Source organism: Ornithorhynchus anatinus, chromosome 4, assembly GCF_004115215.2.
Source record: "Ornithorhynchus anatinus isolate Pmale09 chromosome 4, mOrnAna1.pri.v4, whole genome shotgun sequence".
Taxonomy (NCBI): domain Eukaryota; kingdom Metazoa; phylum Chordata; class Mammalia; order Monotremata; family Ornithorhynchidae; genus Ornithorhynchus; species Ornithorhynchus anatinus.
This window is the reverse complement of record NC_041731.1, coordinates 73818970-73891058: the sequence shown is the minus strand read 5'-3', so window position 1 is coordinate 73891058 and position 72089 is coordinate 73818970. Positions and strand designations below refer to the sequence as shown.

Sequence of the window (72089 nt, the reverse complement as noted above, 5' to 3'; positions counted from 1 at the left end):
CCACAACCTCTGACTCCCAAACCTGGGCTCTTTCCAATGAGCCACGTTGCTTCCCTTGCACCCCTTTATTCATTCCTCTCTGAGCCCTACAGCACTAATGTACATATCCATAATTTATTTATTTACATAAATGTCTCTATCCCCATCTAGACTAAAAGCTCAACGTGGGCAGGGATTGTGCCTCCCAACTCTATTATACTATACTCTCTCAGGTGTTTAGAACAGTGCTCACAGATTGATAGGAGATGCTCTGCTCTCCACTAAATAGATTGTGAAGCCCCTCACTAAACTGTAAACTTCCCCATTCGACTACAGGATCCTTGAGAGTAAGGACTGAGATTAGATAGACCATCTGTTTTGTCTACTATGGTCTTTGCTATGATGAGCAATTTTTTTCTTTCTTTTGGATTTTCTAGTGTTAGAGTAGGTTCAGAATTCTAAGGGAACCATGCTAAAGATATTATGGACAGAGGGATAAAGTATTGGAGGCCAAATTTGGACTGGATCTTCTTGACTTTTAAGGATTACTGTTCATGGACATTAACTTTACTTTTTCCCTCTGGGATTTGTTAAGTGTCTATGAAGTAAAGGTATTACACACATGTCCTATTGTTCAACTATTGGAACAAGCACTGCTTTGAGAATCATGAGAGAAGCAGTGTGGTTTAGTGAAAAGAGCACGGGCTTGGGAATCAGAGGTTGTGGGTAGTAAGCCCAGCTCTGCCACTTGTCAGCTGTGTGACTTTGGGCAAGTCACTTAACTTCAATGTGCCTCAGCTACCTCATCTGTAAAATGGAGATTAGGACTGTGAGCCCCACGTGGGGCAACCTGATAATCTTGTATCTGCCCCAGCACCTAAAACAGTGCTTGGCACATAGTAAGCGCTTAACAAATACCATTAATAGTATTATTATTATTATTATTCTACCTGCTGGGGCTCTGCCACTAGTGGTAAAAATTCTGTCTGAAGAATCACCTAGAAACAGTATCCATTTCAGGGATCCTGCAAAACAGTTTGCTAACTTGTGTGGCAAATTAGCCACATGATGGTACTACGATAGCATTGGTGCAATGCTATCAATCAGTCAATAAATGATATCTTTTGAGTGCTTCCTGTGTGCAGAGTACCAAGCTGTAAGCTTGGTAGTGTTTACTATAACAGAGTTGGTAGACATATTCCCTGACCACAAGTAGCTCGCAGTCTAAAGGGGGCGATAGGCATTCAAATGAATGATGGACATATACATAAATTTTGTGAGGCTAAAGGAGCTTAAAGGGTTCAGATTCGAATCATGATGATGCAGGGGGGAGAGGGAATAGGGGAATCTGGGGCTTAGTTGGGGAAGGGTCCTTGGAGCAGATTTGATTTAACTCAGGCTTCAAAAGTGCAGAGAAAGGTAGAGTGTCACTGAGGCTGTAAATTAGTAATAATAATAATGTTGGTATTTGTTAAGTGCTTACTATGTGCAGAGCACTGTTCTAAGCACTGGGGTAGATACAGCATAATCAGGTTGTCCCACGTGAGGCTCACGGTCTTAATCCCCATTTTACAGATGAGGGAACTGAGTCACAGAGAAGTTAAGTGACTTGTCCACAGTCACACAGCTGACAAGTGGCAGAGCCGGAATTCGAACCCATAACCTCTGACTCCCACACCCGGCTCTTTCCACTGTGCCATGGTGTTTCTCTACTCTATGTAAAATCATTATACACTGAATTGTAAAATTGAGAAGCAACATGGCTTCTAAGAGCAAGGGCTTGGGAGTCAAAGGACAGATTTGGGTTCTAATCCTGGCTCTACCACTTGTCTGCTGTATGACTTTGGGCAAGCCATTTAACTTCTCTGTGCCTCAGTTATCTCATCTGTAAAATGGGGATTAAGACTTTGAGCTCCACAAGGGACAACCTGATTAGCTTGTATCTACCCCAGCACTTAAAACAGTGCTTGGCACATAGTAAGTGCTTAACAAATTCATAATAATAATTATTATTATTATTAATAAAATAATGACACAATTCCTGCTCTTAAGGAACTTAGAGTATTGACAGTCTAGAGCAGTTATCACCTCTCCTTTGGCACTTGACAATCTCTTATGAGTCAGTCAATCAAACAATAGTATTCATCAAGCCCCTTATGAACCAATAGTATTTATTAAGCATTTATTTGTGTAGAGTGTTGGTATTTGTTAAGCGCTTACTAAGTGCCGAGCACTGTTCTAAGCACTGGGGTAGACACAGGGGAATCGGGCTGTCCCATGTGGGGCTCACAGTCTTAATCCCCATTTTACAGATGAGGGAACTGAGGCCCAGAGAAGTTAAATGACTTGCCCACAGTCACACAGCTGAAAAGTGGCAGAGCTGGGATTCGAACTCATGACCTCTGACTCCAAAGTCCGGGCTCTTTCCACTGAACCACGCTGCTTCTGAATTAGCATTTGGGAGAGAACAATAAAATTAAGTTAGTAGGCATAATTTCTGCCCTCATTGAGTATGCAGCCTAGCGGGGAAGATAGACACAAGAATGAATTGCTGCTATGGAGAACAATAGAATATAAAGATATGAACATAATTACAACAGTGGAGGACATGAGTACCCAAGTACTTAGGAGACACAGAAGTGCCAAGTTGCTGCTGGGTTAGAAATAGAACAGAGATATTAGAATTTAATCATGTAAGGCTAAGAGCAGGGCTGGGTTCCAACTTTTGGCTGCCTGGAGGCAGGAAAGAATTCACTATTTTTACCTATTCCATACAGCATCATGGCCCAGTGGATACAGCACGGTCCTAGGAGTAAGAAGGAGCTGGATTCTAATCCCAGATCTGTCACTTGATTGCTGTCTGACTTTGGGCAACTCATTTCACTTCTCTGGACCTCAGTTACCTCATCTGTAAAATGTAGATTAGGATTGTCAACGCCATGTGGGACAGGGACAGTTTTCAACCTGATTTGATTGTGTCCACCCTAGTGCTTAGTACAGTGCCTGACACATTGTAAGTGCTTAACAAAAACCATCCTAATCATGTACACTCTGCATGATGTAATGATGTCATACAGAAGTTCCTTAGACTTCCAAATCTAGAGTGTTTATCTCTAGAAATCACTTGACACACCCCATAACTTGCTAGGGAGACATCTCATTTGCTTCTCCGTGCTTTGTAAATGCAAGCATCTCTTATGTTGGGTGAGTGCTCCTAAATTTTTAACCACAGCCACCTTGCCATCACCCTGTGCCTATCCTGAAGCTCTGCTGCCCTACCATTTTCCCACAATAGTGTTTCCCAAGCAACTGCCTCATTCACCATCTGAACCAGCTATGGTTGGTAAGAGATCAAATATGTCATTTTTATCTCTGTTGTTAAAAATGAGAAGCAGCCAAGATTCATGGGAAACAATTGAGCTTGGGATAGAGAAGACCAGGGTTCTAATCCCAGCTCTACCACATCCCTGCTGGATGACCTTAGGCAAATCACTTAACTTCTCTGTGTCTCATTTTCCTTCCCTGTAAAATGGGGATTAAATGCCTGTTATCTCTCCTGCTATGGTCCAGCCCTATATGGAGGTGGTGACTGGGTCACATCTGTCTATGTTGTATCTACCCCAGTACTTAGTACAGTGTTTGATATTACATACTTAACAAATTAACATTTGTATTTTGCTTAATATCCCTAAATATCCTGCTTCAAGTGCATCAAGTTTCCATTAACCATTTTGCAAATCTGTTTTACCTCCTGGAGAGTATTTCCTCATTAGGATTTGGAATGTAGGCCAGTGTGACGTGATACAGCACCAAGACAAGCATGTGATGGTTTAGAAATGTCAAGTTTCTAGCTTTTTCTCTTTTTTAATAGATTAAGGTCTAAACAGCCAAGTCCGAGAACTCAGTGACAATGATTTAGTGGCAGTGCAAGTATCTCAGCATTACCTCCGAGAGCTCTCATCACTCAAATAACCCCAGTCATTTTGTTTCACTACTTGCTTTCTTTTAGAATCCAGTTTTTTTGTCCACCCTATTTGCATCTTTCTCCACCCACCACCCTTCTCTAGATTCTCCTTTAATTTTCAAATTTCTCAAGTTGTGAAACTCAGACCAGGATACAGTGAAGCTCTAATCCATTCTGAATAGAATGAGAATATTATAAACGGTCAATATGATGCAACCTGTTATATGGCATCGAGGAGCTAGTCTTGACATCTGAACAAGTAGAGAGGAATGTTAGTCACCCACTGCCCTTTCAGCTGAATTTTCATTTATCGATAGGATGTTACCATCACTGGCTTTGTCACCCAGCCAGAAGCATAGCGATCTAAATGAATGGAGTCTCCCACAAGAAATGACTGATGAGCATTGGCACTGATGACTGAGTGACCAAGAACCCGAGTGGAGGAATTGATTATAATGCTAATCAGGTCTTTGATAGCACTGTGTTTGACAGGAAAAATGGATTTAAGAGGTCTCTCCACATGACCCGTGATATTCCATTACCTTATGTATGACAGCTCTGGAGGTATCAACCCAGTTTACCTGATTAGAGCCAGTGAGGAGCTTTCCTAAACAACTGTCCACATCCACTTCATGCAACGGGTGTCACTTGCATTAACAATCAATATTTCCCCTGCTAGTATCACTTGCTATTTGACGAGGATTTTATCTATTGCTGCTGATGATATTCCCCCTCTCAGGATTGCAACTGGAGAGTTTCCAGTACTGTTCTAGTCTTGACTATGGGAGGGAGAGTCAAGTAGAGGCATACTCCTCCGAAACCTAGCTTGGGCAGTGGCTAGTGAGTGGAAGGCAATCCACTACAAGGCAAAACTCTCCTGTGTTGGGCAGTAGTGGCATGGGAGAGAGTCAAGAGTGGAGACTCAATCTGACTGCATGGAAGAAGGCAATGGTAAACCACTTCCATATTTTACCACAAAAACTCTGTGGATACACAACCATAACGATTGTGGTTGGAGGTGGGGCATTTTGGGAGAGATGTGTCCATGGAGTCACTATGGATCGGAGATGACACAACAGCATAAGGCAAGACAAGATGATGATATCTGCTCAATTAGGATTTTAGTTATTAGCATTTTTGGCCTTAGGACAGGTGTTGTCTCAGGTCACACTAGTATGGTTCATTCTAGTTCTGATCCATCTCAGACAGATGGGGGTTTTTGAGGTAGAGGAAGGTGTGAGGGCCATCTGTCCCTTTTTGCATGGCAGTCATCAGACTGAGGCCTGACCAGCCACAGCTGGTCTGGACAGTAGGACTGGAGCTGGTGCTCCTGAACAAATCCTATGGTTGCTCATCCTGGACACACCTGGGTTCCACAACCCCTGATAACTGCCTCAGATCAACTAATCCTAATGAATCACGATTCTGAATGATGTAGTTATGCTGAAGGACTGCTTGTAAAAGGGAGCAGTCAGAACCCTAACTACAGTGCAGTGGAGTGACATAGGTATTGCCAAAGGCTTGTCTGGCATAAATTGGGACGTCTGTGCCATGACCATGTGGAAGGAAGGCAGACCCCCAATCTACCCATCAATCAATCAACTAATCATATGTATTGAGCATTTAATGTGGAAAGAGCACTGTCCTAAGTGCTTGGGAGAGTTCAGTATTCATTTATTCATTCAATTGTATTTATTAAGCACTTACTGTGTGCAATGCAGAGCACTGTACTAAGCACTTGGAAAGTACAGTCAGCAATAGACAATCCCTTCCCATAACAGGCCTATAGCCTAGAGGGGAGAGAGAGACATCAAAACAATTACACAAGTAAACAAACATCAATATCAATAGTATTATAGATATATACATATATACATAAGTGCTGTGGGGTGGGGAGAAAGGCAGAAGAGCAAAGGGAGTGTGTTGAGGTGACACAGAAGGAAGGGGGAGCTGAGGAAGAAGGGACTTAGTCTGGGCAGGCCTCTTGGAGGAGGTGCACCTTCAGTAGCGCTTTAATGTTGGTATTTGTTAAGCGCTTACTATGTGCCGAGCACTGTTCTAAGCGCTGGGGTAGACACAAGGGAATCAGGTTGTCCCACGTGGGGCTCACAGTCTTAATCCCCATTTTACAGATGAGGGAACTGAGGCACCGAGACTTGCCCAAAGTCACACAGCTGGCAAGTGGCAGAGCCTGGGTTCGAACCCATGACCTCTCACTCCAAAGCCCGTGCTCTTTCCAGTGAGCCACGGGGGTAGTTGATCACAATATAACAGACACATTCCCTGCCCACAATCATCTTACAGTCTAGAAGGGGAGACAGTCATTCATATGAATAAATGATGGATATGTAGGTAAGTGTTCTGGGGCTGGGTGACACAGAAGGGAGTGGGAAATGAGAAAATGGCTTAATCAGGGATAATCCCTGGAAGGAGATGTGCCTTCAACAAGGCTTTGAAGGTGAGGAGAGTAATTGTCCTTTAGATATGAAAAGGGAGGACACTGCCAGCCAGAGGTAGGACATAGGTTAGAGGTTGTTGGTAAGAAAGGCGAGATTAAGGTACACTGTGTAGATTGGCATCAGAGGAGCAAAGTCTGTGGGTTGGGTTGTAGTAGGAGAGTAGCAAGATGAGGTAGGAAGGGACAATGTGATTAAGTGCTTTAAATCACACCCAAGGTGAAGGTTGCCTTGGTAAGGTGAGCATCTCGAGGTTTAGTATCTGCAACTGCTATAGAAGCAGGATAGGCTGTGGGAAGCCCAGCTGGCTCCCAGTTGGGGTAACTAGATTGATTTCTTTCATTTATCTATAAATATTGTAACAAGGATAGACCATGGGGAACCTTCCTGGATCCCGGTCAAGATCATTAGACATTTGTCTCGCATTTCTTTTCCTCTTTGGGTGATTATCTTTGGATAGAAGCATGCTTAGTATAGTATTATACGGTATAGCTAGACAACTGTAATGTGATCCAGCAAGAACCCCTTTATGAGGAAATAAACACAAGTTGTTAAACCTGTCACTTGTGTGCATGTGGCTTTCCTCCTTGCCGATAGCACAACTAGGTTACCCCCTTGTATCCTGAACCCTGTGTCCATCCCTTGCCAGGAGCTGGACACTCCAGATGACCATAAGTGCATGACAGAAGGGAAAAGGGGGACAAGTGAGGGTGTGCTCAAAACAAAAACTCCTCACTCTAGGCTTCGAGGCTCTCCATCACCTTGCCCCTTCCTACCTCTGCTCCCTTCTCTCTTTCTACTGCCCGCTCCGCTCCTCTGCCGCCCACCTCCTCACCGTCCCTCGGTCTTGCTTATCCCACCGTCAACCCCTGGGCCATGTCTTCCAGCGGTCCTGGAATGCCCTCCCTCCTCACCTCCGACAATCTAATTCTCTTCCCTTCTTCAAATCCCTACTTAAAGCTCACCTCCTCCAAGAGGCCTTCCCAGACTGAGCTCCCCCCTTTTTCTCTCTGCTTCCTCTACCCCCCCAACCTCTCTGCAGCTAAACCCTCTTCTCCCCCCTTTCCCTCTCCTCCTCCCACTCTCCCATCCCACCCCCTCAGCACTGTACTCGTCCGCTCAACTGTATATATCTTCATCACCCTATTTATTTTGTTTAATGAGATGTACATCATCCTGATTCTATTTATTTGCCATTGTTTTTATGAGATGTTCTTCCCCTTGACTCTATTTATTGCCATTGTTCTTGTCTGCCTGGCCCCCCCGATTAGACTGTAAGCCTGTCAAAGGGCAGGGACTGTCTCTATCTGTTGCCGATTTGTACATTCCAAGCACTTAGTACAGTGCTCTGCACATAGTAAGTGCTCAATAAATACTATTGAATGAATGAATGAATGAATGAATGCTTCTTTCATTGAAGGTCTTGGGGGGCTCCCTTGACTTCCCAATTTACTCAAACTGAGTCAGGGTCTTCTGTCGCCTGGGTCCTAAGCTCTGTAGCAGCTGAAAACTGTGCCTCCTGAATGTTGTCCCCAGCATCAGGGCCATGACTTGAGATAAGCAAGGGGAGGAAGGAGTCCTGCTGAGGGATGTGGATGTTTAGAAGGGAAGTGTTTAATCTGTTAGTCCCATTCCTGCTGGAGCTGGGAGTACAACAAACAAGTAGGAGGGCAAGATTCTGCTAAATTGCAAAGTTTATGGGTGAACCTGGCTCATATTAGCCCGCTACAGACTGGCTAGTAGTATTATTATTACTACTACTAATAATAATGGAAGCAGCATTGCTTAGCAGAAAGAGCATGGGCCAGTAATAAGAGGATCTGGATTTTAATCTTGGATCTTCCACTTGCCTTCTGTGTGATCTTGGGCAAATCACTTCTCTTCTTTATGCCTCAATTACCTCATATGTAAAATGGGTATTAAAGCTGTGAGCAGCAAGTGGGACATGGACTGTAACCAACCTGAAGATCCCATATCTATCAGTAAAATGCCTGGCAAATAAAAATAAGTGCTTAACAAATACCATAAAATAACAATAATAATAATGGTATTTGCTAAGCACATAGTATGTACTGTACTGTACTAAGCCCTGAGATAGATTCAAAATAATCAGGTCATATATAGTCCTTGTCCCATATGGGGCTCGCAGTCTAAGTAGTAGGGGGAAAGGTATTGAAACTCCATTGCATATATAAGAAAATTGAGGCTTCTATAAATCAAGTGACTTGCCCCAAGTCTCACAGCAGACTAGTGATTAGCTGGTATTAGATCCCAGCCCTCTTACTCCCGTGCCTATGGCCTTTTCACTAGGCCACACTGCTAAGACTAGAACCCAGGTTTCTGGATTTCTAGAACTGCATCCTTCCCATTGGGTCAACTGTAGGACTGATATCCATATATCTTATTAATACATCTTCAGAAATGTTGTTCTTGAATGGTAGTTTTACACTATGACCTTTTTTCATTATGTCTTTGATCTTTGCCCTAGGCCTAATTTTTATTACTTATGTGTTTGGTTATATAATGGTTATATATTTGTTCCTGTTTGTTTTTGTCATCAACTCCTTATGAACAGATATTATGCCTATCTACTGTATGATAATTATACTCCTCCAAGCAGTTACTACAGTGCTCTGCATATAGTAAGCACTGACTGATTTAGTCAAATAAGTCAGCCATAGTTATAGAAATGATTATATCATTAGAGACTCACCAAATTAGGAATATTTAATTTTTAAATTATTTCCTAATATCTCCCTACAAATATTAGTGATCCTTTTCTATAATTAATTTTTATGCTACCCACATTTTTGAACATCTTTATCCAATCTCTTTACTCATCACTTCTTGGAGCTACTAAATTCTAATCTTCTGTTTTTGCTTTACTGAACTGATTCATAGTATCAATATTGTTTACAATAACGCGCTTCCCCAATAAGATTTGTTTCTTTCCTTTAGGATTCTAATGGACCATTTTAGTTAAAAACTCCTCTAGTCAGTATCTATTAATTAATCCATCTGACATTATTCTAAGATGCCAAATGTCTTGGTCCAGAATTTCCCTTTCAAAAGGTTCAGTTAAAACCAATGCCCCATGGTCCACACATAGGGGATGACAGAGTTGAGATATAGTTCTGGGAGTTGCTGAATCAGCTGGCACACATGCCCCTGTCTAAGATTCCTTTTAGGCATTGTTCAGGAGGGATGACCTCCCTGGGCAAAATGCCTACAAGGGCCACCTGACCATAATCCCAGCTCTGCCACTTGTCGGCTGTGTGACTGTGGGCAAGTCACTTAACTTCTCTGTGCCTCAGTTCCCTCATCTGTAAAATGGGGATTAAGACTGTGAGCCCCACGTGGGACAACCTGATTCCCCTATGTCTATCCCAGCGCTTAGAACAGTGCTTGGCACATAGTAAGCGCTTAACAAATACCAACATTATTATCATTATTATTATGTCTAAAGCATCCTCCGACCCCTGGTTCTTAATTTTTTATTTGTATTAATGTCTCCCCGCTCTAGACCTTAAACTCATTGTGTGTGGGGAATATGTCTGTTTACTGTTGTATTGTACTCTCACAAGTGCTTAGTACAGTGCTCTGTACACAGTTAGTGCTCAATAAGTACAACTGAATGAATACCAATATCACTATGTGCAGATCAAATCTCTGGACTTCCTATATCGTGGAGAAGTGGAGACTCTGAGCAAAAATGGAGAGAAGACATGATTAATCCCCAAGCAGGATCCACTAATGACACATTCAGCTCTTTTCTTGGACTTCCTGGTTGAAAGGCTGGGTCAGTGGAGAACAGGTCTATTGGTGTGAAGGCCAAGGAAGCAGCTGCCCAGGGATTTTGGAGTTGCACAGACTGTGTACTGTAAGCTTGTTATGGTCAAGGAATATGCCTGCTAATTACATTAATAATAATAATTCTGGTATTTATTAAGTGCTTACTATGTGTTAAGCACTGTTCCAAGTGCTGAGGTAGATACAAGGTAATCAGGTTGTCCCACGTAGGAGTCACAGTCTAAATCGCCATTTTACAGATGAGGTAACTGAGGTACAGAGAAGTTAAGTGGCTTGCCCAAGGTCAAACAGCAGACAAGTGGAGAAACTGGGATTAGAAACCATGTCCTCTGACTCCCAAGCCTGTTCTCTTTCCACTAAGCCATTCTGCTTAAATGATCAGTTAATACCACTGATTGATTGACTGATTGATTGATATGGTGAGTCCAGCCCACCTGAGGAACATCTCCAAATTCCTGCCTCGGGTGGGGAAAGGGAGCAATTTCTTTAAGTGTTCTCACTTGTTTGCTTTTTCTCCAAATCAGGAATTTGGAGGCACTCCTTGGGATAGTGGTGGCTGGGGAATACCATGAAGTGAGAGCAGGAGCCACTAGGAGACTTTGACCCTGCCTGACCTAGGCCACACTGTTTTGTGCAATGGTCACTTTCCCTCCCCATATGTGGGTTGCTCAGCTGCCAATCATCTGTGAGGATTGTCCCCAGAAATTAGTCAGAGTTGAAGGAAGTGTTCCAGTGTAGGAGGAGAAATGGTTAGGGAAGAAAGCGTGCTCCAAGTAGTCATTCTTGAGAATGGTTTTGGCAGGGGTGAGGGTGGCCACAGCAGAGGCAGTTGACACATCTGGAAGTTGCATTTTGGGGTGTCGGACCCAGGGTCATTAGCCCTGAGCCCCTGGTCTTCAGCTTTGTGAACCCTACCGTTAATCTGGAACACACACACACACACACACACACAGATCATTTATGCATAAATTCTTGAATCTTCTCAGTCTGGCCCCACCTTTTAATAAAATGGATCTGGCTGTAGCACTTTCTCATTAATTTCAATTAACCCCTCATTAATTACAGAATTATTATATGAAATATGGGTCATAGCACAAATTAATAGGGCTCCTCTATTAATTAAATCAATTTCTCTATGGTGCTAATATTAAACTCCAAATACTTAGAATAAATACTTCTTCCTATCTTTGTGGAACAAGACAGTTTTTAGAACCGATTTTTTTTTACATTCATTCAGTTCTTCAATAGTATTTTTGAGCTCCTATTGCTGGCAGAGTCAGTATGTACTAGATGTTTAGAAATGTACAATAGAGCAGATACTATCCTTCCCTCAGTAAACCTACAAGTAAATGGGGGAGACAGCAAATACTAATTATACTTAAAGGAACAACCCATGATATAGAAGAGTTATGTTCTTTGAAAACATAATTGTTATGTTTTCCTACAGAGTGACTCACTATAAATCAGGATCAGTTCCAGAACCACTAGAAAGTATTAGAATATTATTTTGCATGCTATTTACTGTAATGAGAAAAATCATGAAACAACTGTTTAATATTAATTGAAGTAATTCTAAGCATAACATTACACTATTCAATAAATGAGAAATTGTAATAAGATCTGAGTAATTCAGGAGGCTGCAGAAGAAGACTGGTCCTTCCCAATGGATTGTAAGATCCTCCTCTAATGTTCTGTGCTTAGCACAGTGCTCTTCACAGAGTAAGTACCATGATTGTGGTTTGGCAACTTTAGTGAATAATGTTTTTTCCAATTTAGGATGAAGCACAATCTTTTATTTATGAAGAACCTTATAGCAGGGTAATTCCTTTTGAACACCTTTGTGCTCCTTTGAATTCCTCTCTCCCTTAGGGTCACCTAATTCAATCATATTTCTTGAAAATTAATGTGAGACTTTTTAAGGCCTAAATTAGAGTTGCTAGGGAAGAAACCATAATTTCTTCATCTGCTTCAATTTCTTAACAATGATGCATTATACTGTTGAAATTTGAGGTAGTCTTCACTCATGGAAACTTCAATCAATCAATTAGCATGACTTAGTGGGTACAGCACTGACTTGGGAGTCAAAAGGTCATGGGTTCCAATCCTGGATCCTTCATATGTCTGCTGTGTGACTTCTCCAGGCCTCGGATACTTCATCTGTAAAATGGGGGTAAGAGTGTGGGCCATATGTGGGACAGGGACTATGTACAACCTGATTACCTTGTATCAACCCCAACACTTAGAACAATGCTTGGCACATAGTAAGTGCTTAAATAGTACCATGATTATAATTATTATCATTACTAATAATAGTCAAATAATCAAAGAGGACAGGCTTGGGAGTCAGAGGTCGTGGGTTCTAATCCCGGTTTCGCCACTTGTCAGCTGTGTGACTTTGGGCAAGTCACTTAATTTCTCTGTGTCTCAGTTACCTAATCCCTAAAATGAGATTAAGACTGTCAGCCCCATGTAGGACAACCTGATTACCTGTATCTACCCCAGCGCTTTGAACAGTGCTTGGCACATAGCAAGCACTTAACAAATGTCATCATTATCATTATTGTTATTATTTGAGTCCTTAATTTGTGCAGAGCACTTTACTAAGGATTTGGAAAAGAACAATACAATAGAGTTAGTAGACACTGTCCACAACAACAAGCTTACAGTTTAGAGGGGAAGGCATACATTAATATCAATAAATAAATTATGAATATGCACATAAGTATTGTGGGACTGAGGGAGATGTGAATAAAGACTGCAAATTCAAGGGACACAGAAGGGAGTTGGAGAAGAAGAAGTGAGGGTTTAGGGGACATTTGTTGGAGGAGATATGCTTTTAATAATGCTTTGAAGGTGGGTAGCATGATCGTCTGCCAGATTTGAAGGGGGTGGGTGTTCTAAGTCAGAGGTCTGGACATGGTTGGCAGAGAGATTCACAGGTTTGAGAAACAGTACTTAGGTTAATATTAGAGGACCCAAGTGAGAGGTCTGGACTGTAGTAGAAAATCAGGGAGGTAAGGAAGGAAGGGGCAAGGTGATTGAGTGTTTTAAAGTCAATGGTAAGTAGTTCTGTTTGATGTGGAGTTAGGTGGGCAACCATTGGAGGTTCTGGAGGAGTGTAGAAATATGAACTAAGTATTTTTGTAGAAAAATGATCTGGGCAGCAAAGTGAAGTATGGACTGCATTGGAGAGAGACAAGAGGCAGGGAGCTTAGCAAGGAGGTGGTGCAGTAATTATGATGAGATAGGATAAATGCTTATATCTACATGGTAGCAGATTGGATGAAGAGGAAAAGAGCTATTTTAGTGATGCTGAGAAGGTTGAACTGACAGGATTTGAATATATGAGTGAAAGAGATGAGCCGAGGATAATGCCAAGATTATGGGTTGTGAAATAGGAAAGATGGTGGTGATGTGAAAGACAAGGGGAGCACAGGGTCTGGGTGGGTAGATAAGGATTTCTGTTTCAGAAATGTTGTTTGAGGTGTAGGTGGGATTGAGGTGTAGGTGGGACATCCAAGTACAGATGTCCTGAAGGCAGGAGGAAATGCAGTATTGCAGAGAAGGAGAAAGATCAGGGCTGGAGACAGAGATTTGGGAATCATCTGCATAGAGATGGTAGTTAAAACCCTGAGAGACAATGAGTTTTCCAAGGGAGTGGGTATAGATGGAGAATAGAAGGGGCCTTAGAACTGAGCCTTGAAGGATTCCCACGGTCAGAGCATCAAAGCCAGAGGAGAAGCCTGTGAAAGAATTTGAAAAGGAGTGGTCAGAGAGATAGGAGGAGAACCACGAGAGGCTGGTGTCAGTGAAACCAAGATTGGATAATGTTTCCAGGAGAAGGGGCTGGCTGAAAGGGTCAAAGTCAGTTGAGATGAAACTGTGGGTGGTAGGGGTAGTGAGGGCAGTTTGGATGCAATTGCTGGTTGTCAAACTTGCTCAGGACCCAGCTTCCCCCTTCCAAAAGTTGGAGGTAATTGATTATTATCTAGGTAAGTGGGATGCAAGGGGTTTTTGGCTATGTACTTTGGTCCCACTTGGAGGGGTGGGGAGGGTGGGGAGGGTGCTAGAAGAGCCTTCCAGGCAGCTCTTCTTCTGCTTCTCAGCAAATCACCAAGAAGAAAAACTGTTCCTTCCTTTCTGGGAGCTTACAGGGATAGCAGAGAGAAGAAAGCAATTAGGACCCAGAATTCCAGCTCCAGAAATATTGGTGATAAATGGCTAATCTCTGGGGAGTTGAAAGATGTCTGACCCCTGGTTCTACTCTGGGATTATGGGAGAAGAATCTAGGAGAGCCCTCCTGACATCTTTTCTCCTGCTTGCCCACGAATTCCCATGAAAAACCTGGTAGGATCCTAGTCCACCCTATTTCCTCCCCCTTCCTAACCCCACTTCACCAAGAATGCTGAAACTGTGCCTTAGACTTGAAAAAGGGAATGAATAATCAGTACCATGCTCTGTGCACAGTAATCACTCAATAAATGTCACTGATTGATAGATCAATCTTGGAGAATTTGTGAAACGTGTATCTCTGTCCATAAATTTTAATTAGCTTCATGGTTCCATTTAATTACCAGAGTCCTAGTGCTCCTAACTGGATTATGATCTTCCTTGGGGATCCATGCTACCCTGACTAGAAATTGCCCTGTTTCATGTCATCGACATCTCATGACTCTTTGATTTGGTACTCTAAAGAGGCACAGGATCATCTGCATTTCAGCAATCCAGTCCTGCACTCTAACTTCCTGCTGCGGTTTAGACAATGCCAAGTAAAATCTCGCCCTCACTCTCCGATAGCATGTTTCCAAATTCTCCAGTTCCCCATGCACAGATAACATAGACTCCTTGGTTATAAACTGATGAGCAGTATTTACTTGATTTAATTCTTCAACAGCAAGAGCACTTATCCTAAATTCTGTAAAGTATTGGTTTGGAACTGACCTAGCATTTAGCTATAAGTCAGCAAGGACAGAGCAGTATACTGGAACAAATAGAATATTAAACTAGTTCCAGGAATAACCACTTCTCCTTGACCTGGTATCTATCTGAATTTAAACTCAGAAATTACCCCCACTGAGGCATTGGTCTAAAGCAGTTCTTCAGTAAGCACCCCATTCATAGGTCTTTCCTTGGTACTCCACTCTGATGAACCCCAGCTTCTCTGATGAACACCGTCTGTGCTCGGCTGTCCTCTCTGAATGCCTGGTATAGACAGATTTTGCTCCAGATCGAAGTTTTGCTTTTCCACTTTTTGATTCCCTTCCTCCCTTACCAATTTTTGCTCCAACTGGCATCAGCAGGCAAGAGATTGTTACTCTATGTATGAGCTTCCCCTCAGGGAGTGTTCTTGAGGAGTGAGCAATTTCTCAGTTCTAAAAGTTCTTAGCTTTCCCCCCTTCTCTATGTGAGAGACTAGCCTGCTGAAATGCCACAATGCTATATCCTCAGTGTGGTTGGATTGTGGGATGACTATGGAGAACCCTCTCTTGGAATAGCTTTAGACTGTAAGATCCTTGATGGCAGGGATCCTATTTACCTACTCTGTTATACTCTTTTGAGTACTTAGTAGTTCTCTGCAAGCAATAAGCATTTAAAACTATACCATTAATTGATCTAATATTTCTCATTCATTCATCCATCCATCTATTCAATCATTTATTGAGCGGTTACTGTGTGCAAAGTACTGTACTAAGCACTTGGGAGAGTACAGTATAATAATATGCTCATTTCCAGCCCAAAGCGAACTTACAGTCTAGAGGGGGAGACAGACATTAATATGAATAAATAACAGATATGTACATAAGTGCTGTGGGAGAGGGAGGAGGGATGAATAAAGGAAGCATGTCAGGGATGCAAAACGCAATGGGACAAGAGCAAAGGAGGACTTAGTCTGAGAAGACTCTTGGAGGAGATGTGCCATCAATAAGGCTTTGAAGGTGGGAAGAGTAATTGTATGTCAGATATGAGGAGGGAGGATGTTTCAGCCCAGAGGCAGGATGTGAGCAAAAGGTCAACAGTAAAATAGATGAGATCAAGGCACAGTCAGAAGGTTAGCATTAGAGGAGTGAAATGTGCAGGCTGGGTGTAATAGGAGAATAGCGAGGTGAGAAAGGAGGGAGCAGGTTGATTGAATGCTTGAAAGCCAATGATAAAGAGTTTTTGCTTGATGTGGAGGTGGATGGACAACCACTGGAGATTCTCGAGGAGTGGGGAAACAGGGACTGAATGTTTTTGTAGAAAAATGATTGGGGATCAGAGTGAAGTTTGGACTGGAGTGGCGAGAGACAGGAGGCTGGGAGATCAGCAAAGGAGGCAGATACAGTAATCAAGGCTAGATAGGATGAGTGATTGGATTAATTTAGTAGCAGTTTAAATGGAGAGGAAAGGGCAGATTTTGATGATGTTGTGAAGGTGGAACTGACAGGATTTAGTAATATATTCAATATATGGGTCAAATGAGAGAGAAGTCAAGGATAATAGAGAAGCAGCATGGCTTAGTGGAAAGAGCACAGGCTTGGGAGTCAGAGCTCATGGGTTCTAATCCCTGCTCTGCCACTTGTCAGCTGTGTGACTTCGGGCAAGCTACTTCACTTCTCTGTTCCTCAGTTACCTCATCTGTAAAATGGGGACTAAAACTGTGAGCCCCACGAGGGACAACCTGATAAGCTTGTATCTACCCCAGTGCTTAGAACAGGGCTTGGCACATAGTAGTTGCTTAATAAATACCATCATTATTATTATTATTAATGCCAAGGTTGAGATCTTGTGAGACAAGGAGGATGGTGGTGCCATATACAGCGATGGGAAAGTAAGGGGGAGGAAAGGGTTTGGATGGGAAGTCAAGAAGTTCGTTTTAGCTATATTAAGTTTGAGGTGTCAGGAAGACATCCAAGTAGAGATGTCTTGAAGGCAGGACATGTGAGACCACAGAGAGGGAGAGAGATCAGGGCTGGAGATGTAGATTAGGGTATCATCTGCATAGAGGTGATAATTGAAGCCACGTGAGGGAATGAGTTCTCTTCAATTCGCGGACTAGGTCAGTTCTGAACTCTTTAGTGATACTGGATTCCAAATTTGAGGATAACTAAATCAAAAAAAAATTTTAAAAACTTTAAATTATTCATTCATTCAATTATATTTATTGAATGCTTACTATGTGCAAAACACTGTACTAAGCACTTGGAAGAGTACAATACAACAACAAACAGAACTATCTTAATTTACCCAGAATGTTTAATGATATACCAAGGTAAAGTCAGGTCTGTGCAACACAGAGTTTGTGTTCCCCGTGCTTATGGAAAATTGCATTGTGTAATTCATACTTTGATACCATTTGCAGAATAATTTCTTCTGGCATTTCATTTATTCATATTTTAATGGTATTTGTTGAGCACTTACAACATGTCAGGCTCTCTATTAAACATTGGGGTAGTTACAAAATTATCATGTTGGGCGTAGCCCATGTTCCCCAGGGGAATAATAGTCCTAATCCTCATTTTATGGATGAGGTAACTGAAACACAGAGAAGTTAAGTGATTTGCCCACGGTCACACAGCGGAGAAGTGGCAGAACAAATATAAGAGCCCAGGTCTTCTGATTCATAGCCCCGTCCCCTATTACTAGGCCATGCAGCTTCATTCCTTATATAATACATATTGACATACGCATGAGTACCTGGATAGGCAAACGTTATGGAAAGAACATTTCCTAATTTCTCAATAGTATTCTGTCCAAGTCATGCAGTGAACTGCTGGGATTGTGTATAAATTTAAAGTACCATTTCTACATGCTCTACCTGTGCCTCAAATATTGTGTCCTATTTATGGGAACAGTTCCTTCTTAAAGGAGCTTAAACCTCTTTCAGGGCTAGATGGTTGAGTGGGTTCACAACCTTCTAGTGCCTGAAGAGACACAGGCAGAAGCTCAGGACCTAAGGCTCATCATTTTCTGGTTAGAATTGTGAAGAAAATTTGGAAAACTGTAAGGCCCTGTGCAATGAACATCTCAAATTTGGTTTCAGGTGGATTGCTATAATACTGAGACTACTGAGGCATTGGGTTGTAAAAATAATTTCCTATTACTCTTTCATTTTACTGTTCTAGAAAATTGCATATTGTTTTTCTCCTTTGCTCATGTCATTACAAGCTTACTGTATGACTCCTATTGCCCAAGTAGAGTGTTGTATAGTGCCATCCTGACAAGAATATATCACATTATATGTATGTATATTGTATAGAAACCCATATTGATAGAAGTAAGATATTTATAATATTTCATTGGATTTAGGAGTATAATGTGACTGAGTTCAAGGTTCACAGCTCATCCTTCATTGCTTATAATTTCAAAGGCTTATTCCATGAATCTTCTGAAAAGTGATTAGTCTGAATTCTGCTTCATGCCAAACATGCTCTGAGGCAAAAAAAAGACACAACAAAACACCTCATCAACAACCCTTTGCAGCTGCAGACATTTGAAATTCTCATGCCCTTGCCCTGACCTTCACCACAGCCCCAGAAGGTGATTGTTCAACTGAAGTTTCCTAGTCTGTTTCCAATGTCATTCATCCTCATCCAAATGGAAGAAATCACTGAGGAGAAATAAGGATGCAGTGTATGCCGTATTTGATATGCAAAGGAGTAGAGTTTGGGCAAAATTCTTTAATAGCTTAACAATATAAAATCCCTTCAGTAGAAGTATCCAGCGCTTAGAACAGTGCTCGGCACATAGTAAGTGCTTAACAAATACCAACATTAAGTATCTGTAATAGACTTCATTTGCCTGATTAGATTGTAGGCAGGAGTCCTCTGATGATTCTTCTGTATTAATCTTCATGTTATAGTCTCCCTTAATTTAAAAATACAAAACTATTTTTCATGATGTATGTAGTTCATATATCATGTTTCTATTTTTCATATTTTCCTGTCATATTTTGACAGGTTGTTTAGGGAAGCACTAGGCATACCGTGGCTCAATGGAAAGAGCCTGGGCTTCGGAGTCAGGGGTCATGGGTTTGACTCCCGGCTCTGCCACTTGTCAGCTGTGTGACTGTGGGCAAGTCATTTCACTTCTCTGTGCCTCAGTTACCTCATCTGTAAAATGGGGATTAACTGTGATCCTCTCGTGGGACAACCTGATTACCCTGTATCTCCCCCAGCACTTAGAACAGTGCTCGGCACGTAGTAAGCACTTAACAAATACCAACATTATTATAGTCTATAGAACATAGTCCTGGGAGTCAGAAGGTCATGGGTTCTAATCCCTATTCTACTACTTGTCTGCTGTAAGGCCTTGAGCAAATCACTTAACTTTTCTGGGCCTCACTTACCTTATCTTTAAAATGGGGATTAAGACTGTGAATCTCATATTGGGGACAGTCTCTGTCCAACCCGATTTGTGTTTACCTCAGCATTTAGTACAATGTCTGGCACATATTAAGTGCTTAACAAACACCATTATCATTATTATTACTATTATTATCTGAATAAAAAAATTCAAAATTAGAATAAGTACTACAGCCACTGCAAGTAGTGACTTTGGACCATTATGAACCCATGTGGGAATATTACTGAGAGAATTTGAAGTAGATTAGGTTTGGCAGTTTTGAGAGAAACAACTTATACCTTATGTCAGTCATCCATCAGATGTCACATTGGATAACTTTAGAGAAGGCAGACATCCCTTTGGCCATCCAAAAATTGCTGATCAATCTCACCAAGTATCAGATTAGGGTAACCACACAGATGAGGGTTGAAATGTTTTGAAAAGGTGAAAGGGATCGAGTCTCTTTGATGCCTAATTTGAAAGCAAACAGAAAATGGTCAGAAAAAAATAGTTACAATTATCCAAGGACTGAAATGAAATGAAAAAAAAATCTGAACCAAATCCCTCTTCCTCCTCCTTCTTATTAACCCACATCATTACTGCCCAGTAAAAAGTGGATAAGTCTCTCTGTTCTCAAACATGTCCTGAAACCTACTGATAAGGCATCCACAGTGTTACTTCAAAGCTTGGACAAAACTTGGTTTTGATTTTCTGTGTGAGTTGTGGGTTGATATTTTTCATAAATGAAGGATTGCATTACAATCATGGCCAGAAGTAGGAAGGGCAAAGAAAACATACTACAGTGCCTGGTCCTAGCTGGGGAGCAGATGATAGCAGTCACAATGGCCAGCTCAGAACTTTAGGGACAAAAAAAGATTTCACAGGGCAGGGGTAAGAAAGTAGTGCAAGAGGAAGCAGCATGGTCTATTGGAAAGTGTGTGGTCCTTGGAGTCAGAGGATCTGGGTTCTAATTATGTATTTGCCACTTGTCTCCTCTGAGACATTGGAGAAGTCACTAACTCCTCTGGGCCTGTTTTCTCAACAAAAAAGAGGATTAAATCCTCCTCTCTTCTACTTAGACTTTGAACTCCATGTGGGACTGGGACTGTGTCCAACTTAATTATCTTGTATCTACTCCAGCACTTAGATTAGTGTTTGGCACATAGTAAGTGCTTTACAAGTACCACTAAAAAAAAATGAAAATAAAAATTGCTATTGCTTCCAGGTCACTGGTTGGTGCTAGTCATAGCTCTAGCCCTGTATGATAGGCAAACTAAAAAAAAAAACAAACTATGCAATTAAAAAGAAACCAAAATATCTTTCCAACACCTCCACAGATGATATGAGTTACAAGCAAAAATAAGTTCCCTCTTTTCAGCATATCTTCTTTTCTAGCCTTATTCTTTAAGGAAATTCTCCCCTCAGGAAATTATTGTAGGTGGAAAACAATTGGGCAATTACACAGAGGATACAGAAGCACACTGGTCAAGTCTGTAGAGAACTAAAAATGCATTAATCAATCAATCAATCATATTTATTGAGTGCTTATTGTGGACAGAATATCCACATAAGAATGAATGTATTTGAGAAGAAGCCATTGGAAAGTGAATAGTTGAAGATAGTGCTCAGGGAGAGAAGAAGGGAAGAGGCAAGTGTTAAGATAAGGCACAGGTGGAGCAGGAAGATACTATTTGGAAAAAAATCAGTAAGTGGAAGAAAGAGCAGGAGAAGGGAGAGACTGGGGAGGGACAGGGGATATTTTAGGGAGATCATGTCTGATGATTTCACTTTTTGCAAAGAAACACATGGCCAGGTCATTAGGGACAAGCGATCAGGGTGGGGATGGGGAACAGGGGGGTTGAGGAGGGAGCTAAATGCCTTAACAATTGTCAAGGACAATAAAGATGGAGAAATAATGTTGCCAGGTGAATAAAAGGGCAGAGTTAAATCAGTCAAAAATGAGTTTGGGATGTCAAGTTCGGTCAGATATCTGGACTTCTGCCAGCAGTGGTCTATCATGCACAGGAACATCATCAGGTCCAAATGAGTACTGGATAAGGGTGAGAATTTTCTTTGAGTACTTTTGATTGGATTACGGATGTGCCTGCATGCTGCTCTTTAACCTCACTCCACCCAATTGAAGGGGTTGATTTTTCACTCACTAATAAGCCACAGACTCTGTTTTCTGCAGACTGGATCTAATTGACTAGAACATCTGCCATTCACGAAAATGTTTTCTCTCCCATTGCTGCTTGTCATAACAGCTGGCAGAAAGAAATGAGCTTCACGATGCTGTCTCCTGTGTAGTTTACACTATTTAGACAATGGATAAGTCAGCAAGTAAGAGAGCCATTTATCCCATTGTTTTGAATGTCGGCCAGAAAAACAGCGCATGGTTCAAAATGATGGTAATCCATCATGGAACCATCTAAATGTCCCTGGGTTACCTGCAGAGGGAAAGTTGCACAATTAATGGTAGTATCTCGGTGGCAGTTCCATTCTAGTTCCATCCTATAATCCTCCCTGGTAGCCTTACAGTAGATTTTAGCACCTCAGCAGACTGGAAATAGAGTGAGAGGGTTCCAATTCTGACTTCTTTTACTCCCAAGCAACACACACTGGACATCATTTGCCTAACATGTTGCCCGGGCATGTCAGAGGCAGCATGGTCAGTACAAGGTGGTATATAGTGTCAGAGGCTGAAAAGAAGGACGAAATGGTAATCTCCCCATCTCCTATGTCCAGAAACTCCCAGTCCCAACACCTCTAACAACCTCCATGACATGACTTTATTTTTCTATACCCTCACTTCTCTTTCTCTCTCCCTTTTCTCTTTTTCTCTAGCTTACTTTTCATCTTAGCCCTTCTCCTACCCTATCCCTCTCAATACATTCCTCTATTTTTCCTTTCCTTCTCTTTCCCTCTTTTCTCTTTCCAATCTCTGTCCATTTTCTCTACTCCATCTCCATTATGCCCTTCCTGATTTCAGTTAAAATGATTAGATTTCAGGTCATATTCTTCTAGAAACCTACAAGCATTACAGAATCCACTGGTCTTTCAGGCCTCAGTGAGACAGACGTTTTAATGGAAATAGTTATTACTTACAGTCTTCTAGGCTGTAAACTGTATGCTAGATTCTAAGCTTCTTAAAGATAGGTATCATTTCTATGTAGTGTTTCAAGCAGTTAGTGTGTGCTCTGCACAAAATAAGCATTCAGCAAACACTATTGATTGATAAATTACCAAAGAACAGCCCAGAACCCCGAGAAAAGGAAGATATTAAGACGTTGTGGGGCAAATGATTAGATTCATTTAAAGAAAAAAAATACTTTATCACAAGATTATTTTATTAGAAGCCTTGAGCCTGATAAGGAAGAAGAACAGTGAAAATAGAGGCAAATACACAAATAAGTATATAGATGTTTTATTCTCAGGGCAACTTGAAAAATCACTGATTTTATTTAATTCAAGTATCTGATGACTAAATTGATTGTCATTGTTTGAAAATAAGTAGATTTTTATCCCACCCTACTGCCATGGTCAAAGACGATGCAGACAATTAGAAATGATGACTCAGTAGCACAGATTTGAATTACAACCACTGCTATAAAAATCTACTCCTCACTATAGCTTGTTTTCTCTTACTACAGTCCTGGCCTTTTTGTTAATTAAAACAGTTGTTTCCAATCTCCTATGATTGAATTATCCAATAAAATCCTACCTAACAGAAAGCTGGATCAAAGGTTGCAAATTCTATTACATTTAACTATGGTCTTATTCTACTATATATGTTTTGGTTACCAATATCTTTACCAAATTAGATGGTAGATTAAGGAGCTTAATGTTTAAATGGTAAAGGCCCTTTAACCTTTCTTATTCTTTATTATTTACATTTAGCTAACTTTAAGAATGATGCTATAAATGTGAACATCTTTGGGAGTATAAATGGAATAGTGCGACATTATTGGGGAACTTCAGCCCTTAATCCAGGCTGAAAAAGCTCCAGTATCAATGTAGCAACACCAGGACCCTGATCAACCTCTGCTGGTCCTAAGGCCCTCCATATATCTCATTCTTCTACCACAGGTTTGGTGTCCTCCTTGCTGTTCCCCAAGTTGCCACACCTTTCTTGCTGCCATCATTCAAAGGCTGAATGCACCTCCCTAAGGCATAGAGTTCATCGGCAACTAGTCTTCCATTCCCTTCCCTGGCTAGCTACAGGAAGCACACAGACAAAGCACTACCACCAGGAGCTTCTTCAATCACATGGCTCCCTTGCACCTGAACCTTCTATCTCATCCAAAAGAGATGGACACAGATCTGGGATCTTTACAATATCAAATGTATTCTTAATAAGGTAGGCACCAAAGCAAATCCAGTTTAAGCAGTAACTCTTGCACACACGGTTCTCCAAACATTTCTGCAGGTATCCCATGGCTGACAAGCCTTTCCCTCTCAGGAACAGGAGCCTCACTCTTCTGGAATCCTGGATGGTGGACTCTGATCCCTCCCTGTGTCGCATGTCCATCTAGGGACCACAAAGCGACCTCTCCCCATCTATCCCTTCTAGGCACATCAACTTGCCTCCTTTTCTCCTTCAAAATAGTCAAAGGTCTCCTTCTCTCCTTCTTCTTCCCAATCTTCCTCTCTACTTCCTGCCTAACGGTTTTATCTGTTTGGTTCAGCAGTGACTTCAGGGGATCCATTCCTGTCTTTCTTCTTAAGTGTAGGGGCCAGTGCAACTCATTGTTACAATAGAAAGTGTGAATTTAATAATATGAGGCATACCTCAAATTACTTTAGGGGCAGTCAGGATCCCTCCAAGAGGGTAGATGCAATCCTTATGTTAGCCTCTGTGCTACTACCAAAAGCAAGGAAACAGCCAGAAGGGGTCAGCAGTTTGGGGAGAAGATGGATGGAAACTCCCAAAAGCTATGCAGGGTAATGCCACAAAGGGAGAGAATGGGAACAAACCTCTCTTTCTCTTCCCATTCTCTATCATCCCAACAGCTCCCTGACAATTTATACCATAGAGTTATCATCATAATTATCACAATAGCACCAGAATTGATTAAGTACCTACTTTATGCAGAATACTATATTGGGCACTTACAAGCATACAATGCTCTGGTCTTGAATCATAATAATAATAATAATATTTGTTAAGTGCTTACTATGTGCCAAGCACTGTTCTAAGCACTGGTGTAGATACAAAGTAGTCAGGTTGCCCCACATGGGGCTCACAGTCTTAATCCCCATGGTAACTGAGGCACAGATAAGTTAAGTGACTTGCCTAAGGTCACACAGCAGACAAGTAGTGGAGCCAGGATTAGAATCCATGTCTTTTGACTCCCAAGCCTGTGCTCTTTCCACTAGCCCATGCTGTTGAAGAGCTTCCACTCTAATTGAGGAGTTTACAAATCAAACTTACAAATTAAACTTACAAGGCAAACAATTTCTTCATCCTTCAGGATGGTTTCTCTGATTTGGTTTATTTTACAGTTTCAGGTCAACAACCAGCTTGTATCCTACAGTGTTTAATTCAGCTGGGGTCCCTAAGTTAAATAATTATAGAGGATGTTCTTCATATTGGTTTTTTTTCTATATTTAGATGATTGAACAGATTGATACAAAATCAACTGTTGTTAATAATACTATACCTAAGATTTGATTTTAATTTACAAAGAGCTTTCATACCAGTTTTCACATTTTATTTCACATTCATTACAATCCTGTGAAGTAAGGAAAGGCAGACATGATTATTTCCAATTTACAAATGAGGAAACTGGGTCACAGCAAAGAGTAAATGACTTGCTCTAGGTCACCCAGCAGGCCAGTGGCAAAATCTGTAGACCTAGGCCTCCTGGCTTCCAGAGACATGCCCTATCCCTGGGCAGTGCTTCAGATGGAAACATGAGTCAGTAGGCTGTATCTGACCTGAGGTATATCTTTCAGTCTGTTCCCTTGGTCTTAATGTAGCCTAGGTCATCCAACTCCTGATTGTTGCTCCCAAAATGAGCCTTTTAGCATCTGTTTTCTCCATCTATTCCCATTCCAGGCAATTATATTTGAGTTTCTATTTTTTGGGTCTTCAGATGATTTCTTCTCAATACCTTGCTCACAGTCATTCCACTTCCATTGGTCAGAATAACTCTCCAATTAGTAACAAAAATCACATTTTGATACATTCACATTTAGATGAGGAAGAGGTTTTCACCTACTCTTACAGTAGTCTAATCTTATGTTCTCAATTTTGTTAAGACTAAACGGTCTGAATTTCATACTATGAGGGCATTCTAATCAGAATTCTATACTGGAATTTTAGAAGCAATCAATAAGTCATATTTATTGAGCATTTACTGTGTGCAGAGTATTTGTAGTAAGCGCTTGGGAAAGTACAATATAACAGAATTGGTAGGCACATTCCATGCCCAGAACAAGCTTACTGTCTAGAGGGGGATACAGACATTATGGATACATATATAAGTTCTGTGGGGCTGAGGGACAGGTGAATAAAGGGTGAAAATCCAAGTGAAAAGGAAACACAGAAAGGAGTGGGAGAAGAGGAAATGAAGGTTTAATCAGGAAAAGCCTCTTGGAGAAGATACACTTTTATTTAGGCTTGAAGATTGGGAGAGCAGGATTTGGAGAGGAAAGAAGTACCAGGTCAGAGCAAGAAGTGGGTGAGAGGTTTGTGGTGAGATAGATGAGATTGAGTTACAATGATTACCTTGACAGTCGAGGAGCTAAATGTGTGGGCTGGGTTGTAGTAGGATATCAGGGAGGTATGTAGGAGGGGACAAGGTGATTGAATGACTTAAAGCCTATGTTAAGGAGTTTCTGATACCGAGGTAGATGGATAACCACTGGAGATGCATGATGAGTAGGCAACTATGGACTGAACATTTCTGTAGAAAAATGATCTGGGAAACAGAGTAAAGTATGGACTGAAGTGGTGAGAAGCAGGAAGCAGGGAAGTCATTAAGGAGGCTGATGCAGTACTCAAGACAGGACAGGATAAGTGTTTGGATTATGGGCTCTCAGGGTCACAACTGGGAGAGTTTCCAGTACTCAACCAGTGTCAACTATGGGAGGGAGAGTCAAGCAGAGGCATATCCAATCACTCATCCTGTCCCAACTGGATTACTGCACCAGCATCCTTGCTGATCTCCCAACTGCCTGTCTCTCCCCACTTCAGCCTATATTTCACTCTGCTGTCCGGATTATCTTTCTACAGAAGCCCTCTGGGCATGTCACTTCCCCTCCTCAAAAATCTCCAGTAGTTGTCTATCAACCTTTGCATGAAGCAAAAACTCCTCACTCTTGGTTTCAAAGCTGTCCATCCCCTTGCCCCCTCCTACCTCACTTCCCTTCTCTCCTTCTACAGCCCAGTCTGTTCACTCTGCTCATCTGCCACTGTGCCTCGTTCTCGCCTCTCCCACCGTCAACCCCTGGCCCACGTCCTACCTCTGACCTGGAATGCCCTCCTTCCTCACATCTGCCAAACTAACTCTCTTCCTCTCTTCAAAACCCTAGTGAAAGCTCATTTCATCCAGGAGGCCTTCCCAGATTGAGTCCCCCTTTTCCTCTGCTCCTCCTCCCTTCCCCATTGCCCCTACTCCCTCCTTCTGCTCTACCCCCTCCCCACCCCACAGCACTTGGCCCAGTGCTTAGAACAGTGCTTTGCACATAGTGCATTTGCATCATTATTATTATTATTCTATTATTCTATTTATTTCATTAATTATGTGTACATATCTATAATTCTATTAATTTATTTTGATGCTACTGATGCCTGTCTACTTGGTTTGTTTTATGGTCTGTCTCCTCCCTTCTAGATTGTGAGCCTGTTGGATAGGGATTGTCTCTATATGTTACTGAATTGTACTCTCTCTAGCACTTAGTACAGTGCTCTGCACACAGTAAGTGCTCAATAAATATGATTGAATGAATGAATGAATGACCATTCCATTCCTAGCTGGGCCAGTGGCTAGTGAATGTAAGGTAATCTGCTACAAGTCAAAACTCACCTGTTCTGGGCAGCAGTGGTATGGGAGAGAGTCGAGAGCAGAGACTCAAGTTTTCTGCACAGAAGGAGGTAATGGTAAACCACCTCTGTACTTTTACCAAAACTCTATGGCTACACTACCAGAATGACTGCAGATGAAGGTGGGATGTTCTGGGGCATCACTATCGGTTGGACATGACTAGACAGCATAAGACAGTAATAATAATGAATAATCACAGCATTTTTTAAGTGCTTACTATGTGTCAAGCACTGTTCTAAGTGCTGGGGGTAATCAGGTTGTCCTACGTGGGGCTCACAGTCTTAATCCCCATTTTACAGATGAGGTAACCGAGCACAGGAAGTTAAGGGACTTACCCAAAGTCACAAAGCTGACAAGTGACGGGGCTGGGATGAGAACTCATGACCTCTGACTCCCAAGTCCATGCTTGTTCCACTATGGGGAGGTATGGGCAGATTTTAGCAATGTTATGAAAGTTGAACTGATAGGTTTTGGTGATAGATTGAAATGTAGGTTGAATGATTAAGACGAGTGGAACATAATGCCGAGATTATGGGCTTGTGAGAGAGGAAGGATGGTGGTGCTGTCTACAGTGATGGGAAAGTCAGCAGAAGGATAGAGGTTTGGATGGGAAGATAAGGAACTCTATTTTGGACATGTTAGGTTTGATGTGTCTTTGGGATATCTAAGTATAGATGCTTGAAAGTAGGGGGAAATTAGAAACTGCAGAGGAGGAGAGAGGTCAGGGATAGAGATGTAGATTTGGGAATCATTCATATAGAGATGTAGTTGAAACTATGGGACCAAATGAATTCTCCAAGGGAGTGGGTGTATATGGAAAATAGAAATGGATTTTTTATTTATTTATTTTTTATTGCCATTGTTCTTGTCTGTCCGTCTCCCCCGATTAGACTGTAAGCCCGTCAAACGGCAGGGACTGTCTCTATCTGTTGCCGACTTGTTCATCCCAAGCGCTTAGTACAGTGCTCTGCACATAGTAAGCGCTCAATAAATATGAATGAATGAATGAATGAAATGGATGCAGAATTGAGCCTTGAGGGACTTGGGAGGCTAGAGCAGGAGACTGTGAAAGAGACTGAAAACTAGCAGCCAGAGAGACAGAATGATACCTGGAGAGGACAGTGTCAGTAAAGCCAAGTTTGGATAGTACTTTCAGGAGAAGGGTGTGCTTGACAATGTCATAGGCAGTTAAGATCCATTTGGAAGTTACAACATCTCAAATATAATTTGGGGTTCCCCCAAAATAATGGAGTTGTTTCACTTGTGTGTGCACACATAAGATGTGGCACTCTAAAAGAGTCTATCTCTCAGTATATATACATATATTCATTCATTCAGTATTCATTCAATAGTATTTATTGAGCGCTTACTATGTGCAGAGCACTGTACTAAGCTCTTGGAATGAACAAGTCGGCAACAGATAGAGACAGTCCCTGTCGTTTGACGGGCTTACAGTCTAATCGGGGGAGACGGACAGACAAGAACAGTGGCAATAAATAGAGTCAAGGGGAAGAACATCTCGTAAAAACAATGGCAACTAAATAGAATCAAGGCGATGTACATTTCATTAACAAAATAAATAGGGTAATATATACAGTTGAGCAGACGAGTACAGTGCTGAGGGGATGGGAAGGGAGAGGAGGAGGAGCAGAAGGAAATGGGGGGAAAAGAGGGTTAAGCTGCGGAGAGGTGAAGGGGGGGTGGTAGAGGGAGTAGAGGGAGAAGAGGAGCTCATCCTGGGAAGGCCTCTTGGAGGAGGTGAGTTTTAAGTAGGGTTTTGAAGAGGGGAAGAGAATCAGTTTGGCGGAGGTGAGGAGGGAGGGCGTTCCAGGACCGCGGGAGGACGTGGCCCAGGGGTCGATGGCGGGATAGGCGAGACCGAGGGATGGTGAGGAGGTGGGTGGCAGAGGAGGGGAGCGTGCGGGGTGGGCGGTAGAAAGAGAGAAGGGAGGAGAGGTAGGAAGGGGCAAGGTGATGGAGAGCCTTGAAGCCTAGAGTGAGGAGATTTTGTTTGGAGTGGAGGTTGATAGGCAACCACTGGAGTTGTTTAAGAAGGGGAGTGACATGCCCAGATCGTTTCTGCAGGAAGATGAGCCGGGCAGCGGAGTGAAGAATAGACTGGAGCGGGGCGAGAGAGGAGGAAGGGAGGTCAGAGAGAAGGCTGACACAGTAGTCTAGCCGGGATATAACAAGAGCCCGTAGCAGTAAGGTAGCCGTTTGGGTGGAGAGGAAAAGGCGGATCTTGGCGATATTGTAAAGGTGAAACCGGCAGGTCTTGGTAACGGATAGGATGTGTGGGGTGAATGAGAGAGACGAGTCAAGGATGACACCGAGATGTGTATATATATATATATATATATATATATATATATATATATATATACAAATGAAAGAATCACTGGAATGTAGGCACATATCAAGAGTAATTTGGGGTGAGCATTAGAGAAAGATTTGATGTTCCTAAGGCTCTTGTTTAGCTTGTTAAATCCCAGGATTCTGGGATGGATTGATGAGAAGCAGTGTGGCCTAATGTAAAGAAAACAGGCCTGAAAGTAATGGACATGGTTTCTTTTCCTGGCTCTGCCTCTTGTCTGTTGTGTAACCTTGGGCAAGTCATTTAACTTATTTGTGCTTCAGTTACCTCATCTATAAAATGAGGATTAAAGCTGTGAGCCTCATGTGGGACAGGAACTGTGTCCAACCTGATTACTTTTTATCTATCCCAGCTCTGAATACAATGCCTGGCACATAACATGTAAGTGCTTAACAAATACCATAAAAAATATAATATTCATTTAATCCTTACTGTGTGCATGGTACTGTACTATGCGTTTGAGAGATATAGCTTCAGGCCTGGTACATCTCGACAAAAGAATGAATAGATGATGGAAATTTTATTTTTTTCTATATAATTATTGAGGTTTTTTCTCTTAATACTCTTTATTTTAACTCCTTGAAATCGATTTCTGGAAGAACAAAAATGACTGAAGTACCAATATTCTGTAAACTTAATCAGGCACCTCCCAGCGTCTCTTAGGGGCCCCAGAGCTCCAGTACTTTGTTCTGACAACATCTTGAGACAACCATAAAAATGTTCCCTAATAATTGTCACTACACAGCTTTTTCTTCAGTTTCTGAAGAACTGCAACTCTGATATAGAAAAAAAAATCACATTTATAATTATATCTCAAATAGTATGAGACAGCCTATTGATGGTTTTCACAATGACTTAGTGTATGTGAGTGTATATGACTGCTCACCTTTCTATACCATTTATAAACTCTAAATGTTAAGGGTCTTTTTTCCAGATCCCATAGTGCTTTTCCCATAGCATGAATAGCAACAGGGCTAGATGGACTCATTTGGGTTTAAAACTTAATCTTCATTCTTGAACTCCTTGGAAATGGTGCTTTCTGTCTTATGTTCTTGAGTTACCCTTGAACAAATTTCCTATGATTTTTCACACTTTGGTATTTGATTTTGAGGTGCATATAATGAAATCAGGGTTGAGGTCTTGATGCTGTCTTCAGTTCTGTTAATATTATTGTCATAATACCAACAATTATATAAACTTAATATCAATGATTGATAACAATTTTCTAATTTTTTCCTTTGGGAAAGTACTCATATCCTTTAAGATCTCCACTGTATAGGTGAGGAAACTCGGGTCCAAAGTGGTTAAGTGATTTTCCTAATATTGCCTCTGAGGATGGTGGGAGGTTTGGGACTAGAGTCTACATCTTCTGATTCACAGCTCCTTTCTACTTTGCACTAGACCTGTCTGTCTTCCTTAAGGGCATTAAGCCTTCAATTTTAAAACATCTTTGGGATTCTGTCTGCACTGTTAATACCACTTTATTTTGTATTCAAGGTCATAAAACTTTCCCCCTTAAATGTATCCATTTTATCTCTGCTTCCTCTTATGGTTAATTGTTTGCCATTTTGATTTTGCAATTTTGAACATTTTTTGTCATGGTTCACAGGAAACACATAATATAAACGTGTTCTATCTCTGCAGTTTTATCATTACAAAAATTACCTAGTTAGTGTTTTGAAAGGACTCTCCAAGATGTCCTTCTGAAAAATGATGGAAATTAATTTGTAATCAAAGATAAATGTTTAGTAAGATTTTGTTGCACCTCAGAGATGACATTCTCACCACTGTGTGATCTTGATTCATGAAAGAAGACATTGAGAATGCTTTATCAGCAAATCTAGACTTATATGTCTTAGGGGGCTTATCCTTGCTTAAGCTGACAGCTTTGAAATTTTCTAATCACCTCGTGATATCTGGTACTTACAGTTTGCTAGTCACTTTGTCAGTTCTTTTGGCATTTGATAGCTTCTCTGGTGTAAAAGGACTTTTCAGGGAGATTGGCACTTTTACATTGACAATCTGCCTCTGTGGAGGATGCCTCAATCTTGCAAAGCAAGCCTACCAAATCTACCAGAAGGAGAGTCACAGAGAAATCAATTATTCTTATCAAAAAATATATTATAATCTGACTGGTTTATGGTCTCTCTTGCTTGACTCTAAACTTCCTGAGGGCAGGGACTGTGTTTCTGGCTTCTGTTTAACTAAAGATCAAAGTCCTTATTGCAGTGTGTCTCACTCATCAGGTGCTCAGTAATTACTATTTATTTTTACTGATGCTTTCAAAATTATACATATGAAGTATATGGTACACAATTTCTATCCAGATCAGAGCTGTGAACTTAAAATGTGAAACCTAAATATTGTACACTCACTATACAGCAAGGGTTCAGTATCATAAATGCTGTGTGTTTACCATTTTTTGGTTGATTTTGATACCAGATTTATTTTTTTTAACTGAATTTGTTCTTAGTTTGCCTTTCCCATCCTGTCTTCATTTTGGGGCTTTTCATCCATGAATCTAGTTTTTTGGTCTTGTTCCTTTTTAATTTTGTCCTGTTAGTTCATGCCATTTTTCCCCCAATCTGTCTAGATCACTTTGGATAATAGTCCCATCTTCAAACAATTGATTAATCAATTAATCAATCTCCCCACTGATTATCGGTTCTCAATTTCTTCACCCAGACTGTCAATAGACACGTTAAATAAAACTAATCTCAGGGTCAATTCCTGAGCCTCTGATTATTACAATTTGGAACAGTGGTAGTACTAATAGTATTATTTATTAAGTGCTTACTGTGTGCAGAGCACTGTATTAAACATTAGAAAATAATGTATAGGTAGGAATTATCTGAGATAGAAGCATCTATTGGATTGCACTGTGCTAGGCACTTGGGCAGTCATCATGTCTTATGCTGTCAAGTCGTCTCCGACCCACAGGGATGCCATGGACACATCTCTCCCAGAATGCCCCACCTCCATCTGCAATCACTTTGGTAGTGTATCAATAGAGTTTTGTTGGTAAAAATATGAAAGTGGTTTACCATTGCCTCTTTCTGCACAGTAAACGTGAGTCTCTGACCTTGACTCTCTCCCATGCCACTGTTGCCCAGCACAGGGGAGTCTTGACTTGTAGCAGGTTATCTTTCATTCACTAGCCACTACCCAAGCTAGGAATGGAATGGATAAGTCTCTGCTTGACCCACCCTCCCATAGTCAAGACTGGTAGAGTACTGGCAACTCTCCAGGTGTGAGCCTGAGAGGGCAACTTAGAGAAGCAGCGTGGCTCAGTGGAAAGAGCACGGGCTTTGGAGTCAGAGGTCATGGGTTCGAATCCCGGCTCAGCCACTTGCCAGCTGTGTGACTGTGGGCAAGTCACTTCACTTCTCAGTGCCTCAGTTACCTCATCTGTAAAATGGGGATGAAGACTGTGAGCCCCACGCGGGACAACCTGATTCCCCTGTGTCTACCCCAGTGCTTAGAACAGTGCTCGGCACATAGTAAGCGCTTAACAAATACCAACATTATTAACTTGGGATGTACAGAATAGAAAAGTGATACATTCCCTGTCTTTAAAGTGCTTACATGCTAATGAAGGAGACAAACACAAATATATCATAACTAAAACCTCAAACCAGCTATGAACAGTAATGCTAACATTCACCGAGTCCATCCCTTATGATTTGGACAACTATAATTATTACTCTGCACATAGTAAACACTCAATGAATATGACTGAATGAGGCTACTCTAAAGGAAATTAAATGTGATGGACATATTGACTCCTCACCAAACTATGGTAGCTGTTTTTGGTTTCTGGTTCTTCCAGTGGTTTGAAACTGATGATTTGATCATTTGTCCTGGTTTTCCCCAGCTAGGGATGCCAAACCAACTGGTCTTTAATTACCAGGATCGTCCCTTACACCTTTTTGACATACGTTCCTTTCAAATCTAGAGGTGCTTCTCCTATTCAGGAGTTCTCTACAAAAACAACAAGCAGCACTGAAACAACATCAAAAACATTAAAAAGCATCATTTAATTGAATGTCTAACAGGGATTCTGAGTCACCTTTTGATATGATTCACTTGGTCACCCATGATAAACTGAGAGTTATTTACAGAACTCAGCTGATGAGGCCACCAACAGCCAAACCTCAACGTCAGTCATCAGTCAATCATATCTATGGAGCGCTTACTGTTCGCAGAACATTGTACTAAGCATTTGGGAGAGTACATATACAATAAACAGACACATCCCCTGCCCACAATGACCTTACAGTCTAGAAGGAGAGACAGACATTAATATACCCCAGCCCTGGATTTGGCCCTTGGCTTTTGACCTCAAACTCCTGATCCCCATAACAACCTGGAGAATCAGGAGAGCATTGAGTGGGGAGTCAGAATGTACTGGATGAGGAATGGGGAACATCCTCATCCAGTTCCCTTTTTCTTTGCTTTACTAAAACCATTTCTCACACTGATCTACTTAATCAGGTTGGGCACAGTCCCTGCATCACATGGGCTCAGAGTGTGAGTAGGAGGGAGTAGGATTTAATCCCATTCTACAGTGATGAAGAACAGACAAGTTAAGTGACTTGTCCAAGGTCATGTGGTAACCCAAATGACAAACTAAGACTGAAGATGAAAGTCATTTTGGAAGAAAGAAGAATATATATATATATATACACATATATATATTCCCTTATATTAAGTGCTTATTAAGTCTTTATATATTATAAAATTATAAATGATATATTATTTCATATTAAGTGCTTTCATTTTATATATATAAACTATTCCAACAGTCAAACAAAGCAGGAGGCCCCATTTGAAAATCAGAATCTTGGCAAAAATTCATCTTTAAAATTTGGCCTTCAACCATTTTAGTATCATCCATGCTACACTTTGTTCAGAGATGAAGCCAAGAAGAACACAAATTCTCAGATGAAAAATATTTATCTCATAATGTTTTCCATTCCAATGGAGGCAGGTCAATTCTCAGAACTATTTTGGATACATCTAGTCCAATGAGGCTCACTATAAACCTCTGTTTGCTGAAGTCATATGTGTGAAATTTTCTTTCTAGCCCAGTGAGTTCAAACCTACAGGATGAAGGCATTGTGCTTCAATTTCAGAAAAATAACAATCCAAACCCCTGTCAACTGCTTCTAAGGCTATTTTGCCAAAACATGAAACTGACACATTTTTGGAGTACTGACTCAAATTATGAATATTGCATTACTAAAAACCTGAACATGTTGCAAAAAAGCAAAGGGTTAACAAGTGTGTTTTCAGTAGACACTTGAACACTGTATGTGTTCCTTTCAAGCAAGAACAGCCATTGGGGAAAATGAAGCCTTGTTGGATGTTTTGCATTGTTCAGAAATGGAATAAAATGATTAAGCCCAACAATACAGAATTTGAAATGGAAGCATCATAAGCTACTAATAATTACTCAAAGCTTATGCCACACTGTCTTTAAAAGTAATTTTGTCTTTTGTTTTGCCAGAAATATTTAAGTAGAGTTAATTTTAGGTTTCCTTTCCGTGATAACAGTGTGCTTTATTTTTTCATCAGTCAACATGGAGTTTATTGGTGTGAGAAACATAAAGAGCTGTTTCCAACTGAGAAAAGCACAGCACAATTCCTGGGAGCTTGGCCCAAGCAAGTGTTCCTTTGACCTGGAAAAGCAGATTTTGGGTTTTCACTGAGGCAAATCAACTCAGCAGACACATGATACTGCTAGCCAGATATCCTATCCTCAGGGGTAACAAATTTACCACAAAAGGCACATAATTTTCAAGCACTTTGCAAGAGTGATCCCTACACAGCTTTTTTTCATAATAGGCATAGTTTTCTACAATACTGAAGTAAATGAAAAAGATACACTGACTTCCAAACCAAAGAGGTCTTGCCCTCTTTTGAGATAATTGATGAAAAATGTTATGATGTCAACTGTTTCACTGTGATCAGGTCTTTAGAGGAACTCTAGTAGATAATTAGGCCCCTGGATATGCTGAGAAAATGGTATTACATGAATTGCAAAGAGCCCAATGGTTTTTAAGGGGGCAACTGAATGCCCCACTCAGCAGATGTGAAAAAAGTGGATGAGCTGTTGTTCCTAATAATAATTATTGTACTTGTTAAACACTTACTGTGTGCCAAACACTGTTTTAAGCACTGGGGTAGATATGACTTAATCAGGTTGGGCACATTCACTGTATCACATGGGCTCGGAGTGTAAGTAGGAGGGAGTAGGATTTAATCCCATTCTATAGTGAGATAACTGAAGCACAGAGAAGTTAAGTGACTTGTCCCAGGTCATGCAGCTGACATGTAGCAGAGATGGGACTAGAGCCCAGGTCCTCTGATTCCCAGGCCCATGCTCTTTCCACTAGGCCATGCTGCTTTTCCCTCCTACTTTCACTGTGAACCCCATGTAGGGTAGAGACTGCACAATCTAATTATCTTGAATAATAATAATAATAATGTTGGTATTTGTTAAGTGCTTAATATGTGCAGAGCACTGTTCTAAGCGCTGGGGTAGATACAGGGTAATCAGGTTGTCCCTCGTGAGGCTCAGAGTCTTAGTCCCCATTTTACAGATGAGGTAACTGAGGCACAGAGAAGTTAAGTGACTTGCCCACACACAGCTGACAAGTGGCAGAGCCAGTATTCAAACCCATGACCCATGACGCCACGGTACCTCAGAGTTTAGAGTAGGGCTTGCTTGACCTTGAAACACATAAGAGCTTAACAAATTTATTATAATTGCAGAGAAGCAGTGAAGCCTTGTGGATAGAGCATGGGCTGGAAGTCAGAAGGACCTGGGTTTTAATGTTATCTCTGCCACTTGTCTGCTGTGTCACCTTGGCAAGTCACTTAATTTCTCTGTGCTTCAGTTACTTCATCTTTAAAATGGGGATTAAGACTATTAGCCCCATTTAGGACAGGGACCGTGTCCAATCCAATTAGCTTGTATCCAACCCAGCTCTAAGAACCATCCCTGGTACATAGTAAGTGTTTTATAAATACCATAATTATTAATTATTACTATTAATAATCATAATAATAGTAATGATAATTTTACAGCAAGATCTGGCTGAATCTTCTCTATGGCCATGGAGGGTTCTAAACAGGCATTTAATTCCAATGTAAGATGGGGAAATCGAGGCACAAATAAGTTGTGATTTGTTCAAGTTCTCTGCACACAGTAAACACCCACTAATTAATTAATTAATTCATTCAATGTATTTATTGAGCGCTTACTGTGTACAGAGCACTGTACTAAGCGCTTGGAATGTACAATTCGGCAACAGATAGAAACAATCCCTGCTCAACAACAGGCTCATAATTTCCATTGACTGATTGATTGATCAATTATAATCCAGGTCTTCTGACTTCCAGGCCTGCGCTCTTTCCATTTGATCACTCTGCACAGATTGATAAATTAAATGGAATATTATTAGCCATGAGCTCCCTTAAGTGCAAAGTGGCTTTAAGGTAAAATAAGTATTTCCTTTGCAGCACACCAGATGCTAGAAAAATTCAGGGAGAAAAACATCAAAGACTCATTTTTTTTTTTTAGTTTACAAACACATTTAGCACCATAAACCAACTCCTAAAAAGCTCTTATTGTCCTGACACATTTGTCAAGATCCTAAGCTTCATCCATGACAATACAACAGGCTACTTCAGAATTAGACAGGTCCTTTTATCCTCATGAATGGAGTAAATCAGGACTGTATCATCACTGAGGAAACTAGGTTCAATCTGGTTCAATTTATCCCCCATTCTTGAGAGCCAAAATAGTAAATGTTTAACTGAGAAAGTTCATCAAATTCCCGTGGGATGATATGTCTTAGAAGAGAGACTTTGAGAAGCTTATAACACCTAGAGGAATAAGTGAAACTAGTGCTTGCCACAGTTCGTAACAAATGTATTACTTCAACAAAGGGCAGTCTTTACATCCACCCATTGTGAAAGAGATTCTCAGCCACATCAGAGTGCACTGATAAAATCTGTCTGTAATATCAACTTTGCACAGAAAGTTGAACAGTTTGAACAATGAAAGTTGAACAATGAAAATATTTAATGCATCCTTGATGCCACAAAATAAAGTTCCACTTCTCTAGCCACCTGATTTATAATAATAATGCTGGTATTTGTTAAGCACTTACTATGTGCCGAGCACTTATCTAAGCGCTGGGATAGACACAGGGGAATCAGGTTGTCCCACGTGGGGCTCACAGTCTTAATCCTTATTTTACAGATGAGATAACTGAGGCACCGAGAAGTGAAGTGATTTGCCCAAAGTCACACAGCTGACAAGTGGCCGAGCAGGGATTCGAACCCATGACCTCTGACTCCAAAGCCCGTGCGCTTTCCACTGAGCCACGCTGCTTCTCTACCAGTAAGGGATTTAATCCCAGGAGAGGACTAGGATAATTAGTAAGTACAAATATGCTGATAAATGTGCTCTGCACATCTGGCAGATCATATTATTTCATACTGATTGTATGAGGTATTCATATGTACAAGAATACATATGAAAGGACACAACATACAGGCATTTAAAATTAGAAGAAGACACTAGTTCTACTACAATTTATTCTTTCTTTTCTATCTGGGTTAGCCTTCAATTTTTACTTTCTAATACTTTTTGATTTAAGGTCTCTCTATAATATTCTAGTTAATCTGTAGGTATCTTTTGTCACCTAAATTATTGCTATAATCTATAAATCACTGATTTCAAAGGGACACATTTTATGCTCAGGTTGATGACTCCATAGTCTTGTCATTTCTTATACCCACTGACATATTTTAGGCTATTGGCTTTGAAATGTACAGGTGTCATTGCTTAATGAGAAATATATGCAAAACCCATCAAGACAATCATAAAAAAATGGCATGTACTACCTTAATATATTCTTTTTATTGATTTATGTGGGTTGGCTGTCCATTTTGTTTAAGATTTGGTGGAGCACCTTTAAAAATTACAGAATTTTAGTTTAAAAATACAGTGATTGGTAAAATTCATGATACAAAGTGGAACTTTTCAGGTGTTCATAAAGTTCGATAACTTTTTAAAAAATTTCACCAAATATGGCCAAGAAAACTTTAAATGTTTAAAGACAAAAAAAGAAAATAATTTCACTACAAATAAGGTCAACTCTGAAGATAAATGTCACATATGTGGTCATATAATTATCTAGATAAGTTAGGTGCCTTGTCCAACTTTACATAGCAGGTAAGTGGGGAAGTCAGAATTATAACCCAGATCCTCTCTCAGGTGTGTGCTCTTTCCACTAGGCCAACTGTTTTCCACAGTAAGTGCTCAATCAATCTCATTGATTAATTTTGCATTTTACATAGATTGTGAAATCTTTGTGGGCAGGGATCATGTCTAATACCTACTATACTGTAATGAGAAGCAGTGTGGCTCAGTGGAAAGAGCCCGGGCTTGGGAGTCAGAGGTCATGGGTTCAAATCCTGGCTCTGCCACTTGTCAGCTATGTGACTGTGGGCAAGTCACTTAACTTCTCTGTGCCTCAGTTACCTCATCTGTAAAATGGGGATTAACTGTGAGCCTCAAGTGGGACAACCTGCTTACCTTGTATCTACCCCAGCACTTAGAACAGTGCTCTGCACATAGTAAGCCCTTAACAAACACCAACATTGTTATAATTATTATTATTAATTTCCCAAGCAGATAGTAAAGTCCTCTCCAAATAGTAAGTGTTCAATAAATAGCACTGACTGATAGAATGGTATGTATGGCCTAGTGGATAAAGCACAAGACTGGGAGTCAGATAGACCTGGGTTCTAATCCCAGATTTGCTATTTGTCTGCTACGTGACCTTGGGCAAATCACTTCACTTCTCTGTGCCTCAGTTTCCTTATCTGTAAAATGGGATTAAGACTGTGAGCCCCATGTGGGCCAGGGCCTGTGACCAACCTGACTAGCTTGTATCTATTCTAGCACTTAGAACAGTGCTTGACACATAGTAAGTGCTTAACAAATACCATAATTATTATCATTTTTATTATTAAGACTTTCTAAGAAAACAATTCTTAGATTCTTAGTGGCTGAAAAGGACTCTGCTGTTTTTGCATCTGACTCTTAGTATCTTTCTATTTCCAAGGACTCTTCTCAAGGAGCAACATTCCTCTTCTGATACGCTGCATGCTAATCTGATATTATTTTAATTGTTTAAAATTGTATCTCTTGAAAATATTTTTCTTGCACAGGCCCACTTTTTGTTCAACAAACAGGAATAACTGTTGGGGAATCTATTTTTCTCATGTGTCCAGTCTCATGAAATCCTGTTTCAAGTTAGTATACTGCTATAACAGGGGTTTGATCCCCTTCTTTGAAGCCCTTATCATCTGCCTCTACCATCCCCTCCAGATTCTTGTAGCCATTATCTACCACCACCCAGGTCCTACCTCCAACTTCTTTAATCATCTTGACCCCTTTCTCATGCTCCTTCTCTCCTTTTCTATTCCCACTTTGATCCTTGGAGACTTCAACATCCACATAGATGTACCTGGTGACCCTATGTCACCCACCTTCTATTCATTCATTCATTCAAATGTATTTATTGAGCACTTACTGTGTTCAGAGCACTGTACTAAGCACTTGGAAATTAGAATTCATCAACAGAGACTATCTCTACCTTCAATGAGCTCACAATTTAGAAGGGGGGTAATAATGGTATTTGTTAAGTGCTGACTATACACCAAACACTGTTCTAAGCGCTGGGGTATAGGCAAGCTAATCAGGTTGTCCCATGTGGGGCTCATAGTCTTAATATCCATATTACTTAAGAGGTAACTGAGGCACAGAGAAGTTAAGTGACTTGCCCAAAGCCACACATCTGATAAGTGGTGGAGCCAGGATTAGAACCCACAACCTCTGACTCCCAAGCCCGTGCTCTTTCCACTAAGACCGACTGAATTACTGCAATAGCATCCTTGCTGATCTCCCAACCTCCTATCTCTCCCCACTTCAGCTATATTTCGCTCTCCTGTCCAAATTATCTTTCTAAAGAAACACTCTGGGCATGTCACCACCCTCCTCAAAAACCTCCAGTGGTTGCCTATCAACTTTCATATGAAGCAAAAACTCCTCCCTATTGGCTTCAAAGTTCTCATCACCTTGGCCCTTCTTACCGCACCTTCATTCTCTCCTTCTGCATCCCACACACTCCCCTCCTCTGGTGCTAACCTTATCACTGTGCCTCAATCTCACCTGTCCCTCCATCAGCCCGTGGCCCAAGACCTGCCTCTGGCCTGGAATTCCCTCCCTCCTCAAATCCACCAATTACACTTCCCCCCTTCAAGCCGTTACTGAAGGCTCACCTCCTCCAAGAGGCCTTCCTAGACTAAGCCCCCCCTTTTCCTCAGCCCCTCCCCCCCGCATCACCTCGGCTTGCTCCTTGTGCTCTCCCTCCTCCATTTATGTATATAGCTATAATTCCATTTATATTTATGCCAATTTACTTGTTTTGATGTTTTTCTCCTTCCCTTAGACTGTAAACCCATTGTGGGCAGGGATTATTTCTATTTATTGCTATATTGTACTTTCCAAGCTCTTAGTACAGTGCTCTGCACACAGTAAGTACTCAATAAACAGATTGAATGAATCAAGTATAATTGTGTGGTTGATCTCCAAGGTTGTACGGGAACCCTATCAAGCCTACCAACCTTAAGGTGAAGGGGTGAAATTATTTTCCTACATGGTATTGCCTCTCACACCCCTTCCCTGAGATATGATGCAATCCACATTGCATGAATTTCACATCCAGAGTGAAAAATCTTTCTCTGGGGTCCCTGTCCATTTCTCAAACAGCAGCCTCCACTTTGCACTTCCTGGAATCTGAGAAGGTCTTGATCACATCACATTACTTCTAGCACAATATACTGCCTCCCTTTTCCCTGGAGCCACTCCCTTAATATCCCCAAATCTCCTGCTGCTGCCCCAATCATGCAGACAGATGGAAAAGAGAAATAGGTAGTCCTTATTCTATTTTTTAATTTTATTTGTTCTTTTTCACTTTTCTTTTTTCTTTATTTTGGAGGTCTGGAAGTTTTACTCTGTAATAAGATGGAGATGTAAAAGCAGCTTGAGGTGGGCAGAAGAGAAGCAGGGAGACGGAGAAGAAAATTAAACTAGTCTTTTTTATATTTTCTGTATTCTCTTTGTTGTTTTTTTACTTTCTTTTTTTTTCTTTATTCCACAGGTTTTACTCAAGAGACAAGATGACAGAGAAAGAGTGGGTGGAGACAGGCAGGAAGGAGTAGAAGAGAATTAAAGTAGTCCTTTCATTAGTTTTTACATTTTCCTTATTCTTTTCTTTTGTTTTTCTTTATTCTGAAGGTTTTACTCTGAAAGTTAAATGGAGGTGGGCCAAACAGGAAATCAGCAGACACAAACATCAGTATGTGCTTAATAGTATCCTGGGCACTGGAGAAAATGGCTGTAAATTTTAATGTCCTACTTAGTATGAATTAAAGGGGTCTTTTATTTTTTTTTCTGGATCTGTTCATTATTCTAACCATCTACTCTCATTTCTGATCTTGATCTGTCTTTTAAGCCAACTCTGCCTTCTACACATAAAGTTGTTCCCTTTAAGCACTTAATATTCACCCCACCCTCGGTACTTACCTCATGGATTGATTGATATGAAACTCAGTGACTGCTTAATCAATTGTTTTGTTAGCAAGAGGAAACTGAGAGACAAAGAAATTAAGTGATTGCTTCTTGCTTCTATCTCACTATACCCCAGCTAGCAATCCCGCTCCACCCCCACTCATCAAATACTTTAGATGCATTCTCCTCAGTGCAACCAGAGGAGTTGTTTTGTTGTCTAAAGTTTCTTGTCACCAGCTGCAAGATTTTTTTTGCCTCCCAGCAGTCCCGCCCTACAGAGAGATGCAGCCACTGTTAGGTCTCTTGGTAATTTCGAGAAGCTTTAGAGAAGCAGCGTGGCTCGGTGGAAAGAGCACGGGCTAAGGAGTCAGGGGTCATGGGTTCTAATCTCAGCTCTGCCATCGGTCAGCTGTGTGACTTTGGGCAAGTCATTTAATCTGTAAAGTGGAGATTAAGATTGTGAGCCTCACATGGGGCAACCTGATAACCTTGTATCTACTTCAGCGCTTATATCAGTGCTTGGCACATAGTAAGTACTTAAACAAACATTATTATTATATTATAATTTAGTTTACCATTGAGAAGGAACATTGAAGGTACTAATTCCATCCAACTTTTTGTAGTTATTTGGAGTCTTTTTATGAGAACTTCTGGTGTCCTTTGTTCACAATTAAAATGATTCAGAGTTCTGGGAGAGGAAGGGAAGATCCATAATTATGGGCATTACTTCCCCAGGGTTGGGGGTCTGAAGCACCACTTCACTGGGGGGAGAGCCTCAGAGCTAACACTTTCAGACCCTTCCTCCACCTACTTTCCAGCTGCCTGCTGGAAATTTTGGGGCCATTCAGATATATCAGTAAATTAACAGCATAATACTAAATGCATGTAAACACACAATGGGGAGGGGTAGTGGGAGGAGGATTGCAAGGTGTGGTGTTGTGAGAGAGAAGCAGAGAAAAATAACTTCACTTCTTTGTGCCTCAGTGTCCTCATGATAATAATAATAAAAGGCAGTCACTGAGATTTATATCAACCAATAGATGAGGTGAGCTTCGGAGCTTCCACCCACCCACTCACACAAACACACTACAGGGAAAGAACTCAGAAAATCAAAGACCCAACCCACATGATAATTTCTTTAAAATATATTTGGGAGAGAGTAGCCCACACCCTTCAGGGGCCCCTGCTATTATTCCCCACTTCTCCTGCAGTTGCCCATGCTCTGTACTGCCTAATGGATATTTAAGGAGCCTTAACTGGATGTGGAGCACTAAACTAAGTTCTTGGAAAACTACATTAAAACAGGGTTGATAGACATGTTTCCTGTCCACCAGGAGTTTGTTTAGAAGGGGCGAAAGACATTAAAATACATCACAGATATGTACATGAGTGCAGAGGGTGGGATGACTATCAAGTGCTTAAAGGGAACATCTTTATGTGTAGAAGCTAGGGTTGGCTTAAAAGACAAATCAAGATCAGGTGTAAGAATAGATGGTCAGAATATTGAACAGATGCAGAAAAAACAGACCATTTTATACTGTTTAAGTGGGATGTTAAAATTTGTAGTAAACTTCTCCAGTGCCCAGGACAGTATTCAGCACAAACATGTTTGAATGACTCGTGCTTCAAAGAGAGAGATGAAAGACAGAGTCCAAAGCAGATGGACTCCTATCAATTCATTCCCACGTAACTGAAATTAGGACATTGTCCCAAGGTGACTCTGGGGTACCGACCACCTCAAGGTCAAATGCTATCTTGTGACCTCCTGAGCCAGCAGGGTGAACTCAGAAGTGACGGGTGGGATGCCGTCCCCACCACCAAAACTGCCAGATTGACAGCCCAAGCTGAGAATATGGAAGGTGCCGCTCATCCCCGTGACAATAAAATGAGGTATGATGGAGGGGGGAGGGCAGAGATTGGATAAATTGAGGCTGGAAGCTGGAATGTCCTAAGAGCACAAGGTGATAAATACCTGCAGCCTCTAACCTTCTGGGTGGAGGATGGAGACTGACAGTAGTCGGCTACAGGTCACCTCTGTCCAGAGCATGAGAAGGCCACTCCGCCTGCACCAAAGGAGGAGACATGGGATGGATGGGTGACTGTCCCATCCTGCCCAACAATCATGGGGCTGGAAAACAGGAGCTTTGCCAGGGGTATGTAATGCATCAGTGAATTTAACCTGAGTGGGGAGTGCACGTGTGTGGGAGCTAGAGGCTTCACCACAGGTGTGTTACACAGAAGTTAATTTAAGGCCTAAGTGGATTCCTCCCGAGTGAGGCGTGCACATGGTGGGAGCTAGCCGCATCACCAAGTGTGATTAATGCATAAGTGGAGTTAATGCTTAAGTGGATGTAACAAGTAAGTGGATTCCTCCTGTGAGGGGAGAACAGGTAGGTCAGAGAGAGGTAGCTGCCAAGCCACGTGCCAGCAAACCCTAAGGGAATGAGGCCAGGTAGGCCTATGGGTTCTGCCCCACACTACTAACCTACGCTCCTCCCCTTAGGGAACCTCTACACCACCCACCAAGCATCATATTCCTCCGGAAAGGGAAGCTCAATTCCTTGTGTCTAAATAATCAAATAATTCAATTGGCCTCACAGAATAAACATACCTCAGGCTTTCTGAACCTGGCCTCTCCCTCCCTCTCTCCCTCACTGTGCCGATTCCCGAACGAACCCGTTCCCGAGCAACGGGGGACAGACATACTTTGACTATTTGTCATTTCTCTCTCACAAACAACCCCAGCCTCCAGGTTGGCATTTATTCATTCAATCATATTTATTGAGCGCTTACCCTATGCAGAGCACTGTACTAAGTGCTTGGAATGTGCAATTGAGCAACAGAGACAATCCCTGAACAACAACAGGCTCACAGTCTAGACAGGGGAAGGATGACTGAGAAGACCTTTAGAATACTGAATAGATCTAGGAAAAAAAAAAGAGACCATTTTATTTCTCTTCTCTGTCTGCCTGCCCACCCCATACCCCATTTCTCAACTCCAGTTTACATCCAGAGTGAAACTCTTTTTCGAAGGTCCAGCCTATCTCACTAGCAGCACCACTTGGGGCCTGAGATGGTCTGGATCGCATCACATGACTTTCATTCATTCCTTCATTCAATTGCATTTATTGAGTGCTTAATGTGTGCAGAGCACTGTACTAAGCACTTGGGAGAGTACAATACAAGAATAAGCACATTCCCTGCCCACAGCGAGCTTACAGTATAGACAGGAGACATTCATTCAAATTTATTGAGTGCTTACTGAGCAGACATTAATATAAATAAATAAATAGAAGAGAAACCCAGACAACTAACAGAGAGGCAATAGCACGATGCCAAGGAAAGGTATGCTGGCTCAAAGTCCTGCTTCTCTCCTCTCCAGTGCACTCCATGTTCATAAAGTCTGGTGACTTTTAGACTTAGCAGATATTTGTTAGAAAAATAATAATATTGATAATGTTGGTATTTGTTAAGTGCTTACTATGTGCAGGGCACTCTTCTAGGCTCTGGGGTAGATACAGGGTAATCAGGTTGTCCCAGGTAAGAGTCACAGTTAATCTCCATTTTACAGATAAAGTAACTGAGGTACAGGGAAGTTAAGTGACTTGCCCACAGTCACACAGCTGACAAGTGACAGAACTGGAATTTGAACCCATGACCTCGGACTCCCAAGCCCTTGCTCTTTCCACTGAGTCATGCTGCTTCTCTATAAAAAGTTAGAGTTAGAACGACTCCATGAATCACTGTCTAATAGTATCATCTTGAAGGATCAAGTTTCATGGCTCAGTGGCAAGAGCATGGGCTTAGGAGTCAGAGATCATAGGTTCTAATCCTGGCTCAGCCACTTGTCAGCTTTGTGACTTTGGGCAAGTCACTCAACTTCTCTGGGCCTCAGTTCCCTCATCTGTAAAATGGGGACTAAGACTGTGAACCCCACATGGGGACAACCTGATTCCCTCGTATCCCCCCAGCACTTAGAACAGTGCTTGGCACATAGTAAGTGCTTAACAAATAGCATTATTGCAAAGCACTGTACTAAGTGCTTGGCTGCTTTGTGCACAGTAAGCACTCAGTTAATAGGATTGACTATACTAGTGTAGATGGCTAAAGCTCACCTCCTCCAGGAGGCTTTCCTGGACTAAGCCCCCCTTTTCCTCTGCTCCCCCTGTCCTCCCCATCACCCCCACCTCCTCTCTCTACTCTACTCCCCTCCCTACCCAACAGCACCTGTGTGTCTATATGTACATATTTATAAAACTATTTTTATTAATGATGTGTATATATCTATACTTCTGTTCATTACTATTGACCCTATTGATGCTCATTTATTTGTTTTGATGTCTGTCTCTCCTCTTCTAGGCTGTGAGCCTGTTGTTGGGTAGGGAATGTCTCTATTTGTTGCCGAATTGCACTTTCCAAGCACTTAGTACACTGCTCTTCACACAGTAAGCACTCAATAAATACGATTGAATGAATGAATGAATGAATGAACAAAGTCTGGAAAAATGCTGTGGAACTGTTTAGTACACTATATTTTAGTAACTCATTGGAGGTGAACTTACCACACCTTTGATGTCACTTTTGGCTCATAGTTCCACTGGTGAAAATGCCCAAGAAACTATAAGTCTTTCATAGCTGAACCAGGTCTTCTGGTAATGTAGAAGATTGAACGACTCTACGGCTATATAGACCTTGAATTTGATGCCCCACTGTCACTTACTTTTGTCAATTTTCCAGTTGGTACTTTGGCCTTCTCGATTCTATTCACTATGTCTTTGAGAATTCTTGCATTATTGAAATTGTGTTCCAACTATGTTGCAGACTTCTGTGATGGCATTTGGCTATGATTACCAATGAACATGACTATTTGTGGGTATAGTTCCATGAAGAAGACTTGGAAAAAAAATGACAGTTTTTTAAGGCTTTTCTCAGTACTCAAGTTAAGTTATAACATACGAATTATGATCATATTCGACTCTTTGCTTTTTAGATCATAAATTCACTCAATCCAAATAAATGTTTGTGGTCAGTAGAATAGTCCCTAAAACCAAATCATCCCCTTTGATAGAGCTTAATTGTACATGTCAATGTACTGACTCTGTAAAGCAATTTATAAACATTTTTGTATCGTATTGGGTCTATGTTTTAAGAAATGCTCATCAGCATAAAACAGAATGCATCTATTTATTGTTGTACTGCACTCTTCCAAGCACTTAGTACAGTGTTCTGCACACAGTAAGCTCTCAGTACAGAGCACGACACCAAATAGAGGGTCAAAAAATAGAAGTCATACTAATAAAACTAGTACTACTACTAATAATACTACCCTAATGACAAATAATTTGTTTTTAAAGATTATGACTATTATAACATTTTTATTAAGGCCACAGGTATTTTTGCCTGTGGCTTTCTGTGTGAATATCATTAAATTTTAGGGTTTATGATGTCCCTGGCCTTGACAGAGGCAATAACTTCCTCAGAAGTCACACCTTCACGTTTAGACTGCTTTGATCTGTTTCCAAAGTTTTTCTCTTCAGTGGTGGAAGGTATGTGTGGAAAATCATAGAAGTGTTTGTGCCATTTGTGCCATGGAAGCAGCGTGGCTTAGTGGAAGGAGCCCAGGCTTGGGAGTCAGAGGACGTGGATTCTAATCCCGGCTCCATCACTTGTTGTCTGTGTGACTTTGGGCAAGTCACTTCTCTGTGCCTCATTTACCTCATCTGTAAAATGGGGATTAAAAGGGTGAGCCCCTTGTGGCACAACCCAATTACCCTGTAACCACCCCAGCACTTAGAACAGTGCTTGGCACATAATAAGCACTTAACAAATACCATCATTATTATTATTATTCTTTTTACCTGACTGTGATGAGGCTAGATTCATCTTCAGCCATACCAAGATAGCTTCCCAAGATATACAGGGCCATTTAGCTTTTTCACAGGTGCATGAATTTATGTACAGAGAATCCTCAACTTGACATTATGAATTGACAAACAACACTTGGAACATTTCTAAGTTTAAATTTATTTCAAATGTATTTAGCACTAGTTTCTTCATGGTATCAGCTCTGTGGGTACATGTGACGGTGAAGGAAACAAGGTTACTACAGGGAAATGGGAAAAAAAAACTTAAAAGCTATGGTGTTGGTGATGAAAGAGGGAAAAAGTTAAATAGTATGTAGGGAGGCAGAGTTTGAGAGGTTGACATAGGTCGATCATCAGGGCGAATTGTCAGGGAGAATGAACATTTCCATTTTACTTCTAATGGAGTAAAAGCCGGTTGGTTACCCAATTTTGGAACCTCTCTGACAGTGTAATTACATGACTGTAGCTTAATATGTATCTATAATTGAATGAATGCAAAGTTATGGATAATTTTGGTACACTTAGAATTTCTGTCATTGATTGAAAAACCATTCCTCGATTGGTCGTTTACAGAAGTTGGTATTGAAAACGTATGGATGTAAATTGCAGTTTGCACCCATACCTACTGTGCCTGTATCTCTCAGATCAAGAGGGAAAAAGTGAAATATGATTTGCCTTGTTTATATGTACATTTGACCAATTCCTACATACAGTAAGACAATACAATGAAGATAAATTGCAGAGTAGCATAGTCAATATTTTCAGCTATCCAGTTTCTTTCCATTTCTTACCCTTTGGTTTCTATTCCCCCATTCCAACTCTCTACTCCAGAATCTTTTAGACTCTTCTCCCTCCTTGGACCTGCTCAGGAGAGAAGTGACACTGAGTATGAACAGGTGAGAAACTGAATACCCCCTCTTCCACTGTGGCAAAATAGTGGTAAAAAGCAGCACAAAGTGCCAAGAACTGGGTCAGAAAAACAGAAATTCAGGAAGGCTGGGACTTAGAGATCTGCTTCTTTTCACTCATTTAGAGGCCCATATAATGTTCCAAAATGATGAATGGATGATTTATAAAGATCTCAAAACAGTATAATCATTATGAAATGTATTTCTCAACAATTTCCCTAAAGATTATAAAAATTCAACCACAAAAGTTCATTATTAAAAATTAATTTACACTCTACTCCAATATTCTCTAACTCCCCTTCTTATAACATATTATTTTAGATGCTAGGTATATTTTAGCTTTTAAAAACCCAAATTGATGTTTACTTCTACAATGTGAGTTTAAGCTTATTAATGTAAAAGAAGCAGCATTGCTGGTGGCAAGAGCACTGACTTGGGAGTCAGAGGCTGTGGGTTCTATTCCTGGCTCCCCCACTTGTCTGCTGTGGCACCTTGTGAAAGTCACTTCACTTCTCTCGGTTTCAGTGACCTCATCTGTAAAATGGGTTCTAAGACTGTGAGCCCCAAGTGGGACAACCTGATGATTACCTTGTATCTACCCCAGTGCTTAGAATAGTGTTTGGCACTTAATAAATGCCATTATTGTTGTTATTAATTAATAATAACAATAAATTATCTTTGTTTCCAGAATTATTCAGAGCAAGTTATCATGTCCTTTCCATTAGTCCTTTCCATTATCAAGAACATTCCATGAAAGTGTTTTAGTTTTTTTCCGTGGGAGAAATTATTCAATTATACTATATCGAATACTATATCGATACAAAAAATCCATATGATGTCTTAAGGTCCTGTGTCTTTGTCTTCTAATAGTTTACAATGATAAACATCTAGGAAAATAATGTTTTTTTAGGAAATAATCAGGATTTGCATCTTTTTTTTTGAGGAAAAGGAGATAGAGGTGTTGTCCACTAGGATGCATCTTTTCAGAAAGGGGCACATCTCTTAATATGAATCAATAAAAGTAATGGAGGACTTACTGTATGTAGAAGATTGAACTAAACTTTGCATAGAATGAGACAATAGAGGTGGTAGACAGGATGCCTATCCACAAGAAGCTTAAACTCTGGAGGAAGAGACATACGTTAAAATAAATTAAAAAGAAAGGGGAAATGGGAGAGTATAGGGTAAGTCTTCTAGACTTTGAGCCTGTTGTTGGGTTGGGATTGTCTCTATTTGTTGCCGAATTGTACTTTCCAAGCACTTAGTATAGTGCTCTGCACACACTAAGCACTCAATAAATTCAATTGAATAAGTGCTGTGGGGCTGTGGTGAAGTGAATATCAAGTGCTCTTAAACTGTACCCTTAGGATACAGAGCCAAGTAACCTAGAAGAAAGGGCAGGTAAATAAAATGAAGGCTTAATCAGGGAAGAACTTTAGAAAATGTAATTTAAGTATGATTTTAAAGAGACTTTGAAGGTTGGGAGTTGGGTGGTCTGTGAGATATGAAAGGGGAGGGAGTTCCAAGCCAGAGGGATGATGTGGGCAAGGGGTTGGTGGAGAGACAAAAAGGATGAAATTTCAGTGACTAGTTTGACATAAAAGGAGCAGTGTGAAGTGTGAATAAAATAAAGAATAAAATGAAGAATAAATGTGTGAAGTTTGGGAGGTAAAAGAAAATGATAAAGGTCTCATGAGGTCTGATTGGGTATTTTTGCTCATTTTTCTCATCATCCCTCCTATAATATTCCTAACTATCCTATTTCTGTTACTAACACCAAAATATTCCAGGAGTATGTAACCATGGCCTCATTCTTGACTCATCACAACCTTTCAGCCTTCACATTATCAACTGTTTATCTTGCCAACCAATCAATCAATCAATCAATGATACTTACTGAGTGCTTAATTTTGTGGAACACTGATGTGCGCACTTGGGAAAATGCAATACAATAGAGTTGGTACATGTGATCCCAGCCCAAAGTGCACAGGACTATACTGTTTTGTATAAGTTTATTTTGACATACTATTTTGGAAACGTCGGCTACAACCCAGTCTGCACACTTCAGTCCTCTCATGCCACCCTACTCACTATATCTCAATCTCATTTATCCTTCTGCCAACTCCTCACACATGTCCTGCCTCTGGCCTGGAATGCCATCCCCTTTCAAATTCATTCATCAATTCATTCATTAAATCCTATTTAGCAATTACTGGGTGCAAAGCACTGTACTAAGCTCTTGGGAGCATTCTCTCCACCTTAAATCCTTATTAAAAGCACATCTCCAAGACGCCTTCTTCAACTAAGCCCTTATTTTCTATTCACCAACTCTCTCCTGTGTCACCCTTGCACTTGGATTTGTACCCTTTATTCACCCCTCCCTCAGCCCCACAATACTTATATATATCAATAATTTATTTATATTAATGTCTGTCTCCCCTTCTAGACTGTAAGCTCATCGTGAACAGGAAACCTGTCTACCACATCTGTTATAGTGTACTCTCCTATATACTTAACAGGGCTCTGCATAAATAATAATAATAATGATGGCATTTGTTAAGCACTTACTATGTTCCAAGCACTGTTCTAAGTGCTGGGGGGGATACAAGGTAATCAGGTTGTCCCACGTGGGGCTCACAGTTTTAGTCCCCATTTTACAATTGAGAGAATGAGGCCAAAAGAAGTGAAGTGGATTGCCCAAAGTCATACAGTTGACAAGTGGCAGAGCCGGGGTTAGAACCCATGACATCTGACTCCCAAGCCCGTGCTGTTGCCACTGAGCCACACTCAGTAAATATGTTGATTGATTGACATTGCTAGGGAGTTAAGCATCTTTCATCTGAAAGGACGACTCTGTTTGGATCCAGATCACCAGTGTCTGAATGTCAATGTTTGACACACAGACCAGTGAATTCTACCTTGTAAATCTTTCTTAATTAGGAATTCTGAAGGATTACAACTTCCACATTATAGAACTAGATGGACTGGAAATTATAAAACACATCAAATCATAGTTATTTTGTCTAGAAACTTAAGGACAATATCAGGTTAACAGGTTTAGACTTATAAACCACACGAGAGGTAGTTTGAAAATGTGTAGCTAACTCCTGACTCGGCAGACTTTACAGTGAACCTCTATTTACTTGGTGAATAAATTAGCAGTTCTTCTCTGTAGTCAATGAGTGGCTAGGGAATAGAAAAATTTTACTCCAGTACCACAACAGACTTACTACAGCTGTAAAAGCATAGAGGGATGGGCAATAAAGTGATTTTATATTCTTTATACTTTAACCTTCTGTAAAGGGCAAACTAAGGAGACCTTGGTCACTTTGACCAGTAAAAAAATAGTCTCTTGCCTATAAAGATGCAAGGGGAATTGGATTTTCTATGCAAAGTCACCATAGCTGTTAGAGCTATGAAAAATTTCAAAGTTTCCAGACAATGATATTCTGGCTGAGATGTACAAAACAGAGTAATTGAATTATCGAGACATTTATGGGTTGGACTATGTGGAAGTGATGCTTTTACAGACATATTTATCTATCTATCTCTACATAGTTTTATCTTCTTTGTGCTTTGGTTGTTGAGGGCCAGAATAAAGATGTTGTGAGGGCAATCACTATTGCTGAGTGTGTTGTAAGCCAAGCCAAGAAGTCATAGTTTTAATGGTTACCTTCAAGAATCTCATCAGTTAGTGTGGCTGACCAGATATAGCCAAACATTTGAATATCCATCCATCCAATCCAATAAATAAGTGTTATTTACTGAGCAATTACTTAGCACTGAACTAAGACCATGGGAGAGTACAGTACAATAGAGTTGGTAAACAGGATTCCTAATCTAGAGGGAAATTATGACAGACTTTGAAATAAATCCAGATGGGGAAATGGGGGGAAATGGCAGAATATAAAGATATGTATATGAATAAAGATATGTAAATGTGTAACTCTAAAGAAAGTATGCTTAAAGTCATCTGGAAGTAGAGGTACTGTAGAAGATTGGTCTATGCACTTGGGTTGTGACCTTTGGACATTTGATATTCACCCCAACCTCAGCCTCACAGCACTAATGTAGATATCTATGAATGATATATTATAAATTATTTACTTATAATAATGTTGGTGTTTGTTAAGCGCTTGCTATGTGCAGAGCACTGTTTTAAGCGCTGGGGTAGATACATGGTAATCAGGTTGTCCCACATGAGGCTCACAGTTAATCCCCATTTTAAAGATGAGATAACTGAGGCACAGAAAAGTGAAGTGACTTGCCCACAGTCACACAGCTGACAAGTGGCAGAGCTGGGATTCAAACCCATGACCTCTGACTTCCAGGCTCATGCTCTTTCCACTGAGCCACGCTGCTAATAATGTGTGTCCCCCCTCTAGAATGTAATTGTAATATGGAATTATGTCTTTAGAAATGAATGTATGAATGATGCCTGTCTAGTCTGGTGTCTTACATATATTTAAATCAGCAGAGCAGAAATTAAGGCCTCATATAGGACTTAGTAGGACAGGCTCAATGGCACAAGAGGCAGAATGGGTTATCTAAACAGTCTATAAAAAGGCAACAACAAAAATGAGCTCAAGTACCAGCTCTGCCGTTGACTCACTCAAGTGAGTTATTTGGTCCTTCTGGGCCTTATTTTATTCTGTTGTAAAATGAATCAACTCATCCTTCTTATTGGGCACTTGAGAGATAAAGCTAACAAAAATGATTCTTTAGTGGCATGTTATAGAATCCCTTAATGATCAAAGTGGCTTGCACTCACACTGAAAGCAGTCAAGCAAATTCTATTTTTCATTCTGCTGGAGGAAACAAAACTGAAATACATCAATTTGAGTTAGTGAAGCAGGAGGCCACTCAGTCAACAATATTGGTTGAGCACCTGCTGTGCCCACAAGAAGATATAGTCTTAATGTTTAACTTCAAGAATCTCATCAGTGTGGTTGACCAGATAAAGCTAAATATCCATGGATATCCAGCTTATGAATCAACAATCAATCAGTGGTATCTACTGAGCGCTTACTGTGTGTAAAGCACTGAACTAGGTCCCTGGGAGAGTACAGTACAATACAGTTGGTAAACATGATTCCTAATCTGGAGAATTCTGACAGACTTTGAAATAAATCCAGATGGGGAAATGGGGGAAATGGCAGAGTAGAAAGATATGCTGCCCAATACTGAGGGTAATGGGGGCCACCCACCTGAATACTGTTAGTTGGCCTGCTGGGCAGAGCCCAGGATCTCATCTATGGATGTGCCCGTGGTGGCTGGAGGGAAAGAGTGGGAGTGTTTAGGCATTCCTGGGATGTGGGAGAATGATGCCATTGGACAGGATCAGATCTGTAATGCTGGAAAGAATGGTGGGGGGTGTGTGTGTTGGGGGGTGGTGGTTGTGCATTCCACACCGAGCGCTCAAGCTGCCATGGTGGGTGGGGGTAGGGCAACCTTGTGTCTGGGATATGGGCAGGAGTGAAACCAGGTGCATGTGCCATGCTGAGAGCTTGGGCTGCCACTGGCCTGGCATCTCCTTTCTCCTCTCCTCAGAGATTGGAGGCCTGGATCCAGCTCCCTTCAACCCTTTCTCCTCTACCCCATGCATTCTGGAGTGGAGTGGTGGGTGGAGTTCAGCTTGACCCTCCCCGGGTACCTTCTTCTCCTCCTGCTTCCCAGCCCTAGCCCAGCCACATCAGGGACCCGAGGTCCACCCCTCTGGACTCTGGAGTCTGGTGGGGGTCTGAACCGGAACCTCACTTGGACACGGTGCTCAGGTTCCCGACTCCAGCCACATGATCATGGGGAATCCAGGATGGCAGGTCCCAGCAGGTCCCACCAGGAAGAGTGGGGCCTCCTACCTTTCATTCATTCAATAGTATTTATTGAGTGCTTACTATGTGCAGAGCACTTTACTAAGCACTTGGAATGTACAATTCAGTAACAGATAGAAACAATCCCTGCCCAATGACAGGCTTACAATCTAATCAAAATAATAATGTTGGTATTTGTTAAGCACTTACTATGTGCAGAGCACTGTTCTAAGCACTGGGGTAGATACAGGGTAATCAGGCTGTCCCATGTAGGGCTCACAGTCTTCATCCCCCATCTTACAGATGAGGTAACTGAGGCACTGAGAAGTGAAGTGACTTGCCCACAGTCACACAGCTGACAAGTGGCGGAGCGGAATTCGAATCCATGACCTCTGACTTCCAAGCCCGAGCTCTTTCCACTGAGCCACACTTCACCTTGCTTCTCTCCTACAACCCAGCCCACATACTTCACCCTTCTGGTGTTATCCTTCTTACTGTGCCTCGATCTCACCTGTCTTACCACCATCTCCTGGCCCACGACCTGCCTCTATTTTGGAACGCCCTCCCTCTTCAAACCCACCAGACAATTACTCTCCCCAACTTCAAATCCTTACTGAAGGCATATCTCCTCCAAGAGGCCTTCACAGCCTAAGCCCCATTTTTCCTTATCTTCCGTTCCCTTCTGGGTCACCCTGACTTGTTCCTTTTGCTCTTTCTCCCTCTCCCCACCCACAACACTTGTATATATATCTGAAATTTTATTTATTTATACTGATGTCTATTTGTTTTGATATCTGTTACCTCCCTCTAGACTGTGACCTCGTTGTGGGCAGGGATTGTCATTCTTTATTGTTGTATTGTACTGTATTAAGTGCTTAATACAGTGCTCTGCACACAGTAAGTGTTTAATAAATGATTGAGTGAATGAATGAATGAATGTGCCAACATGACTGTTCCGGGGAGGGATTAGGAAAATGTCCAAAATCTATAAAATATAAAATGACACATTTGCAGGCTATTTGTGCTCAGCACCTGGACCCACGGACAGGTCTTGGGATCTCCCAGGAGGGAATGGGAATAAAAGCACTTGGACTGGAATGAACTGGTCTTCTGGTGTTTTCCACACTATGCTCTTCTGGGGAGTGGTAGCAGCTTTAATACATGTTCTCACTCATACTCTGAGGCCTCTTACAGACAGGCACTGGTTATGACTTGGTTTTCTGTATCTACCCCAGTGCTTGCAAATACCACAATACCAGGTCCCCCTCTCTACCCTCCAGAGATCTTCCAGCTCCTCACCCTCTGGGAGACCAGCAGTTGGGTCTGAGTCATGGAGGAAAGCTACACAGCTAAGCTAGATGCCCAGGTTTATGTTTCTATCGCGGCTGGCTCATGCATGGTTCAGCATTCCTGACCCATCAACTTCAGTCCTCCCACAGCCAAGTCAGGAGACCAGGGTAGACAATTCCTGGGAAACCTACTTTCAGATGGGGAGCAGGAAATAATAACTGGAACTCTTGAAGGCACAGGAAAGGGTTGGCCCAGAAGGAGGTGTGAGGGGTACCATGTGCACCTCCACCTACCCTGAGGGGGTCTACTGAGATTTGAACCTAAGAAGAGAGAGTGTCAGAGATCCCAAGTTTGTGAGAGGGAGCTGGGGGAGCCTGAGAGAGGATGGAAAGGAGGACACAAGGAAGTTGGAGCCTTGACTGAGGCTGTGTCTGGTATCATTGACTGAGAAAGCTGCGTAGCGCCTTCTCTTGCCTTCTCCCTGTCATAGGCCCATCTCCCAGAGGGTCAGAGAATGGAAGAGCCTGCAGAAATTCTCTTATTCCTGTTTCTGGGAAACACTGGATGGTCACAGGACTGCTCTTTCAGAGAATAGCCCCAAGAAAGCCTCCCCTCCCCAACACAAACCACAGCAGTAATGGTTGGTTGCTAGTCTAATAATAATAATAATGTTGGTATTTGTTAAGAGCTTACTATGTGCCGAGCACTGTTCTAAGCACTGGGGTAGACATAGGGGAATCACGTTGTCCCACGTGGGGCTCACAGTCTTAATCCCCATTTTACAGATGAGGGAACTGAGGCACAGAGAAGTTAAGTGACTTGCCCACAGTCACACAGCCAACAAGTGGCAGAGCTGGGATTCGAACTCATGAGCCCTGACTCCAAAGCCTGTGCTCTTTCCACTGAGCCACGCTGTCATAATTCTCACTAAGTGTGAACAGTGAAATAGCGGGGAAGACAGCAGGAAGTTTTGGAGAGTTATGGAAAAATTCAACAACTCTAGATTCCTCAATTCCCAAAACTCAGTTCATAAAAAAATTCATTTCTAAGTTTCTTAAGATGGTTAGGTGGGTTAGATAGATAAAAAGGTGAATTATTGCTGAATATGCATAACTTCTTGCTTTAGAAATAAAATACTGAGATGGCCATGGTAAGATGGCCAAGTTTCTAAGGGGAAAGTTGAAAAGGTATATTTGATGTAGGAACAATTGGCCAAAAACATGCCTACCTCTATCTTTAACCACTGAAAACAAAACCATCTTCATCATTACATACACCTATAGATATACATCTCAATTAGTGCATATGCAAATATATGGACTATGCATTATCTATGTTATATGTGAATAAATGCACTCTCTGGGACTGCTATCTACCCTTATTCCTTTAGCCCTTTTCCAGGCAGGAGACTTTTGAACCGTTGAGTAATAAAGAGCAATTTTCATGCTCTTCAAAATATGGAAAACTATTTTTGTGCCCTGATATTTTCTAAATTGCATTTCTAGGTAGATACCGCCACATGGCTAAACACATGTAACGAAGAAAACCACTTAGTACTCCTCATGAATTTAAAAGTTGTGAGCTACTATTGAAAAAGTTCCTGCCAATATACAAGATATTAAAATATCTTTAAGTTATAATTTTTAAAGTTTTCTTCTCATATTCAGAGTTTTTCATTTTGGTATGATGCACATTCTTCCTTTTATAATCATTTCAAGCATCTTCTCCAGCTATGAGCCTGACTTGCCATTATTGTTAATTGGGATCACTATCATCAAAACAACTAATTTTTCAGTATTAGTTTAGAAAATTGGTAAGCTTTTTATAATAATGCTATGATATTTTTGCTCTTAAATTTTCACTGGCTTCCCTATGGCCAGTAACAGTTCCCTATATTGTAACAATAGATGCTAGGCTAATCCATAAATCCATAGTTTCATTGAGTCCTTACTCTGTTCAGAGTACTGTACAAACCACTTGGGAAAGTACAACACAGTTGGTTGACAAATTTCCTGCCCATAAGAAGCTCAAAGTATAATAATAATAATTATAGTAATAATAATTGTGGGTTTTGTTAAAGCACTATGTGTCAAGCACTGTTATAAGTGCTGGGGTAAATTCAAGGTAATCAGGTTGGACAATCTCTGTCCCACATGGGGCTTACAGTCCGAATTCCCACTTTCCAGGTAAAGTAACTGAGGTCCAGAGAAGTGAAGTGACTTGCCCAAGGTCACAGAGCAGACATGCGGCAGAGCTGAGATTAGAACCCATGTCCCCTGACTCCCAGGCCCGGGCTTTTTTCCATTAGATCATCCTGCTTCCCAGTCTAGAGGATGCATTTACAGCATGACTGTTAAACAGCTATTACCTTTAAACACGTTAAGCAGTTACCTGCCATACTGAGAGTGTGATATTTTGTAGTTTCCTAAATGATGAAGTGGTGCATTTAGGTGAATGAAGTGGTGGGAGAGATGTCATGGTGAAAGCAAAGCCATCTTAGGCACTATATTAATCCATAAATATGCATTATAATTAGTGTAAATGCATATATACATATAAATTAAATATGATGTGCGAATAATATTGAGAAGCAGCATGGCTCAGTGGAAAAAGCCTGGGCTTGGGAGTTAGAGGTCATGGGTTCTAATCCTGGCTCCACCACTTGTCAGCTGTGTGACTTTGGGCAAGTCACTTAACTTCTCTGGGCCTCAGTTATCTCATCTGTAAAATGGGGATTAAGACTGTGAGCCCCAGATGGGACAACCTGATTACCTTGTATCCCCCCAGAGTTAGTAAGGGCTTAACAGATGCTATCATTATTGTTATGATGATTATTATTATAATAATTAGCAACAATAATAATAATAGTATTTGTTAAGCACTTACTATGTGTCAAGCACTGTTCTAAGTCCTGGAGCAGTTACAAGTTAATCAGTTTGGGCACAGCCCCTACCCCACAACAAACTCACAGACTAATTAGGAGGGAGAACAGGTATTAAATCCCTATTTTACAGATAATAAAACTGAGTCATAGAGAAGTAAGTAACTTCCCCGAGGTCACAGAAAGAAAAAAGGGACAGAGTCAGCAATAGAACCCCAGGTCCTTCTAAGGCCTGGGCCCATGACCTTTCCACTAGGCCTCACTGTGTCCTTAGGAAAAGAGGATAGTTATAGAAATTAGTAACTAAGTAATGGGGCCAATCAATGGCATTTATTCAGGGTTTACTGTGTGTAGAGCACTCTGCCATCTGCTTTGGAGAATACAGTACAGTACAGTTGGTAGACATGATCCCCTCCCATAATGAGCTTTCAGTCTAGATGGGTCCATAAGATGTGCATATAAGTACCCCCCAAAATGAGTAGAGGCCACAGGGGCATCCAATGTGCTTCCCACTGGCCCACGCTCTCTTATTTAGATGCAGAGACTCTGCCTTGTACTTTCACACCATAGAATATGTAATGTATATCGTGTACATGAATTTATGAACTCAGTTATTCACTTGTATATTCACCTGAAACACTAGCTGCATCTATGTTCTGTATCTCACTCCCACAATTTTTAAACCAATTGTGCCTGCCTATCTTTCGTTAAATTATGCTATTTGTGGCCAATCAATCGATCAATAATCTTTATTGAGCATTCCTGTATACAGAACATTGTGCTAAGTGCTTGAGAGAGTACAATTAAATGGAGTTGGTAGATGCATTTCTGCCCAGAGGAACTTACAGTCTAGAAGGGGAGAAGGGTTATGTATAGAGAAGCAGCATGGCTAAATGGAAAGAGCCGGGCTTGGGAATCAGAAGATGTGGGTTTGAATCCTGGCTCCTCACTTGTCTGCTGTGTGATTTTGGGCATGCTACTTCACTTCTCTGTGCCTCAGTTGCCTCTTCTGTAAAATGGGGATTAAGACTGTGAGCCCCATGTGGGACACCCTGATTACATTGTATCTACCCCAGTGCTTAGAACAGTGCTTGGCATATAGTAAGCACTTAACAAATAACACCACCATCATCATCTTTCTAGTCTATACTTTTAACTGCTAAACACAGTGCTTTGTATATATAAGTGCTCAATAAATTCTACTGATTAACATTAGACCTGACTGATTCTGAAGGTCTCATAATATTTAATGGTTATGTTCCATCTGAAACAAGAACGGCAAATCTTGTTTTATAAACCAAATATTATTTTATAAAAGCTGTAATAGTCTTCTAACTTTGAAATTATGTATTTAGTAGTGATTACTGAAGAATTTCACAGATATCAGAGGCTCTAAACCTATTGATGGATTTGACTTTTGGAGAGCTAGCTTTCCAAGAGAAAATATCTTGAAAGACCTGATCCAAAGCACTTTTTACATGGAAAAACAAACCCCCAAACTGAGATCTGAAATAGCATAGCATAATCAACTGTGATTACTATATTATGCCATCATCTCCATCTCCAGCAAGACCTCAGACTCAATTAGAAATCCCTCTTATTTTTTCACCAATCTGAAGAAAAATCCCAGTCTTCAAGTGATGAAATGAAAACCAACAGAATATAAAGATTGAAATTTTTCACAACTGTTTGGAGCCTATCAATCACATCTGGCACCTGTCCCCTTCATAGGAACTGCCATCTCAAAGGTCAATCAGTCAGTCAATTGTATTCAACACTTACTTTGTCACAAATGACCTCCTTCTTGCCAAATCCAGCCCCCTCTACTCCATTCCAATCCTTCTTGACCCCTTAGCTGCCTTCAGCCCTGTCGACCATCCCCTTCTTCTGGAAATATTATCCATCTTCAGCTTCACTGACATTATCCTCTCCTGGTTCTCCCCTTCTCTCTATCAATGCTCATACTCAGTCTCCTTCATGGGCTTCTCATCTATCTCCCAACACCTAATTCTGGGTGTCCCTCAAGGTTCAGTTCCGGATTCCCTTCTATTCTCGATATATGCCCACTACCTAGGACGACTCATTTGCTCACATGGCTTCAATTACCACCTCAGTGGAAGATTCCCAAATCTATATTTCCAACCCTGATCTTTCTTCCTCTCTGGAGTTTAGCATATCCTCCTGCCTTCAAGACAGCTCTACTTGGAAAGCCTGCCATCACCTCAAACTTGACATGTCTAAAATAGAACTCCTTTCATTCTCACCCAAACATTGTCCTTCCCTTGATTTTCCCATCATGATAGACAGCACCACCATCCGTCCTGTCTCACAAGCCTATAACCTTGGAGTTATCCTTGACTTCTCTCTCTTATCCACTCCATCACTAAATCTTGTTGGTTTGACCTTCACAGCATCACGAAAATACACCCTTTCTGCTCCATCCAAACTACTACTATGTTAATTCAAGTTCCTATCCTGTGCCACCTGGGTTACTGTATCAGCATCTTTGCTGACCTTGCCGCCTCCTGCTCTGCTGCCAAGATCTTTTTTTTTTTTATGGAATTTGGTAAATGTTTAATAATAATAATGATAATAATGGCATTTTTAAGCGCTTACTATGTGCAAAGCACTGTTCTAAGTGCTGGGGAGGATACAAGGTGAACAAGTTGTCCCACGTGGGGCTCACAGTCTTAATCCTCATTTTACAGATGACATAACTGAGGCACAGAGAAGTTAAGTGACTTGCCCAAAGTCATACAGCTGACAAGTGACAGAATCGGGATTTGAACCCATGACCTCTGACTCCCAAGCCCGGACTCTTTCCACTGAGTCACACTGTTTACTGTGTGTCAGACACTGTTCTAAGCACTAGGGTAGATGCAAGGTAATTGGGTTGGATACAATCCATGTCCACAGTCCAGGGTTCACAGTCATAATCCCAATTTTACAGATGAGGTAACAGGCACAGAGAAGTCAAGTGACTTGTCCAAGGTCACACAGCAGACAAGTGGTGGCGCCGGAACTAGAACCCAGGTGCTTCTGATTCCTAGGCCCAGGCTTTATCCACTAGGCCACTCTGTTTCCCTCAAGCCACGCTGCTTCCTATTTTTCATAAAACACTCAGGCCATGTTTATCCACTCCTCTAGAACCTCCAGTCATTGCCCATTTACCTCCTCATCAAACAGAAACTCCTTGCCATCAGTTTAAAAGCACTTAACCACCTTGCCCCATCCTACCTTACCTCCCTACTACAACTTTCCTACTATAATTCAGCCTTCAAACCTCTCTCCTCTAATGCCAACTATTCAAAATACCTCACTCTCATCAACCTTGCTACCAACCTCTCACCCATATCCTCCCTGAATGGAATGCCCTCCTTCTTCATATCCAACAGACAATTACTCTCCCCCACTTCCTAAATCTTACTGAAGGTAAATCTCTTCCAAAAAGGCCTTCCTTGACTAAGCTTTTTTTTTCCTTTTCTTCCACTCTCTTCTTTGACACCTTGACTTGTTCCCTTTTTTCACCCCCCCCCCCCATCCTATCAGACATACATATCTGTAATTTTGTTTATTTATGTTAATGTCTATCTCGTCATCTATACTGTAAGCTCATTGTGGGCAGGGAATGTGTCTGTTTTTGTTTAACTGTACTCTCCTAATCATTTAGTATAGTGCTCTGTACATAGTAGGCCCTCAGTAAATATGACTGACTGACTCAATCAGTGGTGTCTATTGAGTACCTATTCAGCCACTCAACAAAACAAAATTAATGGCATTGAGTGCCTCTAGGAGAAAAAGCACTATTTTAATATTTGTCTCCCCCTATAGACTACAAAATCCTTGTGGGAAGGGATCATGTCAACCAACTCTGTTGCACTGTACTCTTCCAAACACTTAGTACAGCTCTCTGTACATAGTAATCAGTCAATAAATACAGCTGCCTAACTACAGTACAGCAGAAGCAAAACATGCTTTTCCTTCCTTCTGATGATTACAATCAGAGCTGTGCTAGGTAATTGGAGACACTCAACATTGAGGTTTCCCAACATTGCCTGGCCAAAGGCTTCTAGTAAGCTGTGAAATTGAATTATCTGATGAGCTTAAAGAACAGCAGAGATGTAGTCATTTGTCATGGGTGATTTAAGTACACTCCTCCATGAAGGATGCATTCAGTGACTTCCAGGTTCTCTATTAATTCTAAGATGCTACAATGATCACAGTGCCATGCATTTGCTTAGGCCAACTGTATATTCATCATATCTTTAAAAATGACATATTTAATTCCCTCTCTTAAAAAAAGATAGGTCAAAAATGTGTATATGGGCAAATGTTTCAAAAGCGTTTAAATTGCCTTTGGGATTTGTGTTTCAATCATCAGAAACAAATTGCTAACGGATGGTAAAAGTGTACAAGCAGCTATGCCTGACCAACGGTTCAAATTAGTACAATACATTGCATAATTAAAATGACCCAGGACAGGAATAACCAAGTCTCTGCTCAACTAAACAGAACTGTGGGCTTATCTCTAGGGTGAGGGTAATAAAGCAGTGGGAACATGGTTGCATATTTGTCTGGGTGCCTGAGATAAAAATTCTACAAATACTAATTATTGATGTGCAGAAGGCTAGTAATGTCTAAACCCAGCAAATTCTTTTCAAAATGTAATGAAATCAGTGATTTCTTCATCCACCTTTGTGCAGTTTTAAATAACATCATTCTTGAAGAAATTGTATTAGTATACCTATCATGTCATTATATGAGGGATTTGTAATTTGATTCTGAAACTCTGAGGTAATAGTGTGATTTATGCCTGTGCAATTTATATAAAGTCTTTTTCTTCAGAGTAACTACAAAAATGCAATGCTTCAGTAAAAAGGATCTAGGAAATTAAATATTTTGACAGTTTGCAATATTCTTGGAGGTCTTTGAACTATAATTATATTAACTTTTACAGGTGTACTACAGTAAGAGCATGCTATATTACAAAAATTCCATTTATTTTTAGTGGGATAGATTTGGTGCAATTAGAGTAGTTCCTAATCCCAAGCCCTTACTAATAACACTTTGAATATTGGCACGGAGTTACAAATGTCATTTTTAATAAGAACAGTTCCAAAACTCATCGGAAGAATTCTAAAAAATGACACAAGCCACACGAATCGTTCTTTTTCTAACTTTCAAGGAGCCATTAGGGCCCTATGCTTTGTGACGAACTTCTGAAAGATGTAAAAGAAGTGCACAATGAATTTTGAGAGTAAGAGACAGATTTTGTTTAGCAAATATGCAGTGATTTGAACTCTTTCCTATACGTTGGTGGGTAGACTTTGCTGCATAAATCCCATCTTTCTCCACAGCTAACCAGATTCTTCTCAGTAAAGTCTTCACCAAAGGCAGGCACTGTGTCTTGGCCTAGTGCAAAGAGTGCATGCCTGGGAGCCAGAGGGCCTGGGTTCCAATCCCTGCTCCAACATTGTCTGCTGGGTTACTTAACTTCTCTGTGCCTGATTACCTCATCTATAAAATGGGAATTAGGACTGTTAGCCTTATGTGGGATGGGGTTGTGTCCAATCTATTATCTTGTATCTACCCTAGCTCTTTGTACAGGGCCTGGCATAGAGTAAGCTCAAGGCAACTCTACTTGGATGTCCTCCCGTCACCTCAAACTTAATATGGCTAAAACTGAACTTATCTTCCTATCCAAACCCTGTCCTCCTGCTCACTTTGCCATCACTGTTGATGGCACCATCATCCTTCCTGTATCACAAGTCCATAACCTTGGTATTATCCTTGACTCCTTTCTCTCATTTCACCCACATGTTCAAGCCATCACTTAATCCGGTCAATTCTATCTTCACAACATCGTCGAAGTCCACCCCTTCCTCTCCATCCAAACTGCTACCACATTAATGCAGGCATTTATCTCATCTGGCCTTGGTTATTGTATCAGCCTCTTGCTGATCTCCCTGCCTCCTGTCTCTCCCCACTCCAATCCACACTCCACTCTGCTGCCTGGATCATTTTCCTTCAAAAATGCTCAGAAAATGTTTCCCCACTCCTCAACAAACTCCTGTGGTTACCCATCCACCTCTGCATCAAGAAAAAAACTCCTCACCATCGGCTTTAAGCACTTAATACCTGGGCCCTTCCTACCTCACCTTTCTTCTCTCCTACTACAACCCAGTCCTCACATTTCATTCCTCTGGTGCTAATCTTCTCACTGCACCTTGATCTCGTCTATCTCACCACTGACCTCTTGCCCAGATCCTACCTCTGGCCTGGAACTCACTCCCTCCTCATAACAGACAGATAATTACTCTCCCTCAATGTCTTATTGAAGACACTTTTCCTGGAAGCCTTCCCTGACTGAGCCCTTCTCGCCTCTTCTCCCACTCCCAATTGCTGTACTCATACTTGCTCCTTCATTTATCCTCCCTCCCTTCTCCATAGCATGTATTATATACATCTGTAATTTATTTATCTATTTAATTATTTATTTATATTAATATCTGTCTCCCCTTCTAGACTGTGAGCTCGTTGTGGGCAGGGAACGTGTCTGATGTTATATTTTACTCTCCCAAGTGCTTAGTACAGTGCTTTGCACACAGTAAGCTCTCAATAAATATTATATTATTAATGATAATAATAAATACTCTAAGAAAAACAGTGTTAAACAGGGAGTTTACATGCCTGAGATGGTATCCCAAGCTGTAATTTATTCAGCCTGGAACCCATGGGGGAAAAAAATCTATTTACAATATTTATTAAACATGATTTTAGCATTGTCCTTGACTCGTCTCTAACAGTATACATATTCAGTCACCAAATACTGTTGTTGTTTATCTTCACAACCTCCAAACTCTCTCCATCCCAAACTGCCTCCATTGTGTTTATTCCTGCTAAGGCTCTTGTCCTCTGCTATGTGCCTAATTTTTTTTTAAATTTCCATTACCATTGGCTAAGAACTGAACTCCTGTTACAAAGTTCTTTGGGTCAAGGGGAACAGCTGTGTGTGGGAAGGATTGTTGAGTGAGAGATGGCGAGAGAGGAAGAAAAGATATGAGAGGGAGGCTCCCCCTTACTTCTTGACACAGTCATAGGGTCCTCTCTCCTGAAGGTCTGTGCTCTGTGAAGCTTCCCCTTCTAGCCCAGTAGGCTGGCAGTTCCTTTAGCAGTTTCTGTTAGAAATCCTGGGCGCACTTGTGGTAGCCAATACCCTTGTATATGCTAACGAGCTGCCCTCCGATACTCAGGCACTGTGGCCACTAAGGTGGCCATTGAGACCAATAAAGAATACCCGTTGTTCCCTTGCCCACCCAGAAGCAACAGATGTACATGATGTGTGAGCTGAGTTTCATAAAGTAATGTAATGGCATCATGAAAACACATTAAAATGCCTTTGAGGAAATCCACAGAACTGAGACCATATCACTGATAGGACTCTTCACTTCTCAATTGATCCAGGGCCACTGTGTCCGCATATCAAGTTCTTATAAACATGAGCTCCGGTGCTGAGCTGTGGGGCTTCTACGGGGCAATAACCATTGTCATCCTGCTATCCCCTGGTCCCTGGAGTGCTTATAAAGATATCAATCAATAATTAATTAATCAGTGTTATTTATTGAGAGCTTATCATGTGTAGCACACTGTACTAAGCACAAGGAGGAGTACAATAATAATAATTCAAAGAAGCTGAATAAAGTAAAACATAAAGTAGATGTTATCCATGCCCACAAGGAACTTGGCATCTAGAAGGGAAGACAGACATTAACACTAACAAATAATTTATAGATACATACATAAAAGCCATGGGGCTGATATACTCGGTTGCTTCCCCTAACTATAGTGTAATTTACTGTCTGTCTCCTCCTCTAGATTGCAAGCTTCTCATGTGCAGGGTAACATCTACTAACTTTATTGTCTTGTGCTCTCTCTAGTGCTTAGCACAGTGCTCTGCACACAGTAAGCACTCAATAAACACCATTCATTGATTGATGGCTTGGGACTGGATGTTTAAAATAAAAACTGGACAGAAAGGCATTCGGTCCCACATAAGTCCTTGTTTGATCCTTTTAACCACAGTCCCATCTAGCCAAAGGGCAGGTCTGGGACTCTTTCTGGTCTAAAACTCCTAAGACATTTATTATCCCCTTTTGTAAAACTGAGAAAGAATTAATGTCTACAATCACCTAATAAAACAATTTTCAGATTAATTAGGTAAAATTTGTAAGATGACCTTTGGGCTAAAGTCCCTCCCAGGGGAGCTGGGAGGAATCTGTTGGACAAGTAGAAGGCCTTGTTAAACATGTTTGTTCTAAATGTAAGGGCAAAATGGTATATGCTCTCAAGTAAGATGAGAGAAATACAGAAAGTAACACTGTCAAGCAATCTCTGAGCAGGATAAAGCTGAATATTCGTAGAGTTTTCTTAACATTTTTCTTTTACTCCTTGGAATTCTAGAACCTTTTAAAATTTTAACAATTTAGTGGAATTAATCTTTTTTAACCTTTTCTTTCTCTTTATCCTTCAGGTGATCCACTGCAAAGAACTCTGCAGATGATGTTGAAAGAGCTCCAATTAAGGAAGACATTATTTCTCTGCTCAGAGTTCATTTAAGCTGAAACAACTGTTTCTGTATTCGAAACACACTTTGCTCTAATGCCTGCAAATGCTGTGGGATAATGATTAAGTTAAGGACAGAGTGAAAAACAGAGCCAGAAATGTATTCACTTCTGCTGGTTTTGCCCTGAATCAGAAAGAAGTCAGGGCAATTCAGAGTTCTTAGTTGTCCTGTCACCCACAGTCATTATTTGGAAAATCAATTCCACAGAGCAAAACGTGTTCAAGAGTTTCAAAAACAACAGAAATGCAGGATTGTTTATATCCATCAAGCAGGCAATCCTGCCTTTCAAATGGAGTGTTTTCAACTTTCAAAAAGCCTACTCTGCCTATGTCGTCTCATAAAATTTAACTGACTTCAGATGGGTTGCACTGAGAACACCATTTTACCTGGCAAAATGGATTTAGGGGAGTCCCATGTTATGAAACATTAAATAAATATTGACACTTTGACTTTCGCTGATGGATTACTGTTTATCCAGAAGTGATTTAATAATAACCTGTGTTTGATTACACCTGTTTTATTCCTACCCTGAAATTCAAAGTGCAGAACACCAAAGTGCAGTAAGGCCTGTACTGGAAGAACCTAGGTCAATGAATCAGAAGATCTAACTTCTAGTCCCACTTCTGCTGCCTAACTAGGGTGTTGATTTAGGGAAGGCAGTTAATCTCTCGGGGGCTCAGTGTCCCCATTTTTAAAATGAAGAGACAATCCTACTTTCACTGCTCCTTAGATTGTGAATCCTAAATGGGATAGGGATTGTATCTGATATGATTACCTTCTTCCCACATTAGTATTTAGCACAATGCTTGGTACATAGTAAATCTAATTACCATAATTAGAGGATAATAGCCACTCAACCTCTCCCTCCTGATAATTTCAGTCAATCCATCAATGATGGCACCTGAGCATTTACTATGTGTAGAACACAGTGCTAAGCATTTGAATTACAATGGAATTAGAAGACATGATCCCTGTCCTCAGGGACCTTACAGTTTAGCAGGGAGGATAGACACTAAAATAAATAACAGATGGGAGGAAGAGGAAAAAGGGGATATGTATAGAGGTTAATGCTTAAGGAATAAAGTACATCAAATAGGTACATATGTGCAACGGCATGTGGGAGCTGATGCAAAAAACGCATTGCTCAGGAAAAGGGAAGGAAGGCTTCTCAGGGAACCCATCTAGAGGGGATGAGTTTTGTGAAGTGTTTTGAAGACAAGGAGAGCAAAGGTCTGACAGATTTGAATGAGATGGAGTTCTGGGTTGGAGGCCGTGAGGAAAATGATAAACTGTGGCCAAGAAGAGAATGAAGCACAGTGAACAAGTTCACTGGAAGAACAAGAAATATGAGTTTAGATGTAGGGGAGAAGGGAGTCGATAAGGCATTCAGTTAGCTCTCTTTCTTCTACCTGACCTCGCTGATCCCCTAATCTAAAACAGATTAGGATTACAGTATATTGTACTATGAGAAGTACTTCCTTCCCTGAGTGAGCCTTCTCTGAGTTATGCATTTTTTGCATCAGCTCCCACATGCCGTTACACATAAGTACCTATTTTATGCACTTATGTAGTTTATTTTATGTACTTTATTCCTTAAGCATTAACCTCTATACATATCCCTTTTTTCCTCTTCCTCTCATCTGTTATTTATTTTAGTGTCTATCCTCCCTGCTAAACTGTAAGCTCCTAACCCTAAAGCTAAACAAATCTCCACACTTTGTTCCTTTAACTCCAAACTTCTCATCTCTCTCCCTGCCGACCCCTCGTCTCTATCCTCCCTTTGAACTGGAACTCCCTCCCCCTTCATATCTGACAAACCATCATTCTCCTTATCTCCAAATCACTACTAAAATTGTATCTCCTTTTAGAAGCATTCCTTAATTAACCCCTCATTTCCCCACCCTATACTGAAAGCTCATTATAGACAGAGAAAATATCTACCAACTCTGTTATATTCTACTCTCCCTAGTGCATAGTATAGTGCTCTGCACACAGTAAGCTCTCAGTTAATACCACTGATGATGATGAAGATTCACACTCCTCTATATATTATCTATGCACCCTAGCAAGTATATACCTTTTAAGCACTTTGATACTCCCCTCCCCTCCAGCCCCAGCACATAAGCACATATCTGTATACACTATCATTTCTCCTATTTGTAATTATTTTATTATTTGTCTCTTTAGATTGTAAGCCCTTTGTGGGCAGGGGTTAGGTCTACCAACTCTATTGTATTGTTCTCTTCCAAATGCACATAGTAAGCACTCAATCCTGTCAATTGAATGACTGATTTTAAATCCTCAAACCTAATCATCTGAGAACCAGGGTTATGTGTACAGAATGTAATGGAAGAAAAATGATCCAAGCAATGGAGTGAAGTGAAATGGAGAGGGAAGAGACTGGAAATAGAATGAAGACTGTGATGCAATAATGCAGCAGTCAACCTTGGATTTGACAAGAACCTGGATCAACATTGTGTTAATTTTCAATTTTCAGAGGAAGGGATGGAACCTGAAAATATTGTGGAGGAAGAACTATGAAGATTTTGTGACAAACTGGATAGGAAGGTTGAAAGACAAGAAATAGTTAAGGACCATGCCAAGATTGTGGACTTAAGAGATGTTGTGGACAGAAGGAGCAGCATGGCCTAGTGGATAGAGCACGGGCCTGAGAGTCAGAAGGTCATGGGTTCTAATCCCAGATCTAGTACTTGTCTGTTGTGTGACCTTGGGCAAGTCACTTAACTTCTCTGTGCCTTAATTCCCTCATCTGTAAAATCGGGATTAAGACTGTGAGCTATATGTGGGATAGGGACTATGTCCAATCTGATTATTTTATATGCAACCCAGTGCTTAGAACAGAGCCTGGCACATAGTAAGCACTTAACAGATGCCATTATTAAGATGATGATGATGTAGAGGATGAAGGTGTTGATGGTGAGGGGAAAGTCATTTGGAGAAGAGGGATTTGGGGAAGAAGATAAAAAAGTCAGTCTTGGTTATATTGAATTTAAAGTCCCAGTGGGACATACATGAAGAAATGCCCAGGAAGCAGTAAGAAATGTTAAAATCAACAAAAAAAGAAAGATGTCAGGGCTAACAAGGTAGATATGGATATCACAATATTGGTACTTGTAAACCACTTATTTTGTGGCCAAACAGATTGCTAAATCTTGGGGTAGATTACAAAAATATTAGATTGGACAAAGTCTCTGTCCCACTTGCAGACCAGAGTTAAAAAGGCAAGGAAAACAGGTGTTTTATTCCTTACTGATGAGCAAACTGAGGCACAGAGAAGTTAGGTATCTTAACCAAGGTCACACAGCAGGCAAATAGCAGAGGTGGAATCACAACCCAGGGTTCCTGACTACCAATCCTGTGCTCTTTCCATGCTGCTATCTTCTATAAAGAGATGGTAGTTGAACTCTTAGCAGTACTGCAGATCCCAAGGAAATGAATATAAATTGAAAATAGAACATCTAGAGGAGAATGTAGGTAGGGAGTGGTAAATTTATCCCCCTCTTCCCATTACCTGACCCTCATTTAAATCAGTCAAGCAGGCTGTTCTCTATCCCTCTCTCTCCCTCTCTCCCTCTCTCTCCCTCTCTCCCCCTCTGTCCCTCTTCCTCCCTCCCTCCCCCCCCCTCTCCCCCTTTCCCCCCACCCCTCCCTCCCTTCCAAAGTGGCTTGGAGGGGCAGGTGATTTGCGTGTCATAAAAAAGCTCAGCTGTGCATTCTAGCAGTACACACAGGCTGCTCTTCCCCAACCCTTCTCTGGGCATGCCTCCAGACTATACATGCTGGGAGCTATTGGAGTTGTGCCTGCAAATTTTTCTTTTGCAGGACTCATCGAGTGGGACAATCAATACCTCTTCCTCTGAGATGGTTCTCAGTCACCACCAGCAGGAGAGAATTGAATAAAGGAGGAGAGTAGGGTCTTAGCAGTAACTTTTCCATAGTCATTTGAAATGGATGATAATATCAATAACAACTACCAAGCACAGCAGCATACTTCAATCCTCTGAAGAGAGGAAACAATTTCCTTTACTACTTCCTGTTTCCTACTGAAGTAGGCTTGGACCATCTCCGACCTGAGGATCATTGTT

General features: G+C 41.1%; 1 non-coding gene across 1 annotated transcript; it reads right to left on the bottom strand.

Moving 5' to 3' along the window:
• Positions 1-33080: 33080 nt before the first annotated feature.
• Positions 33081-33218, bottom strand: LOC114811674. The gene has a single exon (XR_003759370.1). It is a non-coding gene; the product is annotated as a small nucleolar RNA SNORA7 (small nucleolar RNA).
• Positions 33219-72089: the final 38871 nt, after the last annotated feature.